The 52130-nt window shown below is 26.4% G+C and overlaps 4 protein-coding genes across 10 annotated transcripts; 1 reads left to right on the forward strand and 3 right to left on the reverse strand.

Moving 5' to 3' along the window:
- Window positions 1-2080: 2080 nt before the first annotated feature.
- LOC135924292 (uncharacterized) lies at window positions 2081-3671 on the reverse strand. Its single transcript, XM_065459347.1, has 3 exons — window positions 3198-3671; window positions 2349-3081; window positions 2081-2271 (listed from the first exon to the last, which is right to left on the reverse strand). The coding sequence occupies exons 1-3, from the start codon at window positions 3669-3671 to the stop codon at window positions 2081-2083; spliced, it is 1398 nt and encodes a 465-aa protein (XP_065315419.1).
- A 10159-nt stretch (window positions 3672-13830) lies between these two features.
- LOC135924293 (uncharacterized) lies at window positions 13831-19618 on the reverse strand. Its single transcript, XM_065459348.1, has 4 exons — window positions 19537-19618; window positions 15047-15931; window positions 14836-15001; window positions 13831-14581 (listed from the first exon to the last, which is right to left on the reverse strand). The coding sequence occupies exons 1-4, from the start codon at window positions 19616-19618 to the stop codon at window positions 13831-13833; spliced, it is 1884 nt and encodes a 627-aa protein (XP_065315420.1).
- Window positions 19619-37347: 17729 nt separating this feature from the next.
- LOC135923859 (uncharacterized) lies at window positions 37348-41099 on the reverse strand. 4 transcript variants are annotated; one of them, XM_065458840.1, is made up of 9 exons: window positions 40871-41099; window positions 39437-39499; window positions 39234-39365; window positions 39119-39184; window positions 39004-39066; window positions 38833-38951; window positions 38086-38776; window positions 37781-38045; window positions 37348-37732 (listed from the first exon to the last, which is right to left on the reverse strand). In XM_065458840.1, the coding sequence occupies exons 7-9, from the start codon at window positions 38285-38287 to the stop codon at window positions 37432-37434; spliced, it is 768 nt and encodes a 255-aa protein (XP_065314912.1). In that variant the 5' UTR covers window positions 38288-38776; window positions 38833-38951; window positions 39004-39066; window positions 39119-39184; window positions 39234-39365; window positions 39437-39499; window positions 40871-41099; the 3' UTR covers window positions 37348-37431. The 4 variants fall into 4 exon arrangements, with proteins under 4 accessions (XP_065314912.1, XP_065314911.1, XP_065314913.1 ...); XM_065458839.1 differs by having other exon boundaries at window positions 39234-39389; window positions 40871-40892; XM_065458841.1 differs by lacking the exons at window positions 39437-39499; window positions 40871-41099 and having other exon boundaries at window positions 38086-38771; window positions 39234-39402.
- A 656-nt stretch (window positions 41100-41755) lies between these two features.
- LOC135923906 (divalent-cation tolerance protein CutA-like) lies at window positions 41756-44221 on the forward strand. Of its 4 annotated transcripts, XR_010571294.1 has the most exons (8): window positions 41756-41870; window positions 42014-42115; window positions 42154-42213; window positions 42254-42299; window positions 42338-42387; window positions 42434-42476; window positions 43591-43740; window positions 44047-44221. XR_010571294.1 is itself a non-coding variant. In XM_065458907.1 (7 exons), exons 2-7 carry the CDS (start codon window positions 42042-42044, stop codon window positions 44116-44118), a joined length of 345 nt encoding a protein of 114 aa, XP_065314979.1. In that variant the 5' UTR covers window positions 41756-41870; window positions 42014-42041; the 3' UTR covers window positions 44119-44221. The 4 variants fall into 4 exon arrangements, 3 of the variants coding, with proteins under 3 accessions (XP_065314979.1, XP_065314981.1, XP_065314980.1); XM_065458907.1 differs by lacking the exon at window positions 43591-43740; XM_065458909.1 differs by lacking the exon at window positions 43591-43740 and having other exon boundaries at window positions 42162-42213.
- Window positions 44222-52130: the final 7909 nt, after the last annotated feature.

Here is a 52130-nt window from a genome sequence, read left to right on the forward strand (position 1 = left end):
ACAATTGCCGCAACTGTAGTTGTATCTGTATTATATCTTATTTTGGAGTACCTTATTATGTATTTAAACGTGATACTTGATAATTAAGCGCCTATCCCTATAATGTTATACACACACGGTAGATTTCCAATTGCGGTGAGGGACATTCGCTTAAAATATATTTTTAATTGTAAAATTAAAATCGTTTTTTATATTTAAAAAAGATCGTTGGTTTTTTTTATAAATTAATATAATTTTATAAATTAATATAATTTTATAAATCAAGATTTTATTGTATTTTGAAAAATAGTAACCGACTTTGTATTTATATAACTAATTATAAAAAATAATAGGCGGATAATTAAATCAATTCAAAATCCCGGCAGAAGGCCGCCCGCAAAAAAATTTTTTTTAGCAATTTTTATATTTTTACCGCAATTTTTATGTTTCTCCCACATCTCCCTCAATTTGAAAATTTTGACCTGGCAACCCTGAGTATGAACCAAAAGTTATTAGAATTTCAAAAATTATCAAATTTAGATTGAACAAAGAATCTAAAGAAAGCAATTACAATAAAAAAATTAAATGAAATTATCATTATTTATAAAATCAACATTTTTCCTTATTTCAAAATATGAGGATAAAGATAAAAGGCTAACTCGATATTTTATACAAAAGAAAATTAAGCTTGGAAACTTTTCCGACAGATGACATAACTTGCGGCAACTTTGGAAAATGTTATAGCAAAATGAGATGGATTGGTTATGGTAAAATTTAAAACAATTAGGATAGCTAATTATTTTCATCAAGCCGCGAATAGGTTGAGCTATTAATAAAAAAAATTTAGAAAATAATTTTTAAAAAAATATAACCAAAAAAAATGATGTATTTTAATTTTATTATTCATGACATGACATGACATGAAGCCACCCAAGCTCATTTACATTGTTATCAAATCAAATGAGAATATAGTATATTAAAAAAAGTTAACCAAATTCCAATATTTAAATAATTAATAACCTTAAGGAATTTTAAAGCTATATAACAAAATTAATACAACCAATTTTTTTCCAAATTTGTATAGCAAGGTCAATATCGTAACTTGAACTGCGAACTCATTAGAGGAGCATCATTGAAATTAGAGGGGGGATAGTTAGTTATGAAATAATTATCATTATTTGAAAAATTGGAAAGGGATGAAAGGTATTTTTTTTTTTAAATTATTTATATTTGGCAGGAGGTTAAAAGTTTTGAGAGGGTTGATATCATTTATAGATATGTATACAAGCCACTGATTATATTCTCCGCAGTCCTTTTCTTAAGTTAAAATAGGAAATGGTTTAGCAAGTATTATCTTATTTTAATAGATCCCTTTAGGTCATATTTTTTTATATCTAATTTACATATAGAATAAATATCCTTAAAAAATAAATTTCATTATAAAAAGTTTTTAAAAAATAATTTTTTTTTATTGAATATGTGAAGGAAAAAGTAGAGCACTGCCATAACATATCGTCTAAACCAATAGGTTTGTTTGTTAAATATATAACTGAAGTGTAAATTTTTAAAAGAATCACTGATTTGAACAAAGACTGGTTAAAAATAACCATGGGAAAAAAATCTGACAAAAACACCCCGATATAAATTTATATGCTTTAATAAATAAAAGGAAAATGTAATCCTCGTTTTAAACTTTGCCCTTTAGTGTAATACTTGAGTATTATTTTATAATAGTACTTTTCTAATAATGTTGCTCATAAAAAATGATCATATTTATAAGGGGAAACAACTATATGACTCAAGGGCTAGGAATATGAATTTTAAAATAATTTTATAATGCATGACGAAAGGTAGTTATTTTTGAAATATTAATCGTGGGATTGATGTGGTAGAGAAAGACTGTGTCATACACATATAAAAGAATTTGTAAATACCCTCATAAAATCTGTATCTTGATGAATGAGTCTTATGTAACCAGCTAAATTTTATACCAAAGTATCCTATATTTTTGTCACAAAAAAATAAGGAAAATATAAAAATTTTGAGACTATTATATAAAAACAAACAAAATTTTTATTATTGTAGATAAGAATTTAAAAAATTAAACATTCAATGTTATATTAATAGCGATTCCTTTAAGATGATCTAATCTTGATCGATTTTCGAAGTCAGAAACAATTGTTACTAATCTCGCATGTAGATTTCGATATTTTTTTCTCGGGGTAGAGGGAGTTTCACCAGAATAATATTGAGCAATTTTTAACTCTGTCAACCCTTGTTGTTTTTTTAAGCCTAGAAAAAATTATATAGTTTATTAGTAAATCTTTATACTTTTTAAATCATTTTAAAATAATAGATATATAGATAACTTGATATAAATTTCCACATGTTTGGATGGTAACTCGTTAGGAGGGAACTGAAGCATCTATGCCACCCTTCAACCGCGTTGTTGGTTTTCGCTTCCCCGTTCAGTGTTGATTGGTAACAATTCCAGAGTTCAATATTAAACAAAGCAGGTAGTCTGCCTCTTCCAAACGTTTTACCAATATAAGCTTTTTCAAAAGTTTCAATTAGAGGCTGAAGTAACAATTGATTATTAGAATAAAATTCGGAGTTTATTAGTAATTCAAATGTTTTAACTACATTTAAGGGTGGCACAAATGCCAAACAAACCATCATTCTAAGTTGTATATTAAATTCTACATCTGTTTTATATTTATGCGATATTTCTGGATATTTTTGAATGTTTCGCCAAAAGGATTGGCCAAAATGGAAATAGCAACATTTGTGTTGCGAATTGGGAAACACTTCATTGAAAGCTTTTACACTGGCCATTTCAAAATCCGTCATAATTTTTTTTGGAGTTGATATAAAGTTGTCACCTATAATAGTAAATATTCTTTTATAAGTTTCATAATCCTTTCTATTGGTCAATATATATATGAGAGGTAAAACATTATTATTTCTAATCCCATGAATTGTATAAATTTGCGTAAATAAAGGTGGCGACGATTTAAATGTACCATCAGAAAACCAATGCTCGCATGAAGCTAAGAAGTCCAAATTTTTTCTTGTTCCAAATATGATAACACGGTCGGGAACCTGACACACATGATAAATAAATAAGCAATTATAATAAAGTGTTTCTCGGGCAGCTTATCGCAATAAAAATGAAGGATTTAGTTATATTTGTTCAAAAAATTTATAGAAGATCTTACCGGACCATCATCATGAAGCATGAAATTCTCATATTTATCTGTAATTGAATATTCATGCGGAATTACCAGCTCAATAAGGCTGCTAGGATTCGGAGGTGCAAAACTGTTTGAACTCCGCGTTCGGTGAATTATACGTTTCATAAGATTCGGTGATGGTAGTGCCATTGATATAGAATCACTTAATTGAGATACGTGTTTCGCCACAATAAAGTTTGGAGTTTCCATAGTATTATTCAAAGCTTCATTCTTAATTGAATTGATTATTTTCTTGGTTTCCATTTCGATTGGATTTTCTGGATGATTGTGTATTTCTTTATTATCTTTTATCTTATCATTTTTTTTTGCAAGTCGTACGGGACATTTAAAAATATCCTGATTGATACATCTATAATAATTAGTATCTGAGACTACTTTATCCAGGCGGAACAAATAATTTTTAAAGGTTAAGATCTCCTTATTTTTGCTTAATAACATATTTTATAAGACTCCGAAATAAAGAGGGAAGAATGGCGAAAATATTTATAATTTATAACCAAAGGAATGGCACCAGCCAGACGAGAAAATTTTTTTTTTTAAATTTCGGCAATACTTTTTTTTAAAATAGTTATAATTTATCAAATATGTCATTAATTATTTGTTAATTTTTAGTGTAGCTATTTTTTTTATTATATTTTAAAATTATTTAAGATTCAATAAGAACCCATATCAAAATATTATATTTTAATTAATTGAAATTAATGCCGAGTTATTATACTAAAAATTTAATCACCCCCCTTCCCCCCCCCACTTCAAATAAACAGAAAAGATAAAAAAGATATCTATAAAGATCGAAAATAATAAAATTAATAAATATTTTAAATTGGGGAAATCCCTTATTTCACTTAGATGTAATTTATTTTTGAATTGCTTCAAAATTGATATTCTAAACAGTAATGTTGTAGACTTTATTCATCTACACTGTTTAAGAATAGACTGCCAAAACCACGGTTGTGCATTTGACCGGTCAAATATAGTTAAAATCAAATAAATATTATTTTATATTGAATATCATCATTTTCTTTAATATTTTTTAATCAATTTTCTTTTTGTCTAAATCTTCAATCGATTTCTGTTTTAGTAAGATTATTGACACAAATCGACCAATTTCTTTCTGAAGAAGAAGTAGATCTAGAAATTGTTAGTAATGTCACTTCTCTTAATGGCCATGGTGGTCAAAGCTAATTCCACTGCTTGAGTTTGAAATCTGATTGTTTCTTATGGAAGTTACTGCTATCCCCATGATTTTCTATTGAACAAGCCGCTTTTATTTCTGAAATTTATGATATAGCTTGAAATATTTTGATCACCACCTTGTATGCCTAATTCTTTTATTATATTACATATTTCATTAAATTCACTATGATTAAAATGCTCTCCTTAATATTAGGAACTCAATAAGCATTGTGATCACATTTCACATGTATTTATATCGTTTTTTCTTTTTCAAACATATTTTTATATTCAGATCTTATATATTATATGACCACTTGACCAGGTCAAATATTCTTCCGTTCAATTGACCCATCATAATCTAGTCATTTGACTGACTTGCTAACCCTGGCCAAAATTGATTGATAAATTTATAAATATTAAGTCATCAGACAATAAATAGGAATGCTACCCAGATATCAATTTCGCCAATAAATATCAAGATTTAACTAATAAACTCAATGATTAATATATTGATAAAGCTGAGTTCCTTGTGCGCGATTATTATAAAATAAGAACTTCGAAGGAAAGGATAGGATAGGGAAAAAAGTGTATTTCAATAACAAATTTCATAAACCAGATCTAAGTTAATTAATCATTATATATGTTAGCGGCAATGTGAAAATTCCGGCAATGTATACATTGCCGGAATTTTTTCGGCAATGTGAGGTAGTGGTAGGCAATGTAAATGTGAGATTTCGGCAATGTGTATTTTACAAATTTATTATTTATTTAAGATTAATTTATTATTTATTTAATATTAATTTATTATTTATTTAATATTAATTTATTTTTTGATATAATATTTTAATTTGTTATATTATCTTTTTAAATATATTTTTTGATTGATATTTTTTTTTAATATATTATAATATATTATAATTTGTTATATATTTTTTTACATATTTTTTTTGATAGATATTTTATTTTAATATAATTATTTTTTTATATATTTTTTTTGATTGATATTTTTTTTTAATATAATTTTTTTTATATATTTTTTTAAATATAATTACTTTTTTAAATATTTATTTTTGACGTAGATTTTTTTTGATAGATAATTTTTTTTTGTTTTTTGGTTTATATTATTTTTTAAATAAAACATTGAAATAATATATTATAATTTGTTATATTATTTTTTACATATTTTTTTTGATTGATATATTTATTTTTTATGTAGATTTTTTTTGATAGCTAATTTTTTTTTGTTTTTTGGTTTATATTATTTTTTAAATAAAACTTTAGAGGTAATATATTTTAATTTGTTATATTATTTTATTTTATTTTGATTGATATTTTTTTTAAAATAATTTTTAGATAATATATTTTAATTTGTTATATTATTTTTTTATATATTTTTTGATTGATATTTTTATTATAATGGTTTTTTATGTATTTATTTTTCACGTAAATTTTATCTTGATATATTTTTTGATAGCTAAATTTTTTGTGTTATATTATTTTTTTAAATATATTTTTTGATTGATATTTTTTTTAAGATAATTTTTAGAAAATATATTTTAATTTGTTATATTATTTTTATATATATTTTTTGACTGATATTTTTTATTATAATGGTTTTTTATGTATTTATTTTTCACGTAAATTTTTTCTTGATATATTTTTTGATAGCTAAATTTTTTTTTTTGATTGATATTTTTTTTTAGAGATAAGATATTTTAATTTGTCATAATTTTTTTAAATATCTTTTTTGATTGATATTTTTTTTAAAAGATTTTTATATAATTTATTTTTAACGTAATTTTTAATCTTTTGATTCCTAATTTTATAGGTAAAAGTGACAAAAGGTATAATCGTAATTTTTAAACTTTTTTAAGTTTTTAAAAGCAATTTTCAGTGAAGATGTATTATAGAAAAGTGACATTTGTCATAATTGTTATTTTTGAACATTTTTTAGTTTTTTTAAAGTAAATAGGTAAAAATATGTTTTGTAAAAATGTTAAATTAATATTTCAGTGAAGATGTATTATGGAAAAGTGACAATTGTCATAATCGTTATTTTTGAACATTTTTTAGTTTTTTTAAAGTAAATAGGTAAAAATATGTTTAGTAAACGTGTTAAATTAATATTTCAGTGAAGATGTACTATGGAAAAGTGACAATTGTCATAATCGTTATTTTTGAACATTTTTTAGTTTTTTTAAAGTAAATAGGTAAAAATATGTTTAGTAAACGTGTTAAATTAATATTTCAGTGAAGATGTACTATGGAAAAGTGACAATTATCATAGTCGTTATTTTTGAACTTTTTTGATTTTTTTTAAAGTAAATAGTTAAAATTATATTTTGTAAAAATGTTAAATTAATATTTCAGTGAAGATGTACTATGGAAAAGTGACAATTGTCATAATCGTTATTTTTGAACATTTTTTAGTTTTTTTAAAGTAAATAGGTAAAATTATGTTTTGTAAACATGTTAAATTAATATTTCAGTGAAGATGTACTATGGAAAAGTGACAATTGTCATAATCGTTATTTATGAACATTTTTTAGTTTTTTTAAAGTAAATAGGTAAAAATATGTTTTGTAAAAATGTTAAATTAATATTTCAGTGAAGATGTACTATGGGAAAGTGACAATTGTCATAATCGTTATTTTTGAACATTTTTTATGTTTTAATATTTCAGTGAAGATGTACTATGGAAAAGTGACAATTGTCATAATCGTTATTTTTGAACTTTTTTGATTTTTTTTAAAGTAAATAGTTAAAATTATGTTTTGTAAAAATGTTAAATTAATATTTCAGTGAAGATGTACTATGGATAAGTGACAATTGTCATAATCGTTATTTTTGAACATTTTTTAGTTTTTTTAAAGTAAATAGGTAAAAATATGTTTTGTAAAAATGTTAAATTAATATTTCAGTGAAGATGTACTATGGAAAAGTGACAATTGTCATAATCGTTATTTTTGAACATTTTTTAGTTTTTTTAAAGTAAATAGTTAAAATTATGTTTTGTAAAAATGTTAAATTAATATTTCAGTGAAGATGTACTATGGAAAAGTGACAATTGTCATATACATAATTTTTGAACATTTTTTAGTTTTTTTAAAGTAAATAGGTAAAAATATGTTTTGTAAAAATGTTAAATTAATATTTCAGTGAAGATGTACTATGGAAAAGTGACAATTGTCATAATCGTTATTTTTGAACATTTTTTAGTTTTTTTAAAGTAAATAGGTAAAAATATGTTTTGTAAAAATGTTAAATTAATATTTCAGTGAAGATGTACTATGGAAAAGTGACAATTGTCATAATCGTTATTTTTGAACATTTTTTAGTTTTTTTAAAGTAAATAGGTAAAAATATGTTTTGTAAAAATGTTAAATTAATATTTCAGTGAAGATGTACTATGGAAAAGTGACAATTGTCATAATCGTTATTTTTGAACCTTTTTTAGTTTTTTTAAAGTAAATAGTTAAAATTATGTTTTGTAAAAATGTTAAATTAATATTTCAGTGAAGATGACTTATGGAAAAGTGACAATAGTCATAATCGTTATTTTTGAATTTTTAAAGTAAATAGGTAAAAATATGTTTTGTAAAAATGTTAAATTAATATTTCAGTGAAGATGTATTATGGAAAAGTGACAATTGTCATATTCGTTATTTTTGAATTTTTAAAGTAAATAAGTAAAAATATGTTTTGTAAAAATGTTAAATTAATATTTCAGTGAAGATGTACTATGGAAAAGTGACAATTGTCATAATCGTGATTTTTGAACATTTTTTAGTTTTTTTAAAGTAAATAGGTAAAAATATGTTTAGTAAACGTGTTAAATTAATATTTCAGTGAAGATGTACTATGGAAAAGTGACAATTGTCATAGTCGTTATTTTTGAACTTTTTTGATTTTTTTTAAAGTAAATAGTTAAAATTATGTTTTGTAAAAATGTTAAATTAATATTTCAGTGAAGATATACTATGGAAAAGTGACAATTGTCATAATCGTTATTTTTGAACATTTTTTAGTTTTTTTAAAGTAAATAGGTAAAAATATGTTTTGTAAAAATGTTAAATTAATATTTCAGTGAAGATGTACTATGGAAAAGTGACAATTGTCATAATCGTTATTTTTGAACATTTTTTAGTTTTTTTAAAGTAAATAGGTAAAAATATGTTTAGTAAACGTGTTAAATTAATATTTCAATGAAGATGTACTATGGAAAAGTGACAATTGTGATAATCGTTATTTTTGAACATTTTTTAGTTTTTTTAAAGTAAATAGTTAAAAATATGTTTAGTAAACGTGTAAAATTAAAATTTCAGTTTAGATATGTTTTATATTTTATAGACACTAACAGGAATATTAACAATAAAATTCCTAAATTCACTTATATTTATATATTGAAAATTAAAGATGAATTATTTTCCTGCAAATCGTCAATGCCTTGATTTGATTAATCTCGAGATTTCAGCATGAATACATTAATGACCTCAAATGATAAAAAATTTTACTATTACGATTACACCTTAATCTTCATAGCAGCCGGAAATGTTTTTTAACATAATTTATAATAGTAGACCGATGTATATATAAAATATTTTTAGGATTAATTTATTTTTTCCTAAAATATTAACTGCGAAATATTTAAATATGAATCCTGCATCGGTTATTTGTATATCAACTAACTATAATATCTTTGACTTATTTATTTCAATTCTGTGAGTAAATATATTTTAAATATTTATTCACTTTAGTGAACTATCTAAAATTACAAGTTAGAGCTATTGAGATGTATATCTATCACTAAATACATTTTCATGAATATATTTATAAACGAAATATATTTTAGCAATTAACTATGTTGCAATATAGCGAACATTAAATACTATTAGCCCTTATATTTATTACTAAGATTATGCGTTAAACATTATAAGTTCATCTGAAATTTTAATTTAACATTTTTACAAAACATAATTTTAACTATTTACTTAAAAAAAACTAAAAAATGTTCAAAAATAACGATTATGACAATTGTCACTTTTCCATAGTACATCTACACTGAAATATTAATTTAACACGTTTACTAAACATATTTTTACCTATTTACTTTAAAAAAACTAAAAAATGTTCAAAAATAACGATTATGACAATTGTCACTTTTCCATAGTACATCTTCACTGAAATATTAATTTAACATTTTTACAAAACATAATTTTAACTATTTACTTTAAAAAAAATAAAAAAAGTTCAAAAATAACGACTATGACAATTGTCACTTTTCCATAGTACATCTTCACTGAAATATTAATTTAACACGTTTACTAAACATATTTTTACCTATTTACTTTAAAAAAACTAAAAAATGTTCAAAAATAACGATTATGACAATTGTCACTTTTCCATAATACATCTTCACTGAAATATTAATTTAACATGTTTACAAAACATAATTTTATCTATTTACTTTAAAAAAACTAAAAAATGTTCAAAAATAACGATTATGACAATTGTCACTTTTCCATAGTACATCTTCACTGAAATATTAATTTAACATTTTTACAAAACATAATTTTAACTATTTACTTTAAAAAAAATCAAAAAAGTTCAAAAATAACGACTACGACAATTGTCACTTTTCCATAGTACATCTTCACTGATATATTAATTTAACATTTTTACAAAACATAATTTTAACTATTTATTTAAAAAAAATCAAAAGAGTTCAAAAATAACGACTATGACAATTGTCACTTTTCCAAAGTACATCTTCACTGAAATATTAATTTAACGCGTTTACTAAACATATTTTTACTTATTTACTTTAAAAAAACTAAAAAATGTTCAAAAATAACGATTATGACAATTGTCACTTTTCCATAATACATCTTCACTGAAATATTAATTTAACATTTTTACAAAACATATTTTTACCTATTTACTTTAAAAAACTAAAAATGTTCAAAAATAACGATTATGACAATTGTCACTTTTCCATAGTACATCTTCACTGAAATATTAATTTAACACGTTTACTAAACATATTTTTATCTATTTACTTTAAAAAAACTAAAAAATGTTCAAAAATAACGATTATGACAATTGTCACTTTTCCATAATACATCTTCACTGAAATATTAATTTAACATGTTTACAAAACATAATTTTACCTATTTACTTTAAAAAAACTAAAAAATGTTCAAAAATAACGATTATAACAATTGTCACTTTTCCATAGTACATCTTCACTGAAATATTAATTTAACATTTTTACAAAACATAATTTTAACTATTTACTTTAAAAAAAATCAAAAAAGTTCAAAAATAACGACTATGACAATTGTCACTTTTCCATAGTACATCTTCACTGAAATATTAATTTAACATTTTTACAAAACATAATTTTAACTATTTACTTTAAAAAAAATAAAAAAAGTTCAAAAATAACGACTATGACAATTGTCACTTTTCCATAGTACATCTTCACTGAAATATTAATTTAACACGTTTACTAAACATATTTTTACCTATTTACTTTAAAAAAACTAAAAAATGTTCAAAAATAACGATTATGACAATTGTCACTTTTCCATAATACATCTTCACTGAAATATTAATTTAACATGTTTACAAAACATAATTTTATCTATTTACTTTAAAAAAACTAAAAAATGTTCAAAAATAACGATTATGACAATTGTCACTTTTCCATAGTACATCTTCACTGAAATATTAATTTAACATTTTTACAAAACATAATTTTAACTATTTACTTTAAAAAAAATCAAAGTTCAAAAATAACGACTATGACAATTGTCACTTTTCCATAGTACATCTTCACTGAAATATTAATTTAACACGTTTACTAAACATATTTTTACCTATTTACTTTAAAAAAAATAAAAAAAGTTCAAAAATAACGACTATGACAATTGTCACTTTTCCATAGTACATCTTCACTGAAATATTAATTTAACACGTTTACTAAACATATTTTTACCTATTTACTTTAAAAAAACTAAAAAATGTTCAAAAATAACAATTATGACAATTGTCACTTTTCCATAATACATCTTCACTGAAATATTAATTTAACATGTTTACAAAACATAATTTTACCTATTTACTTTAAAAAAACTAAAAAATGTTCAAAAATAACGATTATGACAATTGTCACTTTTCCATAGTACATCTTCACTGAAATATTAATTTAACATTTTTACAAAACATAATTTTAACTATTTACTTTAAAAAAAATCAAAAAAGTTCAAAAATAACGACTACGACAATTGTCACTTTTCCATAGTACATCTTCACTGAAATATTAATTTAACATTTTTACAAAACATAATTTTAACTATTTACTTTAAAAAAAATCAAAAGAGTTCAAAAATAACGACTATGACAATTGTCACTTTTCCATAGTACATCTTCACTGAAATATTAATTTAACACGTTTACTAAACATATTTTTACCTATTTACTTTAAAAAAACTAAAAAATGTTCAAAAATAACGATTATGACAATTGTCACTTTTCCATAATACATCTTCACTGAAATATTAATTTAACATTTTTACAAAACATATTTTTACCTATTTACTTTAAAAAAACTAAAAAATGTTCAAAAATAACGATTATGACAATTGTCACTTTTCCATAGTACATCTTCACTGAAATATTAATTTAACACGTTTACTAAACATATTTTTACCTATTTACTTTAAAAAAACTAAAAAATGTTCAAAAATAACGATTATGACAATTGTCACTTTTCCATAGTACATCTTCACTGAAATATTAATTTAACATTTTTACAAAACATATTTTTACCTATTTACTTTAAAAAAACTAAAAAATGTTCAAAAATAACAATTATGACAATTGTCACTTTTCTATAATACATCTTCACTGAAAATTGCTTTTAAAAACTTAAAAAAGTTCAAAAATTACGATTATACCTTTTGTCACTTTTACCTATAAAATTAGGAATCAAAAGATTAAAAATTACGTTAAAAATAAATTATATAAAAATCATTTAAAAAAAATATCAATCAAAAAATATATTAAAAAAATTATGACAAATTAAAATATCTTATCTCTAAAAAAAATATCAATCAAAAAATATATTTAAATAAATAATAATAACACAAATAAAAAAAAATTTAGCTATCAAAAAATATATCAAGAAAAAATTTACGTGAAAAATAAATACATAAAAAACCATTATAATAAAAAATTTCAGTCAAAAAATATATATAAAAATAATATAACAAATTAAAATATATTTTCTAAAAATTATCTTAAAAAAAATATCAAACAAAAAATATATTTAAAAAAATAATATAACACAAAAAATTAAAAAAAATTTAGCTATCAAAAAATATATCAAGATAAAATTTACGTGAAAAATAAATACATAAAAAACCATTATAATAAAAATATCAATCAAAAATAAAAAATATATAAAAAAATAATATAACAAATTAAAATATATTATCTAAAAATTATTTTAAAAAAAATATCAATCAAAAAAAAATAAAATAATATAACAAATTAAAATATATTACCTCTAAAGTTTTATTTAAAAAATAATATAAACCAAAAAACAATTAGCTATCAAAAAAAATATGTAAAAAATAATATAACAAATTATAATATATTATTTCAATATACTTAAAAAAAAATATCAAAAAAAATATATTATATATTACCTCTAAAGTTTTATTTAAAAAATAATATAAACCAAAAAACAAAAAAAAATTATCTATCAAAAAAAATCTACGTCAAAAATAAATATTTAAAAGAGTAATTATATTAAAAAAAATATATAAAAAAAATTATATTAAAAAAAAAATATCAATCAAAAAAAATATATAAAAAAATAATTATATTAAAATAAAATATCTATCAAAAAAATAATGTAAAAAAATATATAACAAATTATAATATATTATAATATATTAAAAAAAAATATCAATCAAAAAATATATTTAAAAAGATAATATAACAAATTTTTTTTTTTTTTTTTAAATTACACTTATTTATTTATATATTTATAAATTTTATCAAAATAACATTATATAATTTGTGTAAAATAATACATAGCGTTAAAATACTAAATTAAAATAATATAAAATAAAATAAAATAAATAAAATATTATATAAAAACCGAGGTGGGACTACAAGTTCCCAAAAAACATGTGTAGTTATATTTTAAAATTATGATTTGGAGGTTTTGTTTTAAGAAATAAGATTCTTTAGGTTCTGATGTAAGGGCTCTTATCTTCCTATATTTTTTAAAAACTTTAAAGTTCCACTTGGCATATGTCCAAGGGAAGAGATGACAATCGGTGTAAAAATATAATTTGTGAATTTGGAATATTTCATTGTTTTTTTTTTCTCGGCTATATCAACCGGATTAGAATAAATTTTTTGGGAAAGAAGATACGCATGTGAAGTCCCAAATTAAGGATTTCCCTAAAGACCAAGGCACGGAAGTTAAACCATCTGGTCTTAAGCCATCATCTAACGATAAATTTGTAGGCTCCAGGATGTTTGGTATTCGGGCCCTGGTAAGAGAACGGCTAATAGCTAAATTAATTGCTGCATGCCTTGCATGCCTGCCTTGACTATATATACAATTTAGACCATGTCTCCCTTTGGAGTCAACTAATGTTTTACATTTGATGCATGTATGTGGTTGAACAATGTTACATCCAAGTCGATGGCCTATGGCAACTCTTAATTGTTCATCTGATAAGAGGTTACCTAGGTTACGACTTGGTAATGCTTCCAACCATTCATAGCCACTAGTACAGTCAGCATTCTGTAATAGTTGAATATACTCCAAAGGGGGGTTTGATGAGATTATTTTAAAAAATTTTTTAATTAAAGGTTCGAAAAGAGATTGGTGTGTTAAGATCGTGGGTAAGACAGCTTCAGGTGGAGCTAAAGATGTCCAGGCTGTCAAGGCTGAGTTTAAAAGGTTATCTTTAGGAGAGATAAAAGAAGATATCATGGCGTTATTCATCAAACGCGATGCCAAAAATGAGGAAAGAGATAGAAGGTTTAAAGGATATAAATCTAAACCACCCATTTTCGAGGGTAATTGTGAGAAGCCCCAATTAAAATCTTCCAATTTAATATTTAAAATATTTTCTAATAAACTTCTAAAAAATTCATGAACACGATTAATAATTTCATTATTTAAAAAAAGGAAGAAGATCTAAAAATATGTACTATCTTTGGTAAAAATAAATATTTTTTTAAAAGAAAAAAGCTCTGGTGTGAAGGAATTTCGTTTAAAATAGTTTCGAGTCCTGATAAGCCTTCGAAAAATTTTTCCACGAACACCTCACAGTTGGAAAAACTGCTTAAAGGTGAACCTAGAAGATTAATTTCACTTTTTTTGATGATTTTAAACCCTTGGACTTTGAGAGTATTTGAATTTAAAAAGCATATTTCCGATTTAGCTTTATTTAGAGTAAGGCCTATGTTTAGAGAATTTTTCTCTATATAATCTATCGCTGCAAGAATATTTTTAGAAGGTCCGCAAATGGTACCATCATCTAGATACCATATGTTTAAATCTAAATTAAAAGAGGATTTTAGACAATGAACTAGGTTATGTATACCTAAACTAAAGATGAGAGGGCCCAAAGGGTCTCCTTGTTGAATACCCTCGTCAGAAGGAATTGTATATTCCCCGAATTTGAGAGGGGTTCTACAGCCATAAGACTGTTCAATAAATCTTGCATAAAATGGGAATTTTTCATAAAAAATGTTTAAAAATGTTTTTCTGGATAAAGAATTAAAAGCATTTTTAAAATCAAGCTTACAGACTACGGCGTCTGGAGGAGGATCTTCGATATATATGCGAAGAGAGTGAGCGGCTATTTCGCATCCCCCTTTAGTACCAAAGCCTAGTTGATATGTTTGGAACATTTTTGAAGCATCAGGTTTGAAGCGCTCAACGATTATCTTAGCTAATAGTCTCCTAAAAAAAGACCCTATTGCGATTGGCCGAACTCCACCATCAGGCTTAGTAAAAGCAATTAATCTTGCGCCAAAAAGGATTTGGTGAATTTGACTGGGTAAATCATTGTTCAATATATTTTCACTAAGTATTACCAATGAATTTACAAATGTATCTTTATGAGGATTTTTAGGGTTAATTAAAAATTGGAAATAAGAGGGGCGAAAACCGTCAATTCCCCCTGTAGAGTTTTTATTAAAAGATAAAATTGTTTTAATAAGTTCTTCTTTACCTATTTCGATTAAATTAGATTTTATAGGGATGGGAAGATCTTCAGGAAAAGCCTGAGGGTGCAATTCTTTTAGTAAAGTAAAAGTATGTTCATCAAATGGAGCCAATTTATCATTAGATGAGGCTAATTTAAGAGCTCCACATACGTCCCCTTGGTCTATTTTTTTTGATATAATCTTACATTTATGGGAAAAATTAGATGTTGCCCTTACATCAGGAACATAATTTTCCATTTCTAAATCATAAAAATGGTCTATTTTATATTTTATACATTCATGTAAAATAGTTTTTTTATTTTTATCTGTAGGTTTAATTAAGACTTTAAAAGGAAAGGTTAAAAGATTCTCCCAAGCTTTAAGGGAATTTAAATTTGAATTAACTTCCATAATAAGTGTTGTTAAAAAATTAGAAATTAAACACCTTGATTTAAGGGGTAGGTGGATTAAGGTTGGTGGCTTTTCCCACTTTAAAAAATTATCATAAAAATCAGGATAAGAATTTTGGATTACAATGGGGGTTGTTTCAATTTTGTTGTATAAAATTTCATTTGAAGGGGGTTTACCAGAGTTTATACATGGTTTAGACCTGGGCCCATGTTTATAAAAACAAATAGCTTGGGTCAAGGTTATATTTCTATGGCAGGCATTACAAATGCTTGACATACCCATTTTAGAAGAATAAAAAAAAGGAGAAGAGGGTAGGGGGTATGTATGAATGAGTGATTTTTCAAAAAAAAAATATATATATAAATAAAAGTTAAATTAAAATTAAAAATTTAAATTTTGTTGTATTAAGAATAATTGAGTAATGTTTAAATAAAAATTTATATTTAAAAAAAAAAAAATAAATATATAATACAAACTAACTTAAAATCTATATTTTTGGAAAAATATGTATTAAAATTTGAGGTTAAAGATTGTTGTGCAGGAATATTATTGGTTGAATCAAAGAAATCTTGGTGGTAAGTTGAGCAAGCCACATTAATGTTCTTGTACTGTGATTGTTGTGCAGCAATATTGTTGAGCAAGTCACAATAATGTTATTGTACTAATGATTGTTGTGGAGCAATATATAAGGTGGCGTGTAAGGGTTAGGTTATTATGTTTAAGGTCAAAGGGATTGTCAGATATTGGGTAGGATTAAAATATTAAAATACCATGTCATTTAACAAGGTAGGAAGGAATTTTGGTTGAGATATGTTGATTGTTGTGTTAATATTTCAGGTCGGAATTTAAGAATCAAATTGTAAAATAGATAAATTTATGTATATAGGATTATGAATATTTAAAATGATGTTACAAAATTGCTTGTTATAAGTTTGAGGGTATGTGTAATGTGCAAGAAAACTATGAGAGGTATTGTTTGTAATTTTGATCCTGCACATCTAGGCAATGATGGGTTAGACAGTAATTGGTTATTTTAAAAATATGTAGGTATGATAATAAATGAATGATTCATGTTGTTAATATAATTGTTTAGATTTCATATATAGCTATAGGAAGGATCCAAAAATTTACTAGATTATAATCTTGTAAACAGCTGATTGTGAATAAAGAGCTAAAAGCTTGATTATTGCTAGTTTGGGAGAGAAAGATCCAAGGACATTATTTCAGCATGGTATGAATATGATCAAGGACTTATAAAAAGCTGATTGTGAATACAGGACTAAACGGTGTAACTAAGTTATAAGTCTATGTCAAACTTTTCGTTAGCAATAATATATGAAGATATGAATCGAACACTGTTAATTTCAGAAAGTAATCAACTTTCAAAGTAGAGTTAAAATAAATTTAACAAAGATTGATATACGAGACCTTGACGATATTATTGATATGAGATAGAATAATGCAGAGATCCGAAAATTTAATCATCATAGTGCCTTAGTATTGTAAAAATTTATTATATAATTTTTCAAAATATTGGTGGCCATTTATACAAATTAAAATATTATATCAAAAAATAAATTAATATTAAATAAATAATAAATTAATATTAAATAAATAATAAATTAATCTTAAATAAATAATAAATTTATAAATTTGTAAAATACACATTGCCTAAAATAACCAGGCAATGTATACATTGCCGAAATCTCACATTTACATTGCCTACCACTACCTCACATTGCCGAATATATATTTGTTTATCTATTGTATATAATTAAAGAAATGTCAGTCATTTTTTTATATTAGAGATCAATATATATTGTTGATTTTTTTGGGAAAGAATCACTTTTAATTTTTATAACATTTTTTTTCACTTTTTGAATTTTTACTTTTTAATTTTATGAATTTGATGAATATTTGACTTAGTAAAGATATATATCCAAGTTTCAGTTCCGTGTTTCCTTTATTTTATAATTCTGAATTTAGCTCTTTAATTCGGTAGTTTTCTTTCTGTGTTTATTCTTATTTTAGAATTTAGTCTCATTTTTTCATATAGTTAACGTTAAGCTTATTTTTGACAGTTGTTGACCGCGACTACCAGGATAGTTTAGATTCCAGGGTTATTCGGTATTTTAAGGTAAAAAATATTTTATTTTATATTTTGTATCTCTACTCAGAACACAACGCAATCACATTTTTGTTTAAATTTTTAGAAATTTAACAAGGCCGTTTTAAAGTAATATAAATTTTTCATATAATGAGATGGGCTTTATATTTAATTTTGATAGTGAGCCTAGCGTATTTGATTAAGTTTCGGAGTGTCCGAGTATTATTTATAAAAATTTGCATCAAATGGTTGATAGATTTGATGTAAAGAATGCATTAGTGACAATGTTATTGTTGGTCATACTGTATGTTATATATATTATAATAAAATTTTTGTTTGGAAAATGTATTCTGGTTGCGACCAAAGTATATGGTAATTGGAAAATAGACACTTCGGTGTCGGCAGATTGTTGGAAAAAGATTTCGGTCTTGGAAAGTAATTTAAATATGGTTTTAAATGAAATCAAGAACGGCAGACCAGTAATGGTAGAAACTTTGGAATGTAGTGGGGAGAGATCTGTAATTATCCTCCAGGAATTGAAAGAACTAAAAGAAGTGATTAAGATTATGTATCAAGATATAAATAAGTTGGTTATCTAATAGTAGTAGTAATAAAGGCCAAATATGTGGTCCGACAGGGTCAAATGGAAAAAATATCTCTGTTCGAAAAAATGGTTTTTCTGGTCATAAGAAAGACTTAGAGGATTTGAAATGTACCCGCTGTGGGCATAGGGGCCACAAGGTAGAGACCTGTGTGGTCAAAGAACAAAATTTTCGTGAAGGTTTTCCGTTAAGGAAACTGACATTCGAAAATTCTAATGTTAGAAAAATTTCTGGTACCAACACGAACAAATTTGAGGTTCTACGATCGAATTATGGCAAATCCCGTTTATGTTTTAAATGTAACAGACCGGGACATGTAGCCAAAACTGTATCAAAAATTGACTATATGATTGCAGGTGTAATCATATAGTAAATAAGAGATCGGGAGGGAGAAATAATAATAAAGTAAATAATCATGCTGAAATGAGATCTGATTCTCGTAAAAGCAGTGGTTTTAACCGAAAGTTTTTTTATTCTGATGATAAAAATAAAAATAATAAGGATTCTAATGATTTTAAATGGGAGAAATATCCTAGGAGTATTGTTAAATATTCCGATGAAAGGAATATTAATACTTTCAGATGGGAAAAATATCTCAGTTATATTGCAAGAAAAAAAAGGAATATTGTTAATGAACCACTAAATTCCGAGTTGAATTTATGTTCAAATGGGAATTCTCATGAAACTGATGTTTCAAATGAGATTAATATTGATCAGTCAATTAAAACATATGATATTTTAATGACTGGGAGATTAGTCGAACCTTGTCCTTGTCCGAGAGTTACGGTAAGAGTTGATTCGAGGAACATCGACATGTTGTTCGACACAGGGACTAGCATTTCCATAATGTCTAGAAGAAATTATTATAAGTATGAGTATTGATCTGGGGGTAAGCTCGAAAAAAAATCTATGTGTGTCAGACAATTTGATGGGTCTGAGATAATAGTTTTGGGAAAAACTAAATTGGGCGTAATTCTCCATGATACCACATTTTTCCTAGATTTATGGGTAGTAAAGAAAGATGTGGAAACCATCATGGGGTGGGATTGGATTGTTCAGTTAGGTCCTTTCAGTAATTATTGGAATATTTTTGCCCTACATAATGGTTCGGTCCTAATTAAGACGAAAGACCAAAATATTGCTAATAACGCTCGAAAAAATATCGATGAAATAGAAGGGGTCGGGTCATATTGAACTGGGGTTCGAAATTAAGTTAAATTTTGTTAATAACAGGGGTGACTGTGATTCGTCATCACGATCATGTAAGATTGGGATAAACAAGAAGCGTCTCGATATTTTTGGTTTGGTTCATGTCGATCAGAGTTCCGAATAAGTGGTCATATTTGTAATAGGTCAAAATACACAAGTTTGGGGTCAGTTTGTTTAAAATCATAGTTGTTCAATTTAGAAGGGTTTAATAAAAAATTTGTCAACATGTAATGATATTGGAAAGGTTTCTTCGGTTTGGTTCGTTAAGGAATGTTATTTGTCTGCTTTGTTAAATGAATAAAAGATTTTTGTTAATTTAGTGAGTAGATGTTTTTATCTTTTTCTTGATTGAATAGACAAGTTTTGTTTTTATCTTTTCTTGAATGAATAGAAAGTTTTTTTTTTAATGTAATGAAAAGATGTTTTTATCTTTTTTTGAATGAATAGAAAGTTTTTTTTAATCTAATGAAAAGATGTTTTTATCTTTTCTTGAATGAATAGAAAGTTTTTTTTTTATCTTTTATTGAATGAATTTTTTTTTTGAGGGGTATTCAAATAGCTTGTGTTATTAATGTTGGTCGACTTAAACATTTGGTAAGAAGATGGTTGTTGTATTAAATATTTGTTTCTCCCAGTCCTATGGTTACAAATTTTTTTCCTTACTTATTTTGAAAAGTAGTAATGAATAATATTAACTTTGGGGGATTCGCGTGAGTGAGTTAGAGTAGTTTTACAAATACTGTTATGTATTGGTTTCACTTGACGCTCACCCCAAGGGAGTTGATAATAAGATTGAGAAAATTGAAGCACATGGGAGAAATAGGTTTTGTTTTTGTTATAATGTATGCGCCGCAAATAGTATACATATATTATAATAAGTTTTTTTATGAAAAAAATTATAGTTTTTTTTAAAAAAATATTATAATAATATTTTTTCATACAAATACCCACTAGATCTCTATTCATAAAAATTTTGGTTAAAATTTTAAGTAAAGTTTTTTTTTAAAGTTTGTTTCTCCTTCGTGTCCAGTTGATTATCAAGCCAATGCTCATGAATTATCGTTTACTCCACCACTCCACCTTTAGGAGCAATTTCAACCACCCGATTACGATGTATAACGTCAATGTAGATAAATAGAGATCCAATCCCTTTACGCTATGGCCACGTCATTCAGTGGGGCTACATTCCTCTACGTTGCCGCTTTTCACATCTTGCCATAAACAGGCTTTTTGAAACATTCGTCTTATAATAATAACGTCTTCGTTATCCCAAAACTCCACAAAGGAATACCACAGTACCACCAATGATGAATTTAGGCAATGAACATTCTTTATTACGAATGGATATCGCAGACAAAGAAAAATCGAAGCGGAAAACGAAGCAGATGATTTGACAAAGATTTTATTATCACCGACAAAACAAAATAATGTTGATGTTTAAAATAATATTAATGACAATTCAGAAATTTGATGCTTTAGGAAATATCTGTTGTCCCTTTCGAGTTTGGTATTTCCCATAGTTATATTCACTATCACAATGGATCATTCACATTGAAATTAGCTTTTTTTTTTGAAATATTTAAGGTAATCATGATATTATTAAATTAATCAAATAAAATCGAAGGACTTTATAATATTTTACAAATCTGTTATAGCAATTTAATTGATCATGCAACACCGATATATATCGATCATTTTTTTTGTCCCAAAATATATATACCGTGACAAATTTTTTTAAAAATATATATATTTTTTTGTTTATTTGTTTGTTTATAGGCGTGCCACAGCCCATAAAGGGGTGGCATGTCATAAATGATACATTTTATAGTATAATGTCAATCAATTTATATATATATATTTGTTTATCTATTGTATATAATTAAAGAAATGTCAGTCATTTTTTTATATTAGAGATCGATATATATTCTTGATTTTTTTGGGAAAGAATCACTTTTAATTTTTATAACATTTTTTTTCACTTTTTGAATTTTTACTTTTATGAATTTGATGAATATTTGACTTAATAAAGATATATATCCAAGTTTCAGTTCCGTGTTTCCTTTATTTTATAATTCTGAATTTAGCTCTTTAATTCGGTAGTTTTCTTTCTGTGTTTATTCTTATTTTAGAATTTAGTCTCATTTTTTCATATAGTTAACGTTAAGCTTATTTTTGACAAGAAGGTTAACAAAATTTTACTAGTTTTTGTTTCCATAGATTAACTTTATTTATTGGGAACGAAAATCTGCACTCAGATTATCCGAACATACTTTAAATATTGATAAAAATTTATCTAACTCACGTAGGATGTTAATATCAATTGTGGCTATCTAATTCTTGCTTGCTAAACAAGTACACTTGTATTTCAGAATATGATTTTAAGAAACTCTGTATCATGATATATGCAGAGTTCCTTCTAGTTATTACATCTTGTTTAAGGGTATGGCTTAATTTGCTACTAGCTGTAGATTGTTTGAAATATCGTACTATTTTTTTTACACCATTTATATTTCAGTCTATTTCAGTTAAATTATTGTCAAAAATATAATGAATAATATTATTTAGTATATGGCATATACATGCTAACGTTTCGTCATCTTTGAATGCACTTATAAGATTTGATTTGCTCCGTTATCAGTCACACAACTATACATTTAATTAAATAATTTTATACTTCTGTGTATTCTTCTAAAATTGAATTGACACACTTTTAATATTGACGCCTGTTTTCATTTCCCTTGTGGCCAAAATAAATGTTTTCAATTCAAAATCCTTAATGATAATATGCCCTGTAATGGTTAAAAAACTTCGATTTTTATAGACATCCGTCCAATAATCAATGGTTATGGAACAAGTAATTATTATTGATCATGCTTTTAATCTGAAATTTAATTTCATCGTAAATTTTTGGAGCTATAGTATTCATGAGAGTTTTCCGGTTCACAAGTATATCTTTTATATTTTGTTGTCCATATGTAACACCAACATTTATTAACTCTTGGCCGTAAAACCCTTCACTTTCTGTTGCATTTACAGACCGAAGATCTTTACAAATAAGATATACTTTTCTGTAGAAAGCTTAAGCAAAATTTAGCAAAAAGTCTCGCGATAAAACACCTAAACATAAAAAGAAAATAGAACTAACGGCATGAAACCGGATGTTGTTTATAAAATGCGGAAGATTTTTTGTTTTCAAAAATTATCATTTTTTAAAAAAAGAACTAAATTAAATTAGAAAATATATATTATAATTATAAAGTTGCAAATTTAAATTTTAAAAAAAACAATTTTAAAAATAAAATTTTCGTGATTCACGAGAAATTTATTGTCGTAGTTTTATATATGAATTTATATTAATTTTTGCATAATGCTAATCAACCAAAATAAATAAGGTTGATTGGATTACAATTAATATTAAAGAACACGTGATATAAAAAAATGTTTTTAGTTCGAATAAAATTGTAGATTATTATGATTTTTCTGATAAAAATTGTGGAATTACTTTTTTTTCTTTCTTATAAAAAATTGATTATTAAAAAATCATATTAATAAAATATTATAATATAAGTATCGTGTTCTTACAAAATAACTGTCTTGAAATTCTTAGAAAAGATTCTAGTTGAGTTAGTTGTCCTTAAATTGTAATTTGCGTGTAGGAAGGGATTTCAAGTAAGGGTATATATTTTTTCATAGCTTTTTCATTTATGTTTACGCCCGGTCACGCCTAATAATTTAACATCTATTTACACTCACGCCGTGACGCGTAATTTCACGGCCAAGATAACAAATAAATGATATCAAATTTTGTGGTTGATTTCTATATCTCAACATGGGTATCAAATGAATGTGGAGATAGGGGGAGAGCTGGGTAAAAGGTTTCCAGCATAATCACATGGGTCCTTATAGACTGATTGTAATACTAACTAATCTATCCCTTCAGGGGGAGTAGAGGAGGGGGGAGGGCGACTAAGATAGTTTTACTTAATATTTCATGGGTTTCAAATTAAAATAAATAAAAAGATCTATTGATTGTAATTGTTACTCATATCTTCATTCAGGATAAGTCTGGAATAGGGTTGAAAAATTCCCTGGAATATAGAAAAAACAGGAATTTATGAAACAGGAATTAGCGGAAATTTGTGGGAATTAAGGATATTGCTTAAATTGTAACAAACAATTTTTAATTTTTATATTATATTTTATTAAATATTCAGGTAACAATAGATAACTTATAATGCAAATAATAAATATAATAAGAATAGATTAAATGTTTATAAAATACAAATACCTTTCACTCTTACTATCATCAATCCTTTCAACAAATTATCATTTGAATCTGATATTTTAATTTCTGATGAACTATTTTCATCCAAAAATCGATTGTTTTTTTGATTTATTTGAGGACAATTGCTGATTATTAAATATAAGCTATGCCGAATTGATACAAACATTTCTACCCTTTTATTTCCTAACTTATTTGTTTCCAAAAATGGCCATTTATGATTAAGGAAGTAGATTGAGTTGATAAAATTATTTGGGCAATTGTAGATAATGATTGGGTTGTACAGGGCCATATCAATCAAATTATTAAAGTGAGATATCTCACTCCTTCCCAAATTCTAGAGTTTCTTTAACTCGATATTCACCTAGTTTTCCTTACAAACCAGCATCTAAATTTAAAATATCAGAAAAAGACTTTATTATTGAGATCCCGTGACCAATATCAATGTCATCAAGGTTATCCCATAAATCTGAGATCCAATAGATTTGCAGAAAAATGAATTTATTTACAACAGAATTCTTTTCTCATTTAAATAAATGTTTGTGTCTTTAACTTTCTAGTATTGCATATTAGTATTATCAACAGCTTTCTTAAATTAAACATTACTTTAGGTACTTCAGAATATATTTCACCATATATTGGTCCAATACCTAAGGTTTTCTTTATTTGTCCCCAAATATTATCATCCAAGATATTCATGATTATTTATAAGAAAAGGATTAAACTTTTTTAAAATGATTTTTAAAAATATTTTTTAAATTGGTAATTTTGTGAATATATCCTTTCTCTTTCAATAAATCCGAAATACCGGAAATTCCCAAATATTTCCTGGATTATGACAGAGTTTAACAACCTAGTCTATGAATATTTTGATATGAATATTAAATAAGATATTAGTATTTTCCAAAATTTTAAACACGGGTATTATACAACAGCGATCTAGCGAAAGTTTGTCCAGGGGGGATGAGGGGGTTGTAAAAATTTTATGAGTTTCACACCCAAACTTTCCTTTTCCTGGCCCTAGGTTTGATAATACATCATTGATTTTCCTGGGGTTATTTTATGATTTCATTTTTTAAAATATATTTACCTTTGTATCAGAGTTGGTTACAAAATCGTACATACGGGGGGGGGCGAGTGGGGCAGCCGCCCGGGGCCACCTTAATAAGACAATTTTAGGGGCCGTCAAATTTTGTCAAAAAAAAGAATTATTTTTGTATAGACTACATATAAAGATAATTATTCCTTTTTTTTGTACAAAATTCATGTTTGAAAAAAATGTTTGGTATGTTTAGATAAGTTAAACAAAAAATTTGATAAATTACATTTTTTAATTCTTAAAAAGGGGTTATTTTAAAATACTTTAAAAATGAAAATGCTTCTCTTTTTCGTCGTGAGATCTTAGAGAAGTCCCTGATGGTTTACATGTTTCTCTCTCTCATGGTATAAGGGAATGCGCAGCAGAATACAAAATAGTTAACAATAGTTCCTCTAAAAATTTAAAAACAAACTGATTCTATATAGGTGGGCCATTGTGAATAAGTGATAATATGCGAATGTTCTAAGTAGAAAAAGATCCTCAATGATTAATTTTAGTTTTAAACCAAACTAAATTGGTAACATTTTCTGTTTCATTCCATATGTGAAAACATTCCAATAATCAATTTGTCTATCGTCGCTGGCTAGTGTACTCGATTGTTTATATTGTAAATTATTTTTAAATTCGACAAACAAATTTTCAAACAAAGGCTACAATGACTGGTAACATTTTACAGATAGCGCAAAGGATCATGAACCCTCTCAAAAATATGTTGATAGTCTGCAACCAATAGATTGAGCTAGAAAATTTTATTGGCAAAAATCAAAAAATTGATAAAGAATATTAACAACTAATAGAGGATAACAAAAATAGATGGCGTGCAGTTTTGGATAGAATCCTCGCATTCATTTACTTTTTAGGCCCAAGAAATTCCTTTTCGAGGAGCATAGAAAAACACAATTATCATAAAAAGGGAATTATATGATACCGTAGAACTTAACAAGAACTCCGTTGAAATAAGTGAGAGATTTGTTGAGTTTCTAAAAATCGATTCTAGTCCTGGCCAGGCATTGGTAGAAATTTTATCATTTTTAAAAAATTGGGATAAGAGATAAAAAAAATTGTCTGGACAAGGTTATGATAATGAATCAGATATGAGAGGATGTTATAAAGGGGTTCAAGCTCAAATATTACAAATAAATCGGATAACGTTATTTATTTTTGTAGGTCGCCACAGCTTAAATGGGCTACTTAGTAACATGGCACGATTATCATTTGTCTAAAAATCATTTTTTGGAATTCATTGTATATCTCTTTTCTGTTTCGACTCAGCGATGGCAAATTTTGAAGGATCATATAAATAATTATATTTTAAACCGTTATCTGAAACGCGATGGGAGTGTAAGTTTGAGGGTGTAAAGGCCATTAATTCTAGGTTGGCTATATTCATGTTGCACTAATAGACGTATCCGAAAAAATTAATGCCAAATGTTGCACAGAAGCCATTTCAATATCTAAAAAATTAAAATATTTCCCCTATTTGATAAATCTTGTAATCTGGTTTGACATATTAACCCAGGTGAATTTAGTAAGTAAGGTCATGTAAAGCGGCAATATTAAATTAGAAAAAGCCATTGCACTTATAGAAAGTATGCAAGATTTGTTAGATCGCTTTAAGGACAACGGCATTCAGAATTCCTTAACTCAGCAAAAGAACTTTTAAGGAATTGGATATAAGTATAGAGGAATAGTGCTTCCATCAATAATATTAATTCGTAGATTGAAAGTTCAAAAAAAATTTCTCAAGGAGGAGATGACCCACATAATTTGAAAAATATGAGATTGAATCTTTCAATATATTACTAAGCCAAGCAAGAAATTTTTGCAGAAACGCTTTCAGCAGTTAAAGCTTTTTAGAGATCATTCTGGATTATTATTCAATAAAGGCCTGAAAGAGAGCTAAGGGAAAAATGTTGTCAATTAAATATTTTATTAACAGATCAGGATACGTTAGAAAGCGATATTAATCCGCAAGATCTACCAATTAAATTAAAATTTTGGCGAATATATTAAGCAAGCATCCTATAAAAACTCCACTGAAAATTATACGCGATATTAACACTTATAAGTTAAATGAAGCCTCACCAAATGTATTCATTGTATTAAGGATTATTTTAACCATTCCAATTACCGTGACATCTGCAGAACGTAGCTTCTCAAAGCTCAAATTAATTGAAACTTTCCTATGATCCTGAATCTCTCTTTAATTTCAATAGAAAATGATATCGCCTCATCGTTAGATGATACTGACATAATATTCTCTTTTGCATATAAAAAGGCGAGGAGGATAAATAAAAGTGCAATACTTTCGTTTATTATTATATTCATTTTTTTTTAATGTGAGCTCCCTTATCTATGACTAAAGTTTAATAAATTATATATTTTATCAGTTCTCATTGCGAAAATTTATCAAATTTAGATAAATTGTGTTTAAATTGGCCGCCAAATTATTGCCCTTGGCCGCCAAAAGTTTTAGTACTGCGCTGATTGGTTGAACAATTGAAATCTATATCAATATTTCGTTATGAGTGCTTAAACTTTAAAATTTCATCTGATAAAATACCAGGGTTGGGCAAATTTTCAGAAAATTGGATTCGGATACAGATACTTTATAAAATTTTGTATTTAAGATACAAGATACTAGATACTTTAGAAAAATTTCAATAAGATATAAGATACAAGATACTTGTATTTTTTTAAAAAAAAGTATCTAAGATACAAGATACTTTTTTAAAAAACTTTAAATAGTCAAAATCAAAATGTATAAAGCTTTATTTTCTTATCTATAATATAAATTTATAAAAAAATATTTAAAATAAATTGTAGAAAATAACAAATTTATTATAAAAGATAATGCGATATTCCATTTAATAATTATATAATTAGTAAATAATAATAAATCAGCATCATAAATCAGCATTATTTTTTAATATTATTAATTTTTCAAATGATTTATCGTTCAATCTTTGACGATTTGGTCTATTAACCATATTAGCAAAGCTAAATATTCTTTCAACGGGGGCTGAGGAGGGTAATATTGTGTTATATTTAATAAATATTTCTTTTATATATTTATAACTATTTAACATATTTATCAGAGACCTGCAGAGGCACCATTTGCACGGCCCGGCCCGGTTTTAAATTTTTTAGGCCCGGCCTGGATATTTTTAAAAAAAAATATTTACGGCCCGGCCCGTATATTTAAAAAAAAATTTTTTTACGGCCCGGCCCGGATATTTTTTTAAAAAAAAATTTCAGGCCCGGCTTGGAATTTTTTAAAATTATATTCGACCTGGTATATACAAAAATTCACCTATGAGATATTTTACCATCTTTTTCAGCGAGTATTATCGCTTATTATTTAAAAAATACATGTAAAAAGCTAATTTGAGAATATTATATTGAATTTATAAAAATTATAAAACTGTTATTTATAAAAATGGATATTTTGAGCATATACTATATTTTATATTACAAAAAATTCGCTTTGATGAGCCGCCCACCACTCTAACAAATTATCCACCTTAAATGTTTCATCTATTTTTTTATTTATGTAATTATAATACTCATCATCGGGTATTGACATATTACCAGAATTACCATCGCCCCATTTGTAATAAAACGATTCAGTTTGTTTAACAACAGTCGTAATTTGACTGGTCGATGGTATTTCATTTACTTCCTGAGCCTCTTGTAATTTAATAATATCTTTTATATAGTTTTCCGTCATCTTGCGAACTGTCCCTGACAACATACGTAATTGCTTGAATCTGGGACAGAGAAAAAGAGAAATAAAATGATACTTGTGTAAAACAAATTTTTCAATTAAAAAATGCTTTATATTAAGTAAAATCAATTTTATTTCTCCTTTTTCGCTTTGAAAGGTATTACAAACTTCAAGAAGTAATATTTCTTTATTTGATTGTTTTGGTAAAATATATTCTCAAAATTTAGATATGAATTATAAAAAAATATATTAATAATACTTGAATATTGGGGCTTATTTAAGATATTCCTTTATTTGATTGTTTTGGTATATGTTGTAAAAATTTAGATATGAATTATAAAAAAATATATTAATACTTTGAATAAATTTGCAGGAAATTAATAATTAAATCGATCTGTGGGTGTTAGGTAGTGTTAACCATCACCCAATATTATATTAATCATAACTATAATATAATATAATCTTATAACCATTAACTCATAATGTAAAAATTTTTATAAAAAATATTAAGGCCCGGCCCGGATATATTTAAAAAAAATTTTTTTAGGCCCGGCCCGAGTATATTTAAAAAATTTAAATTACGGCCGGGCTTAGGGCCGGGCCTGCAGGTCTCTGATATTTATACTCCGCCTGTCATCTTTCATATAATATAGGACCTCTATTTCAATATCATTTATCGAATTATTAGAATTGGATGTGGTACTTTTAAGGCAAAAGTAATCATCATCTTCATCAATTGAAGATTTTGTTGAAGTATTAATTTCAATATTATTTTAAAAACAATTAAAACTTCATGTAATAACAAATTCTGAAGGTATTTTTTTTCTTTTTCACCATCAATCCAACGATTTTTAAAATAGGGATGAGAAATAGTTGCCAAAAATGCACTTTTAAAATTGTTATCAAAATCATATATATTTTTAAATCTTTTATTTAAATAATTTTCTATGGCAACAACTAATGGTTTGAAAAATTGTAGATTGGTTTGAATTAAATTTGTAATTTTTTTAACGACATTTAAAATTGGAACTGATTCTCCATAATAGCAGTTAATTTCACTCTGTATTTTGTCAATCGCTATAGCCAATAGGGCCATTATATTGCAATATTCTTCTAAATATTGAATTTCAATATCTTTAATTTAGGAAATTCTAATTTTTGACATAATTTAGGAAGTTCACCTTTAAATTTTAATAAACTATGAAGACTATCATATAAACTATTCCATCTAGTGCAACAAGGTATAACTAATTATTTTCCTAAAACTGTTTTGATAAGTTCTGCAGTTTTAGGCCTATTATTTGCATTCCATAGCTTAGTACATTTAGCTATTGCAGGATGAATTTTAGAAATGTTAGAAGAATCCTTAATAGCTCTCTCGACATCTGTTGTGGCAATTAGACTTATCGTATGGCACAAACAGTGGCGTAGCTACGGGGATGGTTTTCGGGTTTGCACCCCTCCCAGAGCAAAAATTTTTTTTAGATTATACGTTCAAAAGACTTAAAAGTGATTTTATATCTATTATATTTTTCTGGTTTTGATGTTTGTCGAAGGATATTATATTACTATTGAAATTATTCTGGATAGTATTATTATAAAGTCATTGAGAATAATCTACTAAATTATAATAACATTATTGATGCATTTAAAAAAATATATTTGTTATATATTATCGAAGATATGGTTATGATTTGTAAGATAAACCCGGCCGAAGGCCGGGCAAAAGGGCCGAAGACCCGTTAAAGGGGGTCTGGTGGGCGAAGCTCCCCAGCTTTTATATGTATGGACCCCCTCTAAGGAAAATTTATAGCTACGCCACTGGGCACAAACACCGAATGTGTTGAGGCAATGTTATTGAGGCTTCTTTGACCCTTAAATAAACAAATAAATAATTTTATTTGAATAAAATTTTTTACTAAATTTACAATATCATAATAAATTTTAAAGAAGTATTAAATAATACTTTCAATGATTTCGAATTCTATACATTCATCATCATTGATGTCAAAGTCATTATCTACAGCTTCCATAGAATATCCAAACTCCTTGAAAGCTTTCTTAAAGTTAGAGCCGTTATCTGTAACAGTTGCTATAACTTTTTCGTCAATACCAAAGTCACGATGAATTTCTTTATATCATCTTGAAGTACTTCAAAAAATTTGCCATTAAGTATGCTTAGTTTAAATTTATTGTTATAATTTTCGGTTTAAGATTCATCTGAAGACGAAGATAAACATATTATTCTATTTTCTTCTTCCATAATTTTAAAATAGACAGATATAAAACGATTCAAATATGGTAGTTCTAATTGTTAGAAAATTGCTATATGACGACCAACGTCATATATCAAAAATTATCTTAAAATATCTAAATTTTGATTAAATTTTTCATTTAAATCTTAAAACAATATCATTTTAAATTTTAATACTATTTAAATTAACCAATATAAATTTTTTTTAAAGTATCTGTATCTTTTTGAATACAAAGTTGGTTAAGATCAAATACTTTTAAATAATATGTATCTTAGACACTGGATACAAGATACTTTCCAAAATTTTAAAAAAGATACAAAATATCCGCGATACTGCCCAACCCTGTAAAATACTAATATAAAAGTAATAAATATTTAAATTAATTTTAACTTTTTGCTAATATTTAGAATAGAATATAACCTATTTGAAATAGAATTTGAAATTCCAATTCATGAAGCCCTCTTATATTTTTCATTCTTTTTATAGGACAGGGAATTTCTCACTCTCCCGCTTGCTACGAGCTTGAGCCCTTTAATATTTTTTTCAAATAATTTTGCTAAGGGTGGGGGATTTCTCTTCCTCCCCTCCCTCACTGGCTATGGGCCTGTATTAAAGTAATATTTTGCATATTCAAATTGCAGTCTTAATTTGTATTCATATTTATACAAATTTATATAAAATTAGCAAAAAATTTCTCTGAGTGTCAAAATATTTGTTTTATTTCAAAAAAATTTGGACTCTCCCTAAGTGAACAGCCCCCCTCCCCTAATCCTCATATGTAATTCTTAGCTTTAGCTCGATAGATAGGCCAAGGTTAAAATATATTATAAATGGATTTTAATAAAATTTGATCAGTTAATAACCTATCAAATCTGAGAGGTCATGTGATTGTAAATAGGCGAATAGAAATTTAAATAAATCAGCCGTTATATCTCTTGAACCGGAACAAAGTTCATCTCATCCATAGTTCAAACTTTTATCGATACATTGAAAGATCAACACCCCTTTACTTCGAAAATTTGGCCCCCACAAGTTATTTTAAGTAATATTCAACAAAGATTAACCATTAACGATACCTTGAATAGTTAGGTTCCACAAAACCAACAAAGTTAATTTACATTACAATCTCCCTCAAATGATGCCAGGATTTTCCACCCAACTAAAGCTGAACTAGTTGGAATAATTAAGAGACTGAAGAATCATAAAGCTTGTGGTCAAGATTTATTATATAGTGAATACCTGAAGACTGACTCTAGTTTACGTGCAGAGATTCTTCTCCCTATTATATCCAGAGTTTGGTTTGAACGGATGTGTCCGAATGATTGAATTACTGCCACTTTAATTAATTTCCCTAAAATGAAAGATCCCAAATTTCTTGAAGATTGGAGAGGAATATCACTAAATTCGGTGGTATATAAAATATTTGCAAATATTATATTAAATAGGCTAAGACCGCTACTTGAACCACTTTTTATAGATTCTTTCGTCTCGTTTAGGAAAGGCAGAAACACTTTAGAGGCGATTCTACCAGTAAAAATTCAACTAGAGAGAGCATTAATTCGGAAGAGTCAGTTAATTATTGTGGCTTTGGATTTTAAAAAAGCTTTTGATTCGATAATACTCTCAAAACTTTGGAGGACATTAAAGGAGGTAGGTACCCCGATTGTTTTTGTAAGTTTGTTGGAACTAATTTATAAAGATTATTCAATGCATATTATTCATGCTGGCCACAAATCTCCTAAAATCCCGATAATGAAGGGTTTGAAACAAGGTTGTGTTCTGTCGCCTCTCCTATTTACCTTTATTACAAATCATATTATTTTAAAAATTAGAAATTTACATTCGGCTCAGTGGTCCTTAGGAGATTTAAATATTATCGCTTTCGCAGATGATTTAAACCTTGTAGGTAAATCGGTATCAAACATCCAATCAGTTATTAACTGTATCATTGTAGAGGCGGGACACTTTGGTCTGACATTAAATAAAGAAAAGACAAAAATGATGACATCGTTTTATATTTCCTCGCAGGCGACCCTAAATATTGATGGTAATACGATTACAGAAGCCGATATTCTAAAATATTTAGGGGTCCTATTGGATAAGAAAGGTGGTGCAAAGAAAGATCAATACTCTAAATTGAATAAAACTAGGGTAAAGTGCAGGTCCTTGATGAAGATTTGGTCATCTAGGCAAATATCTATTCCTTTAAAGATAAGACTCTTGAAAGTCTTAATATTAGCTTCCTTATACTATGGTATGAAAACCTGGAACGATAATATATCAGATAATAACAAGATATAAGTTTTTATAAACAAATGTTTAAGATATTTAACTAGGACCTTTTATCGGCGAAACACTACTAATTATATGTTATGGGCGAGTTGTGATATCCTTCCTATTCATAAAACAATAGAATATAAGAAAATTGAGTTGGTGGGCCATATTTTGAGACACCTCTTGAATAATTTAATCCATCAGGCACTTATAGATCAATCCCCTGAAGACACTGCTCTTAACCCTTTTTTATCCCATAAAAGAAGTTGGTTTGGGAGAATTCTAAGATTCTTGACTGAATTAGATTTATCTTGGGATTTCCTAAAGAGAGCTTCGATTGACTGGAAAGTCTTCAAACATATTTTAGGACTTATATATGAACATATGACGAATACTTGCTGAAGATTTATATTTCTTGTAAAGGAGTTTTCCAAGAGATATATATCATTATTGGAACTAATATCTTAGAGTTCAAGCCTCTATTTTAAAGTAATTAAATTGTTTTTTATTATTGGTGGTTAAATTAAACCATATTTTATAGGACATAAGTTAATTATTAAAGATATGGAGTTGTATTTGGTTATTTAGTAAATGGATAATGGCACCTTTAATGTCCCTTAGAAATACTTAACTTAATTTAATATTTTTAGACCATTGTATTTGGAAGATTTTCTTTTAAAATGACTTTTTATTTTATTCTACTTCTCATTATAACTTATTTATATTTCTATTTCCTGCTAATTTTAAATATGCTACTCTATTGGTAAAGGGTTTAGTTCCACTCATAAATTATTTTCTGGGTAATAGGTTTGTCGGTATCCTGAGAAAAAAATCGGCTTAATTATATGAAGGATAGGCCTTCATATAATTGGATTCAGGTCTAAATCGCATTAATCAAAATAGCATAAACATACTCACTTTATGTTACCACTAGAAAATTTAAATAATAAATAACATATATTATAAATATTTGTTTAGAAAGATTAATAGATAAAAAATATATACATGTGTAATAAATATTACATATATATTATATTAAATAAATATAATAAAATATTAAATATATACTTAAATATTACACACATATATAATTAATAAATATACCATATATAATTTACCTACATATTATAAATATGATGTTATTAAAATATATAATCAATATGTTAGTTAAATAATACCGATATAAGTGAAATTAAATATATATATATATATGTTAAATAAATATTTTAAAATATTAAATATATTTAAATATTATTTATATGTATATTACAAGTATAATAAATTCATATACCATATATAATTTACCTACATATTATAAATATGATCTTATTATAATTTAGGTATATATTATCTTAAATAATATCGATATACAGTAAAATTAAATATATATATGTTAAGTAAATGTATTTAAATATTATTTATATGTATATTACATGTATAATAAATAAATATACCATATATAATTTACCTACATATTACATATATAATGCAGTGGCGTAGCTACGGGGGTGGTTTTCGGGTTTGGAGATTATTTTTAGATTATACGTTCAAAACACTTAAAAGTGATTTTATATCAATTATATTTTTCTGGTTTTGATGTTTGTGGAAGGATATTATATTACTATTGAAATTATTCTGGATAGTATTATTATAAAGTATTTGAGAATAATCTACTAAATTATAATAACATATTATTGATGTATTTAAAAAATATATTTATTATATATTAACGAAGATATTTATTTGTAAGATAAACCCGGCCGAAGGCCTTGGCAAAAGGGCCGAAAGCCCGTTAAAGGGGATCTTGGAGGCGAAGCCCCCCAGCTATATGTATGGACCCCCCCTAAGGAAAATTCCTAGCTACGCCACTTATATGATGTTATTATAATTTAGGTGTATATCAAGTTTACTACTAGGGAAGCAATCGAAAATTATTTTTAATTTTTATTTATTAGTAAAACCATAATAAAATTAAATTAAAATATAAAATTAAGTAGAATTCATCTTTGTTTTTGAGTAAAATGTGCTTAATTATAATAGTTATTGCTAGATTTCAATTTTTTTAATAATTTTTTTTCAATCGAAATAAAAAATAGATTTAAAATTTAAAAATAATTTTAATTTATTTATTAAAAGTTAGCGGAATATTATAAAATTATTTTACAAAATTCTAAATTAATTGCTTAAAATAATTTGGTGCACCAATGGTATTGTTTATAATTATTAGGTGTCATGGCTAAGCGAAGATTTATAAATTCCCTTGCATGATAAAAATATCCTTCACAATCTTAAACTGATATCTATAGATATAAATGGGAAAAAAATAATATATATTTTTTTATAAATAACTTTTAATATTATATATATTTTTTTATTATATTAGTCTTAATATTTTTATAATATATATTTATTTAAATTATATGCTCATACATATGAGGTAAAATTAACACTTATTTTTATTTTTTAGATAAATAAAACGTTAAATAAAAGTATATCAAAATTTATCTATAAACAGATACAGATACCTCTGAAGTAGTATAGAGATACAGATACTTTTTATAAAACTCTGATAATCTTAATAAATTTATAGAACATTAATTATAGCTTTTAAAAAAGAAAAATATTCTTACTCATGATATAGTTTATATTTTTGTTTGTAGAGCGATAACTATTTTTATCTATTTTTTTGTTAATTATTTTTTTTTTAGAGCGATATTACTTTTATCTATTTTTTTCTTGTTTAATTGTTTTTTATGTAGAGCGATAACTATTTGTATCAATAATATTTTGTTAGTTTTTTTCGCAATAAAAATTTGATTATTATTTTATTGTTTGTAGAAATATATATAGAGTGAAGAAAAAATAAAATATAAATAATATAGTTGTTTTCATTCATTTTTTCCCCTTGCTACAAAATATTTTGTGTTTTAAAAAAAATTGCAAAGAGAAAAGTAAAAGAAAAATTAAAATTAATACCGGAAAAAGAAGTAAAATAAATTTACGTTAATTAAAATTTATAAAATTACTATCATCCGATTTTACTAATACTTTTAAAAAAGTGATAGTGCCTATTTAAAATTTTATGATAAAAACTTTCTTTCAATGGTTCAATAGATCCTTGTTTTGATACAATCTTCATCATTAGATTTCTCTCTAATGGGGTTGATAATAAATCTAAAAGCCCTAATCTCAATCATTCAGTGGACTAATTTTTTAAGATGTTTTGTTTATAATTCCATATTAAATTAACTGAAGGTCCAACCCTATTAAATTATTTAAAAATTAATATTATTTAGAGTGACCAAATAGATATCATTATACCTTAGATTAATCTGATTTAAATAATGTTAATATAAAAAAATAATAATTAATATACAAAATATGGTTAAGGGCATCTAGTTAATAAAACATATATTCATGATATTTGATTAAGTCTGTTAAATATATTATTTAGTTTTTATTTATTTTGTTAAAATATATTTCAATAAATAAAAATATTACCAATAGAGCATTATATGTACCAGGATTAGTTGAATGTTGCTTTTATACAAGTAAATTATAATGGCAAATGTTAAAATATCGAGTGTGAAATTATTTAACTTCTTTAATAAATTTCTAAATGTTATTGTTATCTTCGTAACTTATTGTCTTAAACCTAGCAAAAACATTTTTAAAAAAATTCACTAATAAATCTTTTATTTTTTGATAATATATTTTATTTGTGCATGTATATAAAAAAAATCAACCTTTACAAATTTATTATTATAAAATAAAACTATAATAAAATTAAAAACGGATATTTATTGATAGTTTTAATATTTAAAATTTACTAAAAAAGATATTTTATCTAAAAATTCTGTAATATCAGAAGTTCTTTCATATATTTGTGTTAAATTTGTAATATGCTCATCGATTCTTTCATATTTTCTATTTCTTCGCCGCACTCTAGATCCATTATTGATCTGGATAATTTTGAGGTCGTTAGAATGTTGATGACCTATTAAAGTTTTTATAAGAATATAAACATTTGGGTGAGCGTGTGCCGTTTTTCTCTTTAAGGCATGATGAAACCCCTCTAGATGATTGTTGGTGCGGGGACCATCGACTTTATATCTAAATTATATGAAAATTTTAAAAATTAATTAATTATATTTTAAATACCTTGTCCATATGCCATGAGGAAATATGGCATTAAGTCCTAGCCATGTCGTATCCATATACTCCATAAAATCCAAAAGCATGGGATTTTCAGACGCCATAATATAACAATTTTGCCTTACCCTAGATATATTTTCCTCCTTACAAAAAGGCAAAGTTGTCATGCGCCTAACAACTTTGTGAACATTGGAGTGGTTCAGATACAAGCTTACCAACCCTAAAGATTGACATCTTCGCCATAACGCTTGCGAATAATGGGAAAAACATCCTATACAAAATTATATTAGAATATAAATCATAAATTTAACCCTTTATAATCATGCTAGGAAATACAAACTTGAGAGCTGATATAGCAGCTGCCTCAAAGTCTGTTTGGCCAAATCGAGGATTAAAGGTTATCTGGCGTTCGGCGCAAAAATTAGTAATAATTTGAAAAAGCCGGATATATGTTTCTTTTGTCTTATCCGGAAGGAGAGCGTAAATGATAGGTATCATAACACCTTCATACATAACATGCAAGGTATAAAGTTGATAAAATATGGTAGGAGCTACATGAAAATTTCATCCATGTAGATCATGTTAGAACCCTCGGTCAAACGCAACAAATCAGTACCAAAAACGTATAAGTTACCTGTTCAGTGGATTAGAAAACGTTCATTGCGAGTTGTCATAGCATATTCTGCTGATAACTCAATATCCAAAATCGAATGAGGCATAGGGGGCCGATATTTCACAAGGAGTCTGTCTATGTGACTCCTCAAAGATATAAATGATGGTATCGCCTCAGAATAGTTTTCTATTTCTGGATCCTCCAAACATCTCTCCATAGTTTGTTGATAAATGTTTAAGCGTGTCTCAAAGAGATTCTAAGCTACAATGTTTTCGCGTGCTTCTTTAGTTTTAAGCATCTCGAATGTCCCTATTTCAAAAGGATGATCATGTATACCCGAAGCAATATAAGCACCATCAAATATGCATTTAGCATGACAATCAGCTACTCTACAACGATATTTTATAATGTCAATATTAATGCAATTTATTATAATTATTTTTACCATAAATATTTGAATTTAAGTCTAATAAGGCTTGTGCTATGTCAAGAGGGGAATCTAGATTTGTGTCAGGCACTATGTAGAAACTTGTGGTTCCAAATGTGGAATACCATTGGATGAAACTAGATTATAAAGAAAATTGTCAAATTAAGAATTTTTAAAATTTTTAGTTACTTGAGATATCAGGCACTATGGGAGAAACTTGTGGTTCCAAATGTGGAATACCATTGGATGAAACTAGATTGTAAAGAAAATTGTCAAATTAAGAATTTTTAAAATTTTTATTTACTTAAGATATCAGGCAAAATCACAGTATCTTGTGATTGTGTTGATGGAAGACTAAGATGGGTGTTATCTTATTTAAAATAAAGATGTTTAAATATCTTAAATATTTATTTTATTACATTTACACTTCGCTGTGTGTTCTATCGTGATTATTATGTCCTTTAATGAGAGCTTAGCTCTACCAGAACAATTATCACGACAACTTAAGTGTATAAATTTTTTGTTGGCACTTTTTATGAGGTACTCGTACCCTAAATAAATTACTAAATGATTTCCTTTTTGAGTTTTCTTAAAAGTAAAAAAATATATAAAACAATATTACTTCAAATTTAATATTTTGAATCTTAAGGTAACATTCCAAATTATTGGCAATAGTGGCTATCATCTATAAATATTTGAATTATTTTTAAAAATTTATTAAGAATATATAAATCTATATTAAATCAGTGCTATTATAATTATTAGAGTAATACATATAAATTATATTGTTACTGTTAACAATTGTAAAAATGGAATATCAAGATCACTCATAATGTCAAATATAGTATTGATAGTTTAAGCTTAATTGATTTAATATTATTAAGTTATTTTACAATCTTAATTAATTAAATATAATCATTTATTAATTGAAAATAAAATTAATCCAATTTAATGGTGTGATTTGTGTTGTCAAGTTCAATATCAATAATCAACTAAATCACTCTTTTTTAAATTTAAGCCTTTAAGAAAATTTCTAAAATTTAAATCAGTATCCAAAACTTCTTAGTGAAAACTCTAACTATATTTAATTAATACATCTTTATAAATTATATTATGATCATTAAGTTCAATATCAAAATTTAAGTCTCTAAGAAAATTTCTAAAATTTAAACCAGTATACAAAACTTCTTAGTCAAAGTCATTATTCAAAACTTTTGAGTGAAAACTCTAACTATATTTAATTAATACATCGTTATAAATTATATTATGATCATTATGTTCAATATCAAAATTTAAGCCTGTAAGAAAATTTCTAAAATTTAAACCAGTATACAAAACTTCTTAGTCAAAGTCAGTATTCAAAACTTTTGAGTGAAAACTCTAACTATATTTAATTAATACATCTTTATAAATTATATAATGATCATTAAGTTCAATATCAAAATTTAAGCCTCTAAGAAAATTTCTAAAATTTAAACCAGTATACAAAACTTCTTAGTCAAAGTCAGTATTCAAAACTTTTGAGTGAAAACTCTAACTATATTTAATTAATACATCTTTATAAATTATATTATGATCATTAAGTTCAATATCAAAATTTAAGCCTCTAAGAAAATTTCTAAAATTTAAACCAGTATACAAAACTTCTTAGTCAAAGTCAGTATTCAAAACTTTTGAGTGAAAACTCTAACTATATTTAATTAATACATCTTTATAAATTATATTATGAATTAAGTTCAATATCAAAATTAAGCCTCTAAGAAAATTTCTAAAATTTAAACCAGTATACAAAACTTCTTAGTCAAAGTCAGTATTCAAAACTTCTTAGTGAAAACTCTAACTATATTTAATTAATACATCTTTATAAATTATATTATGATCATTAAGTTCAATATCAAATCAGTATTCAAAACTTCTTAGTGAAAACTCTAACTATATTTAATTAATACATCTTTATAAATTATATTATGATCATTTTAAATATCAAAATTTAAGCCTAAGAAAATTTCTAAAATTTAAACCAGTATACAAAACTTTAAAAAAACTAATATATTACTTGCACTTTTAATTTTTTATCGCTTCAGATATGGCGGCCATTTTTTGAATATGTTATTTTAAAGACGTTTTAAAACATAAATTTATGCTATTTTGAGCAATGCTATTTAGTGGTCAACCGATATAATTCACGTTCGCTCATGCAGGTCTGTGACCAACGTGCAAGATAAGATAATATTGAGTTGGCCATCATAATCTAGTTACGGTATCGTCCCTTTAATTCGTATGAAAATTTAGGAAATAGGTTTTTTGTCGTATTGCAATAGTTCGTTCCCAAAAAAAAGCCAATTTGCAATAGTTCGTTCCCAAAGTAGTTTGTTCCCAAAATAATTATGAAAATTCAAGAGATTAAAGCTAAATCGCAACAATTATCAATAAGAAAATTGTAAAGTATATAATATTTAATTTGCATATAATAATTAATTTTTTTAGAAAACTAGGCAAAATAAAGAGTGCTTATAAACAAAGCTATTATTCAAATTCTAATAATCAAATGGTTCAATATAGTTTGATTAAATCAAAATACAACAATAATATTATCTATTCTAACAAAATTTTAATTCAATTTATACATTATCATGCAAAAAAAAGAGATTGCATTTTTATATATTAATTAAAAATTTTATTATGAGATATTTCATATAAATTTTAATGATGTTATATCAAAGATATATTTATAATACAATTGTGCTGTCTATTATATATTAATGGATCTAGAGCATTAAGAGTTTGCTAAAATATTGTAAATTATCTGCTATTTATTTTTTAATATATACTGTTCTTGTATTAATATAAATATTAATTACCATTTAGCCATTTAAATTTAAAATAAAAAGCATTTTTTAATTTATTTGCCAAATCTGTAACAACGTTTCAAAATTATACAATTTTATAATCGCTTCAAATATATTTGTGGCCATTTTAGGTCATTTGACGTTTTTTCACAAATGTTCATACGATCTAGTGGACCCTAACCTCTAGTTACTTCACTCATTTCACTAGTAACAATCATACTCTTTTTCTTTATGCAAATTTATGGATGTAAACTTATGTCGTTTTTTTTTCACCGCAATTTTTTGATAAATCTTAAAAATAAATATTTTATAAAAGGCTACCGCTATATTATATTATTTAATGATCTTAGATATCTATTTATTAAACCATTTTGGAATATGACAAATATCGAAACATATTCTGTAACTTATGTTACAACGCCAAATTATGATCTTGCTCATGATATATCACAGTAGACTAATACCTGTATTTATATTTATTAATATTTAGAAAATTAGTCAAAGAAAATTTGGCTGCCTGTGTTAATATCATTCCCAAAATTAAATCAATGTAAATATAAATGTTATTAAAATTTATTATAAGCACATAGCTATAAATGGAAGGGTATAATACAAGAAGATGAAGAATACTTTATGGTACACTAATTAAAAAAATTTTTGATAATTTTTTATAGATAATCAAATCTAAAAATTCTCTTTTTAATGAAATGTCAGAGTGCATCAAGTAATATTGGTTAGCATTATTAGGAGTTAATTTTTAAAATTTACAGAAATATGCATCCATATGACACCCCAGAAATTATATCCTTACCAGTATTCTTTTTTTATATTTAGAGATATATATGTTTGGTAATGTGTATAATAGACAATACATGTATTAATATTGCACGGAATCCAAACTTAACTTTATTTTCAGAGCTTAAACTGAACCTGAACTATTATAAAAAAATTTCATCTGAACTGAATCTCTAAACATGTATTTGAACTTGATATCTTAACCCTTTAATATTTATGAATAATTAGTTTTGAATAATTAAATATTTGTAATATGTTATTTGGGTGCCAGACAGCGACTTTATTCTACACCCCTCCCCCCTTTATGGGAATTTGAATTCCAAATTCAGACATTACCTGGAACATCGACTGGTCTGGGTACTAGACCGAGCATTGCTGACCTCTAGTTGGAGTGTTGGAAAACCATATGATAGAGCATTTAATATTCATTTACTCATATTTAATTTTCCTATGAAAATATTTGCAAAATACAGCCAGAATTTCAAAATAACAAATTTTTAAAAATTTCAGGCCAAGCCAAAAAGAATCTGAAACAGATATCAAGGCTAGGCCAAAAATTTCTAAAAAAGGACCATTCTCATCATGCTAGTTTATGGTACTACCTGTTGACATAACTGACCTGAAAAACATTTCAACTGTAAATGCATTGCCTGCTCTTTTTTCTACTAAGATTTTAAAATGATTTTACTCTTTCAATTTTTTAACAGCTTTTAAACTTTTATTATAGATTTAACATTGTTAATGATAAATAATCTTCAAAAAAGTATAAAAATGTAGGAACTAGTTTTGTTATAAAACTTGAAAAGATTCTTAAACTTGATATAGGATATTTGATAATTATACAGAGTTGGTACAGGTCTAGGTTTGTATAATTTTTTGAAATAAACTTTGGTGTGAGTCTCAATTTCCAATTTTTTTTAAATTGAGACTTGGTCCAGACATACCAATCAAGTGAATAATAAGTTTATTTTATAAAGATGGCAGTAAAAAAAGGTTTGAATAGCTATTTTTATTTAAAAGTTTTACCGGTATAAAATTTTAAAATTGTAATCAAGTTAGAACAGATCAATAATACATTAGGATTTAAACAAAAAAGGTTAAACATAGCTGAATATTTTTTTTACTTTTGTAGGAAATCAATCATAAACTGACTAAAATTCCTGGACCCAGATTCAAGATAAATTAGGGTTAAAAACCTAAATATTTTTGGGTTTAGGTGCCTAACTTGGCTAAAAAGTTTTATGCTTAGGCAGCTGACCAGACTTTGGGTCAGATGGTACAGGTAAGCATTTTTCAAAATTAATAAATATTCACCTTAAAAAATATGTTAATTTTTAAATCTAATGATTCTACGTTTTTTGATATTTCTTTTTAATGGCAGGGTAATATAATAACATGTCATAATATCTTCATCATCCCAAAATGAAGAAACTCCTAGATAAAGGCAAATAATAAATATGTATGAAATTACTATATCTTTATTCCCTTAAATTTTACTGACACTGTTTTTTCTTTCCCAGTTTTTTTGGCTAAATTATTTTTCCTGCAGTTTTTATTTTATACTTTAACAAATATTTTTGCTTAATAGATAACTAATGGACATAAAGAATATTTAAATTGGATTGAAGCTTCACTTTCTACAGGAAAAGAAAAGTCATGAACCTTTTCTAATTTTATATAAATTTATTTTTGATTAAACATTTCTAATGTATCAATTTAATTTGATTTATATTAATTAATACCTTCCAAATATAGCAAATTTAAAAAAACGATATATGTAATGTAGATAAATACAGGTACTCAAAAATTAGCATATAAGATAGATTGTAACTCACTTTTCTAAGTGTTGCCAAGATCATTTGAATTCGAAACTTTAATGAAGACAATGCTAAACAGTAAAAACTTATAAAATATATACTTAAAATATGAAATATTACAAAAATTATGTTTGATTGATTGCAATTTTAATTAAAAAAAATAAGATTTAAAAGTAAATAGCAGATTTGGCAGAGATTTTGCTAAGGGATAGGGAAAGCCCTGTTAAGTATATTTCATAAATTTTATTGGAGGTCTAGGTCACTTATTGCAAGACTAGCGGGGTTATAATTTTTTGAAAATTTTGGTTTACCTTTTTTGTAATGTTTTTTTTTGAAAATTTAAATTGTAATTATTATTTTTTAAAAAATTCATTTATTTGTCTTTTAAATTAATGTTAATTTGTTATAACGATATATTGCATATATTTTGGGAAAGTATGGAAGAGAAGATATTTATTGGGTTAAAATTATATTTATGAACTGCAAATTTCTGAAGGCTTACTACTCCTATTAGTGGTAAAAAATTTAATATTTTAGCAATAAAAATATTTTCTAAGCCTCGACATTTTGCTAAATGTCCAAATCTAATTTTTGGATTTAGAACCTATCAACGGGTTATTCTCACCTATCTTTGTTCATATCTCTACTCTAATCAGTTTCTAAATTAAATAGCGAGTGTTAAATAGCCCAAAGATCATTGCTTCAAGAAAATTACATGTGCCAAACGCATAAATTTAAAATTAACAACAAATACTATCAAAGGGGGGAGGTGTCATAATTGGGAGACTTTGATTTGTAAAATTTGATTTTTGGTAAAGTCAGTATGTATTGCGTTTGATGAGTCATTTTTATTTTTATAAATTTATGTTTTAGTTAAATTGGTGAGTCATTATTATTTTTATAATTTTATGTTTTAGTTTAATCACGTTAACATTTTATTTTTAGATTTATAAAAGTTAATTATTGTAAAGTCATTATGATGATAGGATTTAATTATTTATTTGTGATGATTATTGCTTCCCTATAAAAGGGAAGCGAAAATTGTAAATAATCAATTCATTTCTTTTTTGAATTTATTTTTTTTTTGTTTTTAATTAATTTTTTTATATAACTATTATCATTAAATAATTCATTTCTTTTTTTGAATTAATTTTTTTTTTAAATTAATTAATTTTTTTTTTAAATTAATTAATTTTTTTTTAACAATTAATTTTATTCGATTATTATTAAATTATTATAAAATTATATAAATTTATTGGATTGAAATAAAATTATTATATTCGGAGTTTTGTTTGGATTGAAATAAAATTATTATATTCGGAGTCTTGCTTTTTACCCGGACTTGTGGCACAACGTAATAGTTGGTTATTGATGGTGGGCAGTTTTGACCTGGAGATGAGATATCGTAGAGGCCGAGAAAATTATTTGCTGGACATAATGTCGAGATGCGGAGCAGGAGAGGATGTGGAAGAAAGTAATGCCGATGAGATGTGTAAGAAGGAGGTAGCGATGGTCATGGCGGTATCGAGAATGTTGAAGGGAGGTCCGGTAACATGGGAGGAGATTCGGAGGGAGACACAAAAGATAGGGATTTGAGTCGAATAAAAGAATGTATAATGGGCCGGAGGAAAGAGGGAGATACAGCTTATAAAAATGTTGGAGGTGAATTGACGGTGATGGATGAATGTGTAGTCCGAGGAAATAGGGCAGTGATACCTGGGAAGTTGAGAGGAACGGTGTTAACATTGCATCCAGGTCATCAGGGAATGGAGCGTATGAAACAATGGGGACGAGAATATTGATGGTGGCCGAGGATGAATGCGGAGATTGAGGAACTAGCGAGACAATGTGTAGTATGCAATACTTGGGCCAGGATGCCAGCAAGAGATAGAGAAGGGACTTGGCCGAAAACAACGGAGCCATGGGAAAGGGTTCATGTTGACTTCTTCGAGTACGAAAAGAAGGATTATTTTCTAGTGGTTGATGCATTTTCTAAATGGGTGGAGTTTGAAGTTGTAGGAGGGTTGACGACGCAAGTAGTGGTCAGAAAATTTAAGAATTTGTGGGCAAAGTTTGGAGTGGCTAAAGTAATCGTGTTTGACGGTGGACCAGCGTTTAGCAGTGCAGAGTTCGCGAAATTTTGCAAAGAAAATAGGATACAGCATATTTTATCTCATCCATACCACCCAAGCTCTAATGGGCAGGCAGAGCGGATGGTTGGGTTGGTGAAAGATTGATTACGAAAGGCAAAGTATGGGAAAGGAGAAGTATGGACGTCGGTAGCTTATTATAATAATAGTAGGAGGGGAGAGGATTTGTCTCCAGCAGAGAAGTTTTTAGGGCGCAGAACGAGGATTGGGTTAGATGCTCTGAGGCCGGAGTCTGAGGGTCCGAGGAGAGAACGTGAGGAGGAGGGACCAGCAAAGTTTATGGTGGGACAGTCGGTGTGGGCGAGGGTATATGGTGAAAAGGAGAAATGGCGAGCCGGAGTTGTGATGGAAAAAAGTTAAGTCGGGTCCGTTTTCAGGATGGCAAGGTTGGTGTGAGACATGAAGATCAGATGCGCAGAGGAACGGAGGCGGGGCAAAAGTGACAGGAGCAAGAGGTCAACGAGAGGTCCGGAGTAAAAAAAAGGAATATAGGTCAAGGTCACGGTGCAGGTGGTCGTTCCCGGGAAGGGAAATGGGAAGTATATATAAGGTGGGAATGTGGGTCAAGTTAGTTAAGTAACAAGAAATTTTTTTTTTGGGTTTTAAATGGAAATGTTTTCTTTGGGAATAAAATTGAAGTATGGTCAAGTCAAATTGTAAGGAAAAATTGTTATGTATTAGAGTAAAATAGTAAAAGGAAAATTTTTTTTTGAATTGTTTTTTTTTGTGAAATTTGGTGGAGCTGAAATAAATATTAGAGAAAAATGTTAAGTGTATGGAATAATAAAAGTTTTCTTTGTTGTAATTTATGGTAAAGGTAATATATAAAAAAAAAAGAGTTCTTGTGAAGTTTGTTGAGTAGGATTAAAAATTTTTTTTAATAAAATTAGGAGTTTAGATTAAATTAGAGAGTAAAAAAAAAAATTTTTCTGGAGGTTTAGGTTAAATAAAATAATGTAAAGGAAAAAGGGTTTTGAAAGTGTATATTAAGTAAAATAAATTTTCGAAATATATTTGGTGGAATAAACCGGTAACGAAGAAGGAATAAGCGGCTGAATAATATTGAAGCTAAAATAGTTGAAGTTCTTGTTGCAAACGGAGGGGCGGAGGCAGGAATAGAATGGGTGTGGATAATGTGAATAGGTGGATGGGATTATGTGAAATAAAGAAAAATACTGAGAAAAGTAAAAATTAATTTTAAAAAAAAAGTAATAGTAAAAAAGATAACGGGGTTAGGGTTGAGTGATTTGTATTATAATGTTTTATTTTGTTGGCAAGGAAAAGTGAATTAAAAAAAAATAATAAGATGTTAATAAAGAGGGTAATGGTTGGTTGTTGTTGTTTTTTAAAAAAAAGAAAATAGTAAGAGTTACCAGTTTTTTTTAAGGTTAAATGATAAAAAAAATATATATAATAAAATTAATAAAAATTTTATTCTTTTAACGAAAATAGAGAGAGAAAGAGAGAAGAAAATAAAGTTAGTGAGATTGGGTGTTGAAATATAAGGGAGAATGATTTACGAGTAAGAGAGTGTTGAGAAAAAGGAAAATTTTTAATAAGTAAGAGAAGACGAAAACGTAAAATTCATAATTTTTTTTCGGTAGAGGAAAATATAATTTTATTCGGTATGCCTATTATTAACAAGTAAATCGCTTAATATGTATATAAGAAAGGAGAGTGATGGGGAAAGGGGAAGGGAAAAAAGGGGGAAAGCGAGAGAAAAAATAAAAAGGGAAGGAGATAAATGATTATTTGATATAGATATGTAGACCTGGGTACTCATTTGATGCGAAATACGATAATTAGTGCGGATATGGAACCGCTTGCTAGTGAATGGAGGGCTTTAGCCCAGGAAGGCACGAGATCAATGGAGGGGAAAAGAAGACCATCAGAGCACTCAAGGGAAACGGTACGTGAAGAAAGAGACAGGGTGATATGTTATGGTTGTGGAATGGCGGGACATATCCGCCGGTGGTGTCCCAAGGAACGGTTTGATACTATGGGAGGGCGAACCTGGAAGGAGTCGGAGCCAACGTCCGCATCTTCCGATAACAGAGCAATACAATCATATCAACGAATGGCGCCGGACACGCCAGTGTTACGGGTAGGAGAAGAGGAATATAGGCAGTTGTTGGAGCCAACGAGGTCCGATAAAGGGGGGAAATGTCATAAATGAGTGACAGATTTGATAATTTCGAAAATATTATTTGCGTGAATATTAATTAATAATTGTGCGGATTCATTATTAAACTGCATTTTAATATTTTATTTTATTTTTAGATAGAAAATTAAAATTTGTAGAATCACGATGAAATGGTATTTAGGCGCTTCCCTATAAAAGGGAAGCGCAATATTGTAAATGATTATTATTAAATTATATAAATTTAACAATTTTAATTTAAGCTAACAAATTTCCCTTGCAATTTGGCTCCATCAAACTATTTTTTAATTATGTTCTTTATTTGCAGTCAACTAATTTTTAAATTTTTGTTAATCCTAACACCTAAATGTATTCTCTCTTATATATAATAATCTATCATATTTTTTAAATGAGACTTAAAAAATATTTGTTTTTCTATTGCATGGTAAAACCCTTGTCTTCGAGACAGAAGATCCCTGTACAAAACAAGTAGGTTGTGGGAAAAAGTTTTTTTTCATAATAAAATTCTTCTAAAACCGATCCCGAACAGGGATTGGCTGGTGGATAGGAATTAACATAAGGTTATATAGGTAGCATCACTCAGTGGCCATTACACTTTCTGAGCGATGGAAGCAGAATAGCCCCCGAAAAGTACCAACCCTTCCTCGAAAAAATGGTTATTATTTTTTGACACCCATAAATTTCAAAAATAATTTTTATTGCATCAATCTTTAATAAATATAGTGTAAAAAATTATACTTTCGATTTCGAAATATTATTTTTAAATGAATAATTTAGACAAATTAGGGGAATAGAAAGCGGAAGAATTTATAATTTAATTGTTTAAATAAATTTTTTCTATTGATAACATGGTTAAATTATTAAGAAGTAGATCATTCATGGTACTACGAAGTCTTTAATTAATTTTACTCATGACCCTTTCAGCAGTACATGAGGTAGTAGGAATGCTTAATAAATATTTATATAAAATTGTTAAATTAGGGAATGCAGAAAAGTTTTAAAGTGGACGATAAGGTAAAATAAACGAATGTTTTTCCAGTCTGAATCATAAGTCTCAGAATTATTATCATCAGAAGAAGAAGTTAAATAATGTATTAGAAAAATATTTTGAATAAATTTACAGATCTCAGAATCTAACAAATCTTTAGATTTTTTAACCTCTAGGTCATGTTTAATAATTACATCGATTTCCGGATTCCCATCTCTATAATATCTAATTTAATTGAAATAGGTTTAAGAAGAACTAATTAAAACAGTTTTATATTTTAATAAAAACTTTGCAGGCGGAATTGACGGTTTTCGCCCCTCTTATTTCCAATTTTTAATTAACCCTAAAATCAAGATTCATTTGTAAATTCACTGGTAATACTTAGTAAAAATATATTGAACAATGATTTACCTAGTCAAGCACCAAATTCTTTATGGCGCAATATTAATTGCTTTTTCTAAGCCTGATGGTAGAGTTCGGCCAATTGCAATAGGGTCTATTTTAGGAAACTATTAGCTAAGATAATCGTTGAGCGCATCAAACCTGATGCTTCAAAAATGTTCCAAACATATCAACTAGGCTTTGGTACTAAAAGGGGATGCGAAATAACCGCTCACTCTCTTCGCATATATATCGAAGATCCTCCCCCAGACGCCGTAGTCTATAAGCTTGATTTTAAAAATGCTTTTAATTCTTTATCCAGAAAATAATTTTTTTTGAAAAATTCCCAGTTTATACAAGATTTATTGAACAGGCTTTTAGCTGTAGAACTCCACTCAAATTCGGGGAATATACAATTCCATCTTACGAAGGTATTTAACAAGGAGACCCTTTGGGCCCTCTGATCTTTAGTTTAGGTATACATAACCTAGTTCATTGTCTAAAATCCTTTTTTAATTTAGATTTAAACATATGGTATCTAGATGATGGTACCATTTGCGGACCTTCTAAAAATATTCTTGCAGCGATAGAATTTATAGAGAATTCTCTAAACATAGGCCTTACTCTAAATAAAGCTAAATCTGAAATATGCTTTTTAAATTCAAATACTCTCGAAGTCCAAGGGTTTAAAAAAAGTGAAATTAATCTTCTAGGTTCATCTTTAAGCAGTTTTTCCAACTGTGAGGTGTTCGTGTAAAAATTTTTCGAAGGCTTATTAGGACTTGAAAATATTTTTAAAGAAATTCCTTCACACCAGAGCTTTTTTCTTTAAAAAAAATATTTATTTTTACAAAAGATTTTACATATTTTTAGATCTTCTTCCTTTTTTTTTAAATAAAGAAATTATTTTTATGAATTTTTTAGAAGTTTATTAGAAAATATTATAAATATTAAATTGGAAGATTTTAATTGGGGTTTCTCACAATTACCCTCGAAAATGGGTGGTTTAGATTTATATCCTTTAAATCTTATATCTCTTTCTGCATTTTTGGCATCGCGTTTGATGAATAACGCCATGATATCTTCTTTTATCTCTCCTAAAGATAACCTTTTAAACTCAGCCTTGACAGCTAGGGTATCTTTAGCTCCACCTGAAGCTGTTTTACCCACAATCTTAACACACCAATCTATTTTCGAACCTTTAATTATAAAAAATTTTAAATAATCTCATCACCCCCCTTTGGAGTATATTCAACTATTACAGAATGCTGACTGTACTAGTGGTTATGAATGGTTGGAAGCATTACCAAGTCGTAACCTAGGTAACCTCTTATCAGATGAACAACTAAGAGTTGCCATAGGCCATCGACTTGGATGTAACATTGTTCAACTACACGCATGTATCAAATGTAAAATATTAGTTGACTCCAAAGGGAGACATGGTCTAAAATGTATATATAGTCAAGGCAGGCATGCAGCAATTAATTTAGCTATTAACCGTTCTCATACCAGGGCCCGAATAACAAACATCTTGGAGCCTATAAATTTATCATTAGATGATGACTTAAGACCAGATAGCTTAACTTCCGAATTTGGGACTTCACATGCGTATCTTTTCCCCCAAAAAATTTAAATTCTAATCCGGTTGATATAGCCGAGAAAAAAAAACAATGAAATATTCCAAATTATATTTTTACACCGATCGTTATCTCTTCCCTTGGACATATGCCAAGCGGAACTTTAAAATTCTTAAAAAATATAGGCGATAAGATAAAAGCCCTTACAACAGAACCAAAAGAATACTATTTTTTAAAACAAAACCTACAAATAACTATTTTAAAATATAACTATTCATGTTTTTTGGGAACTTGTAGTCCCACCTCCGTTTTTATAAAATAATATTTTGTTTTATATTTGATATGTTAATTTTAATATAATAATCCCCGGTTTTAGCCTTCTTATAAATATTTCGAAACATCAAAATTTCAAAAATTTGACTTGAATTTAGATATATGCTCGATATCTTCTTTAATGATTGACTTTTTCTTCATTCTCTTTGGTGTAACTGATTTAAAAATTTTATCGATTCATCGTTAGGCATAAGTGCAGCATAAAACCCTGGGTTTAAAGCGAAAATAAAATATTAATAAAATAATTAAATTTAAAAAGGTACTA

This window comes from Gordionus sp. m RMFG-2023, chromosome 2 (assembly GCF_954871325.1).
Source record: "Gordionus sp. m RMFG-2023 chromosome 2, tfGorSpeb1-WG-v2, whole genome shotgun sequence".
Taxonomy (NCBI): domain Eukaryota; kingdom Metazoa; phylum Nematomorpha; class Gordioida; order Chordodea; family Parachordodidae; genus Gordionus; species Gordionus sp. m RMFG-2023.

Excerpts from the sequence above, each read along its gene's own strand:
- LOC135923906 (XM_065458907.1), top strand. The coding sequence starts at position 42,042 with ATGACAAATATCGAAACATATTCTGTAACTTATGTTACAACGCCAAAT. Across the intron at positions 42,214-42,253 it reads ATTCCCAAAATTAAATCAAT|CTATAAATGGAAGGGTATAA; the intron begins GTAAATATAAAT and ends ATAAGCACATAG. Across the intron at positions 42,300-42,337 it reads AAGATGAAGAATACTTTATG|ATAATCAAATCTAAAAATTC; the intron begins GTACACTAATTA and ends AATTTTTTATAG.
- LOC135923859 (XM_065458840.1), bottom strand. The coding sequence starts at position 38,287 with ATGTATGAAGGTGTTATGATACCTATCATTTACGCTCTCCTTCCGGAT. Across the intron at positions 38,046-38,085 it reads TCCTAGCATGATTATAAAGG|GATGTTTTTCCCATTATTCG; the intron begins GTTAAATTTATG and ends AATTTTGTATAG. Across the intron at positions 37,733-37,780 it reads CCTCATGGCATATGGACAAG|ATATAAAGTCGATGGTCCCC; the intron begins GTATTTAAAATA and ends CATATAATTTAG.
- LOC135924293 (XM_065459348.1), bottom strand. The coding sequence starts at position 19,618 with ATGGAAATGCTAGTCCCTGTGTCGAACAACATGTCGATGTTCCTCGAA. Across the intron at positions 15,932-19,536 it reads AACTCTCGGACAAGGACAAG|ACCATTTTTATGATTTAGAA; the intron begins GTTCGACTAATC and ends AATATAAAATAG. Across the intron at positions 14,582-14,835 it reads AATACTCTCAAAGTCCAAGG|AAGTTTATTAGAAAATATTT; the intron begins GTTTAAAATCAT and ends TGAATTTTTTAG.
- LOC135924292 (XM_065459347.1), bottom strand. The coding sequence starts at position 3,671 with ATGTTATTAAGCAAAAATAAGGAGATCTTAACCTTTAAAAATTATTTG. Across the intron at positions 3,082-3,197 it reads TGCTTCATGATGATGGTCCG|GTTCCCGACCGTGTTATCAT; the intron begins GTAAGATCTTCT and ends CATGTGTGTCAG. Across the intron at positions 2,272-2,348 it reads CATGTGGAAATTTATATCAA|GCTTAAAAAAACAACAAGGG; the intron begins GTTATCTATATA and ends AATTTTTTCTAG.